Source organism: Pan troglodytes, chromosome 22 (genome assembly GCF_028858775.2).
Source record: "Pan troglodytes isolate AG18354 chromosome 22, NHGRI_mPanTro3-v2.0_pri, whole genome shotgun sequence".
NCBI classification, from domain to species: Eukaryota; Metazoa; Chordata; class Mammalia; order Primates; family Hominidae; genus Pan; species Pan troglodytes.
The window spans coordinates 12,965,802-13,037,890 of NC_072420.2; positions in this window are offsets into that span (position 1 = coordinate 12,965,802).

Sequence of the window (72,089 nt, forward strand, 5' to 3'; positions counted from 1 at the left end):
CAACTCTGTGAGCTGCATACACACAACACAGAGAAGTCACTGAGAATTCTTCTGTCTTGCATTATATAAAGAAATCCCGTTTCCAACGAAGGGTGAAAAGAAGTCCAAATATCCAGTTGCAGACTTTACAAACAGAGTGTTTTCGAACTGCTCTATGAAAAGAAAGGTTAAACTCTGTCAGGTGGATGCACACATCACAAAGTAGTTTCTGAGAATGATTCTGTCTAGTTTTTAAACGAAGATATTTCCTTTTCTGTCATTGACCTCAATTCGCTTGAAATCTCCACATGTAAATTCCACAAAACGAGTGTTGCAAATCTGCTCTGCCTAAAGGAAGGTTCAGCTCTGTGGGTTGAATACACACACACAAAGAAGTTACTGAGAATTCTTCTGTCTAGCATTTTATGAAGAAATCCCGTTTCCAACGAAGGCCTTCAAAGAGGTCCAAATATCCACTTGCAGACTTTACAAAGAGAGTGCTTCCAAACTGCTCTGTGAAAAGAAACGTTAAACTCTGTCTGCTGAAGGCACACATCACAAACTAGTTTCTGAAAATGATTCTGTCTAGTTTTTAAACGAAGATATTTCCTTTTCCGTCATTGGCCTCAAATCGCTTGAAATCTCCACATGTAATTTCCACAAAAAGAGAGTTTCAAATCTACTCTCTCTAAAGAAAGGTTCAACTCTGTGAGTTGAATACACACACACAAGGAAGTTACTGAGAATTCTTCGGTCTTGCATTATATGAAGAAATCCCGTTTCCAACGAAGGCCTCGTACAGGTCCAAATATCCGCTTCCAGACTTTACAAACAGAGTGTTTCCTAACCGCTCTATGAAAAGGAAGGTTAAACTCTGTGAGCTGAACGCACAAATCATTAAGTTGTTTCAGAGAATGATTCCGTCTAGTTTTTATGCGAAGGTATTTCCTCTTCAAACACTGGCCTCAAATCGCTTGAAATCTCCAATTGCAAAATCCACAAAAAGAGAGTTTCAAATCTGCTCTCTCTAAAGAAATGCTCCACTCTTTGAGTTGAATACACACAACACTAAGAAGCTACTGAGAATTCTTCTGTCTAGCATTATATGAAGGAATCCCGTTTCCAACGAAGGCCTCAAAGAGGTCCAAATGTCCGCTTCCAGATTTTACAAACAGAGTGTTTCCTAACTGCTGTATGAAAAGGAAGGTTAAACTCTGTGAGCTGAATGCACAAATCATTAAGTTGTTTCAGAGAATGATTCCGTCTGGTTTTTAAAAGAAGATATTTCCTTTTCAACCTTTGGCCTCAAATCGCTTGAAATCTCCAATTGCAAAATCCACAAAAAGAGAGTTTCAAATCTGCTCTGTCTAAAGAAAGGTTCAATTCTGTGAGCTGCATACACACAACACAAAGAAGTTACTGAGAACTCCTCTGTCTTGCATTATATGAAGAAATCCCGTTTCCAACGAAGGCCTCGTACAGGTCCAAATATCCACTTGCAGACTTTACAAACCGAGTGTTTTCAAACTGCTCTATGAAAAGAAAGGTTAAACTCTGTCAGGTGGATGCACAAATCACAAAGTAGTTTCTGAGAATGATTCTGTCTAGTTTTGAAACGGAGATATTTCCCTTTCTTCCATTGGCCTCAAATCGCTTGAAATCTCCAATTGCAAATTCCACAAAAAGAGAGTTTCAAATCTGCTCTCTCTGAAGATAGGTTCCACTCCGTGAGCTGAATACACACAACACTAAGAAGTTACTGAGAATTCCTCTGTCTAGTATTATATGAAGGAATCCCGTTTCCAACGAAGGCCTCAAAGAGGTCCAAGTATCCGCTACCAGACTTCACAAACAGAGTGTTTCCTAACTGCTCTATGAAAAGGAAGGTTAAACTCTGTGAGCTGAACGCACAAATCATTAAGTTGTTTCAGAGAATGATTCCGTCTAGTTTTTATACGAAGATATTTCCTTTTCCACCATTGGCCTCAAATCGCTTGAAATCTGCAATTGCAAAATCCACAAAAAGAGAGTTTCAAACCTGCTCTGTCTAAAGAAAGGTTCAACTCTGTGAGCTGCATACACACAACACAAAGAAGTCACTGAGAATTCTTCTGTCTTGCATTATATAAAGAAATCCCGTTTCCAACGAAGGGTTAAAAGAAGTCCAAATATCCAGTTGCAGACTTTACAAACAGAGTGTTTTCGAACTGCTCTATGAAAAGAAAGGTTAAACTCTGTCAGGTGGATGCACACATCACAAAGTAGTTTCTGAGAATGATTCTGTCTAGTTTTTAAACGAAGATATTTCCTTTTCTGTCATTGACCTCAATTCGCTTGAAATCTCCACATGTAAATTCCACAAAACGAGTGTTGCAAATCTGCTCTGCCTAAAGGAAGGTTCAGCTCTGTGGGTTGAATACACACACACAAAGAAGTTACTGAGAATTCTTCTGTCTAGCATTTTATGAAGAAATCCCGTTTCCAACGAAGGCCTTCAAAGAGGTCCAAATATCCACTTGCAGACTTTACAAAGAGAGTGCTTCCAAACTGCTCTGTGAAAAGAAACGTTAAACTCTGTCTGCTGAAGGCACACATCACAAACTAGTTTCTGAAAATGATTCTGTCTAGTTTTTAAACGAAGATATTTCCTTTTCCGTCATTGGCCTCAAATCGCTTGAAATCTCCACATGTAATTTCCACAAAAAGAGAGTTTCAAATCTACTCTCTCTAAAGAAAGGTTAAACTCTGTGAGTTGAATACACACACACAAGGAAGTTACTGAGAATTCTTCGGTCTTGCATTATATGAAGAAATCCCGTTTCCAACGAAGGCCTCGTACAGGTCCAAATATCCGCTTCCAGACTTTACAAACAGAGTGTTTCCTAACCGCTCTATGAAAAGGAAGGTTAAACTCTGTGAGCTGAACGCACAAATCATTAAGTTGTTTCAGAGAATGATTCCGTCTAGTTTTTATACGAAGGTATTTCCTCTTCAAACACTGGCCTCAAATCGCTTGAAATCTCCAATTGCAAAATCCACAAAAAGAGAGTTTCAAATCTGCTCTCTCTAAAGAAATGCTCCACTCTTTGAGTTGAATACACACAACACTAAGAAGCTACTGAGAATTCTTCTGTCTAGCATTATATGAAGGAATCCCGTTTCCAACGAAGGCCTCAAAGAGGTCCAAATGTCCGCTTCCAGATTTTACAAACAGAGTGTTTCCTAACTGCTGTATGAAAAGGAAGGTTAAACTCTGTGAGCTGAATGCACAAATCATTAAGTTGTTTCAGAGAATGATTCCGTCTGGTTTTTAAAAGAAGATATTTCCTTTTCAACCTTTGGCCTCAAATCGCTTGAAATCTCCAATTGCAAAATCCACAAAAAGAGAGTTTCAAATCTGCTCTGTCTAAAGAAAGGTTCAATTCTGTGAGCTGCATACACACAACACAAAGAAGTTACTGAGAACTCCTCTGTCTTGCATTATATGAAGAAATCCCGTTTCCAACGAAGGCCTCGTACAGGTCCAAATATCCACTTGCAGACTTTACAAACAGAGTATTTTCAAAGTGCTCTATGAAAAGAAAGGTTAAACTCTGTCAGGTGGATGCACAAATCACAAAGTAGTTTCTGAGAATGATTCTGTCTAGTTTTGAAACGGAGATATTTCCCTTTCTTCCATTGGCCTCAAATCGCTTGAAATCTCCAATTGCAAATTCCACAAAAAGAGAGTTTCAAATCTGCTCTCTCTGAAGATAGGTTCCACTCCGTGAGCTGAATACACACAACACTAAGAAGTTACTGAGAATTCCTCTGTCTAGTATTATATGAAGGAATCCCGTTTCCAACGAAGGCCTCAAAGAGGTCCAAGTATCCGCTACCAGACTTCACAAACAGAGTGTTTCCTAACTGCTCTATGAAAAGGAAGGTTAAACTCTGTGAGCTGAACGCACAAATCATTAAGTTGTTTCAGAGAATGATTCCGTCTAGTTTTTATACGAAGATATTTCCTTTTCCACCATTGGCCTCAAATCGCTTGAAATCTGCAATTGCAAAATCCACAAAAAGAGAGTTTCAAACCTGCTCTGTCTAAAGAAAGGTTCAACTCTGTGAGCTGCATACACACAACACAAAGAAGTCACTGAGAATTCTTCTGTCTTGCATTATATAAAGAAATCCCGTTTCCAACGAAGGGTTAAAAGAAGTCCAAATATCCAGTTGCAGACTTTACAAACAGAGTGTTTTCGAACTGCTCTATGAAAAGAAAGGTTAAACTCTGTCAGGTGGATGCACACATCACAAAGTAGTTTCTGAGAATGATTCTGTCTAGTTTTTAAACGAAGATATTTCCTTTTCTGTCATTGACCTCAATTCGCTTGAAATCTCCACATGTAAATTCCACAAAACGAGTGTTGCAAATCTGCTCTGCCTAAAGGAAGGTTCAGCTCTGTGGGTTGAATACACACACACAAAGAAGTTACTGAGAATTCTTCTGTCTAGCATTTTATGAAGAAATCCCGTTTCCAACGAAGGCCTTCAAAGAGGTCCAAATATCCACTTGCAGACTTTACAAAGAGAGTGCTTCCAAACTGCTCTGTGAAAAGAAACGTTAAACTCTGTCTGCTGAAGGCACACATCACAAACTAGTTTCTGAAAATGATTCTGTCTAGTTTTTAAACGAAGATATTTCCTTTTCCGTCATTGGCCTCAAATCGCTTGAAATCTCCACATGTAATTTCCACAAAAAGAGAGTTTCAAATCTACTCTCTCTAAAGAAAGGTTCAACTCTGTGAGTTGAATACACACACACAAGGAAGTTACTGAGAATTCTTCGGTCTTGCATTATATGAAGAAATCCCGTTTCCAACGAAGGCCTCGTACAGGTCCAAATATCCGCTTCCAGACTTTACAAACAGAGTGTTTCCTAACCGCTCTATGAAAAGGAAGGTTAAACTCTGTGAGCTGAACGCACAAATCATTAAGTTGTTTCAGAGAATGATTCCGTCTAGTTTTTATACGAAGGTATTTCCTCTTCAAACACTGGCCTCAAATCGCTTGAAATCTCCAATTGCAAAATCCACAAAAAGAGAGTTTCAAATCTGCTCTCTCTAAAGAAATGCTCCACTCTTTGAGTTGAATACACACAACACTAAGAAGCTACTGAGAATTCTTCTGTCTAGCATTATATGAAGGAATCCCGTTTCCAACGAAGGCCTCAAAGAGGTCCAAATGTCCGCTTCCAGATTTTACAAACAGAGTGTTTCCTAACTGCTGTATGAAAAGGAAGGTTAAACTCTGTGAGCTGAATGCACAAATCATTAAGTTGTTTCAGAGAATGATTCCGTCTGGTTTTTAAAAGAAGATATTTCCTTTTCAACCTTTGGCCTCAAATCGCTTGAAATCTCCAATTGCAAAATCCACAAAAAGAGAGTTTCAAATCTGCTCTGTCTAAAGAAAGGTTCAATTCTGTGAGCTGCATACACACAACACAAAGAAGTTACTGAGAACTCCTCTGTCTTGCATTATATGAAGAAATCCCGTTTCCAACGAAGGCCTCGTACAGGTCCAAATATCCACTTGCAGACTTTACAAACCGAGTGTTTTCAAACTGCTCTATGAAAAGAAAGGTTAAACTCTGTCAGGTGGATGCACAAATCACAAAGTAGTTTCTGAGAATGATTCTGTCTAGTTTTGAAACGGAGATATTTCCCTTTCTTCCATTGGCCTCAAATCGCTTGAAATCTCCAATTGCAAATTCCACAAAAAGAGAGTTTCAAATCTGCTCTCTCTGAAGATAGGTTCCACTCCGTGAGCTGAATACACACAACACTAAGAAGTTACTGAGAATTCCTCTGTCTAGTATTATATGAAGGAATCCCGTTTCCAACGAAGGCCTCAAAGAGGTCCAAGTATCCGCTACCAGACTTCACAAACAGAGTGTTTCCTAACTGCTCTATGAAAAGGAAGGTTAAACTCTGTGAGCTGAACGCACAAATCATTAAGTTGTTTCAGAGAATGATTCCGTCTAGTTTTTATACGAAGATATTTCCTTTTCCACCATTGGCCTCAAATCGCTTGAAATCTGCAATTGCAAAATCCACAAAAAGAGAGTTTCAAACCTGCTCTGTCTAAAGAAAGGTTCAACTCTGTGAGCTGCATACACACAACACAAAGAAGTCACTGAGAATTCTTCTGTCTTGCATTATATAAAGAAATCCCGTTTCCAACGAAGGGTTAAAAGAAGTCCAAATATCCAGTTGCAGACTTTACAAACAGAGTGTTTTCGAACTGCTCTATGAAAAGAAAGGTTAAACTCTGTCAGGTGGATGCACACATCACAAAGTAGTTTCTGAGAATGATTCTGTCTAGTTTTTAAACGAAGATATTTCCTTTTCTGTCATTGACCTCAATTCGCTTGAAATCTCCACATGTAAATTCCACAAAACGAGTGTTGCAAATCTGCTCTGCCTAAAGGAAGGTTCAGCTCTGTGGGTTGAATACACACACACAAAGAAGTTACTGAGAATTCTTCTGTCTAGCATTTTATGAAGAAATCCCGTTTCCAACGAAGGCCTTCAAAGAGGTCCAAATATCCACTTGCAGACTTTACAAAGAGAGTGCTTCCAAACTGCTCTGTGAAAAGAAACGTTAAACTCTGTCTGCTGAAGGCACACATCACAAACTAGTTTCTGAAAATGATTCTGTCTAGTTTTTAAACGAAGATATTTCCTTTTCCGTCATTGGCCTCAAATCGCTTGAAATCTCCACATGTAATTTCCACAAAAAGAGAGTTTCAAATCTACTCTCTCTAAAGAAAGGTTCAACTCTGTGAGTTGAATACACACACACAAGGAAGTTACTGAGAATTCTTCGGTCTTGCATTATATGAAGAAATCCCGTTTCCAACGAAGGCCTCGTACAGGTCCAAATATCCGCTTCCAGACTTTACAAACAGAGTGTTTCCTAACCGCTCTATGAAAAGGAAGGTTAAACTCTGTGAGCTGAACGCACAAATCATTAAGTTGTTTCAGAGAATGATTCCGTCTAGTTTTTATGCGAAGGTATTTCCTCTTCAAACACTGGCCTCAAATCGCTTGAAATCTCCAATTGCAAAATCCACAAAAAGAGAGTTTCAAATCTGCTCTCTCTAAAGAAATGCTCCACTCTTTGAGTTGAATACACACAACACTAAGAAGTTACTGAGAATTCTTCTGTCTAGCATTATATGAAGGAATCCCGTTTCCAACGAAGGCCTCAAAGAGGTCCAAATGTCCGCTTCCAGATTTTACAAACAGAGTGTTTCCTAACTGCTGTATGAAAAGGAAGGTTAAACTCTGTGAGCTGAATGCACAAATCATTAAGTTGTTTCAGAGAATGATTCCGTCTGGTTTTTAAAAGAAGATATTTCCTTTTCAACCTTTGGCCTCAAATCGCTTGAAATCTCCAATTGCAAAATCCACAAAAAGAGAGTTTCAAATCTGCTCTGTCTAAAGAAAGGTTCAATTCTGTGAGCTGCATACACACAACACAAAGAAGTTACTGAGAACTCCTCTGTCTTGCATTATATGAAGAAATCCCGTTTCCAACGAAGGCCTCGTACAGGTCCAAATATCCACTTGCAGACTTTACAAACCGAGTGTTTTCAAACTGCTCTATGAAAAGAAAGGTTAAACTCTGTCAGGTGGATGCACAAATCACAAAGTAGTTTCTGAGAATGATTCTGTCTAGTTTTGAAACGGAGATATTTCCCTTTCTTCCATTGGCCTCAAATCGCTTGAAATCTCCAATTGCAAATTCCACAAAAAGAGAGTTTCAAATCTGCTCTCTCTGAAGATAGGTTCCACTCCGTGAGCTGAATACACACAACACTAAGAAGTTACTGAGAATTCCTCTGTCTAGTATTATATGAAGGAATCCCGTTTCCAACGAAGGCCTCAAAGAGGTCCAAGTATCCGCTACCAGACTTCACAAACAGAGTGTTTCCTAACTGCTCTATGAAAAGGAAGGTTAAACTCTGTGAGCTGAACGCACAAATCATTAAGTTGTTTCAGAGAATGATTCCGTCTAGTTTTTATACGAAGATATTTCCTTTTCCACCATTGGCCTCAAATCGCTTGAAATCTGCAATTGCAAAATCCACAAAAAGAGAGTTTCAAACCTGCTCTGTCTAAAGATAGGTTCAACTCTGTGAGCTGCATACACACAACACAAAGAAGTCACTGAGAATTCTTCTGTCTTGCATTATATAAAGAAATCCCGTTTCCAACGAAGGGTTAAAAGAAGTCCAAATATCCAGTTGCAGACTTTACAAACAGAGTGTTTTCGAACTGCTCTATGAAAAGAAAGGTTAAACTCTGTCAGGTGGATGCACACATCACAAAGTAGTTTCTGAGAATGATTCTGTCTAGTTTTTAAACGAAGATATTTCCTTTTCTGTCATTGACCTCAATTCGCTTGAAATCTCCACATGTAAATTCCACAAAACGAGTGTTGCAAATCTGCTCTGCCTAAAGGAAGGTTCAGCTCTGTGGGTTGAATACACACACACAAAGAAGTTACTGAGAATTCTTCTGTCTAGCATTTTATGAAGAAATCCCGTTTCCAACGAAGGCCTTCAAAGAGGTCCAAATATCCACTTGCAGACTTTACAAAGAGAGTGCTTCCAAACTGCTCTGTGAAAAGAAACGTTAAACTCTGTCTGCTGAAGGCACACATCACAAACTAGTTTCTGAAAATGATTCTGTCTAGTTTTTAAACGAAGATATTTCCTTTTCCGTCATTGGCCTCAAATCGCTTGAAATCTCCACATGTAATTTCCACAAAAAGAGAGTTTCAAATCTACTCTCTCTAAAGAAAGGTTCAACTCTGTGAGTTGAATACACACACACAAGGAAGTTACTGAGAATTCTTCGGTCTTGCATTATATGAAGAAATCCCGTTTCCAACGAAGGCCTCGTACAGGTCCAAATATCCGCTTCCAGACTTTACAAACAGAGTGTTTCCTAACCGCTCTATGAAAAGGAAGGTTAAACTCTGTGAGCTGAACGCACAAATCATTAAGTTGTTTCAGAGAATGATTCCGTCTAGTTTTTATGCGAAGGTATTTCCTCTTCAAACACTGGCCTCAAATCGCTTGAAATCTCCAATTGCAAAATCCACAAAAAGAGAGTTTCAAATCTGCTCTCTCTAAAGAAATGCTCCACTCTTTGAGTTGAATACACACAACACTAAGAAGCTACTGAGAATTCTTCTGTCTAGCATTATATGAAGGAATCCCGTTTCCAACGAAGGCCTCAAAGAGGTCCAAATGTCCGCTTCCAGATTTTACAAACAGAGTGTTTCCTAACTGCTGTATGAAAAGGAAGGTTAAACTCTGTGAGCTGAATGCACAAATCATTAAGTTGTTTCAGAGAATGATTCCGTCTAGTTTTTATACGAAGATATTTCCTTTTCCACCATTGGCCTCAAATCGCTTGAAATCTGCAATTGCAAAATCCACAAAAAGAGAGTTTCAAACCTGCTCTGTCTAAAGAAAGGTTCAACTCTGTGAGCTGCATACACACAACACAAAGAAGTCACTGAGAATTCTTCTGTCTTGCATTATATAAAGAAATCCCGTTTCCAACGAAGGGTTAAAAGAAGTCCAAATATCCAGTTGCAGACTTTACAAACAGAGTGTTTTCGAACTGCTCTATGAAAAGAAAGGTTAAACTCTGTCAGGTGGATGCACACATCACAAAGTAGTTTCTGAGAATGATTCTGTCTAGTTTTTAAACGAAGATATTTCCTTTTCTGTCATTGACCTCAATTCGCTTGAAATCTCCACATGTAAATTCCACAAAACGAGTGTTGCAAATCTGCTCTGCCTAAAGGAAGGTTCAGCTCTGTGGGTTGAATACACACACACAAAGAAGTTACTGAGAATTCTTCTGTCTAGCATTTTATGAAGAAATCCCGTTTCCAACGAAGGCCTTCAAAGAGGTCCAAATATCCACTTGCAGACTTTACAAAGAGAGTGCTTCCAAACTGCTCTGTGAAAAGAAACGTTAAACTCTGTCTGCTGAAGGCACACATCACAAACTAGTTTCTGAAAATGATTCTGTCTAGTTTTTAAACGAAGATATTTCCTTTTCCGTCATTGGCCTCAAATCGCTTGAAATCTCCACATGTAATTTCCACAAAAAGAGAGTTTCAAATCTACTCTCTCTAAAGAAAGGTTAAACTCTGTGAGTTGAATACACACACACAAGGAAGTTACTGAGAATTCTTCGGTCTTGCATTATATGAAGAAATCCCGTTTCCAACGAAGGCCTCGTACAGGTCCAAATATCCGCTTCCAGACTTTACAAACAGAGTGTTTCCTAACCGCTCTATGAAAAGGAAGGTTAAACTCTGTGAGCTGAACGCACAAATCATTAAGTTGTTTCAGAGAATGATTCCGTCTAGTTTTTATACGAAGGTATTTCCTCTTCAAACACTGGCCTCAAATCGCTTGAAATCTCCAATTGCAAAATCCACAAAAAGAGAGTTTCAAATCTGCTCTCTCTAAAGAAATGCTCCACTCTTTGAGTTGAATACACACAACACTAAGAAGCTACTGAGAATTCTTCTGTCTAGCATTATATGAAGGAATCCCGTTTCCAACGAAGGCCTCAAAGAGGTCCAAATGTCCGCTTCCAGATTTTACAAACAGAGTGTTTCCTAACTGCTGTATGAAAAGGAAGGTTAAACTCTGTGAGCTGAATGCACAAATCATTAAGTTGTTTCAGAGAATGATTCCGTCTGGTTTTTAAAAGAAGATATTTCCTTTTCAACCTTTGGCCTCAAATCGCTTGAAATCTCCAATTGCAAAATCCACAAAAAGAGAGTTTCAAATCTGCTCTGTCTAAAGAAAGGTTCAATTCTGTGAGCTGCATACACACAACACAAAGAAGTTACTGAGAACTCCTCTGTCTTGCATTATATGAAGAAATCCCGTTTCCAACGAAGGCCTCGTACAGGTCCAAATATCCACTTGCAGACTTTACAAACCGAGTGTTTTCAAACTGCTCTATGAAAAGAAAGGTTAAACTCTGTCAGGTGGATGCACAAATCACAAAGTAGTTTCTGAGAATGATTCTGTCTAGTTTTGAAACGGAGATATTTCCCTTTCTTCCATTGGCCTCAAATCGCTTGAAATCTCCAATTGCAAATTCCACAAAAAGAGAGTTTCAAATCTGCTCTCTCTGAAGATAGGTTCCACTCCGTGAGCTGAATACACACAACACTAAGAAGTTACTGAGAATTCCTCTGTCTAGTATTATATGAAGGAATCCCGTTTCCAACGAAGGCCTCAAAGAGGTCCAAGTATCCGCTACCAGACTTCACAAACAGAGTGTTTCCTAACTGCTCTATGAAAAGGAAGGTTAAACTCTGTGAGCTGAACGCGCAAATCATTAAGTTGTTTCAGAGAATGATTCCGTCTAGTTTTTATACGAAGATATTTCCTTTTCCACCATTGGCCTCAAATCGCTTGAAATCTGCAATTGCAAAATCCACAAAAAGAGAGTTTCAAACCTGCTCTGTCTAAAGATAGGTTCAACTCTGTGAGCTGCATACACACAACACAAAGAAGTCACTGAGAATTCTTCTGTCTTGCATTATATAAAGAAATCCCGTTTCCAACGAAGGGTGAAAAGAAGTCCAAATATCCAGTTGCAGACTTTACAAACAGAGTGTTTTCGAACTGCTCTATGAAAAGAAAGGTTAAACTCTGTCAGGTGGATGCACACATCACAAAGTAGTTTCTGAGAATGATTCTGTCTAGTTTTTAAACGAAGATATTTCCTTTTCTGTCATTGACCTCAATTCGCTTGAAATCTCCACATGTAAATTCCACAAAACGAGTGTTGCAAATCTGCTCTGCCTAAAGGAAGGTTCAGCTCTGTGGGTTGAATACACACACACAAAGAAGTTACTGAGAATTCTTCTGTCTAGCATTTTATGAAGAAATCCCGTTTCCAACGAAGGCCTTCAAAGAGGTCCAAATATCCACTTGCAGACTTTACAAAGAGAGTGCTTCCAAACTGCTCTGTGAAAAGAAACGTTAAACTCTGTCTGCTGAAGGCACACATCACAAACTAGTTTCTGAAAATGATTCTGTCTAGTTTTTAAACGAAGATATTTCCTTTTCCGTCATTGGCCTCAAATCGCTTGAAATCTCCACATGTAATTTCCACAAAAAGAGAGTTTCAAATCTACTCTCTCTAAAGAAAGGTTCAACTCTGTGAGTTGAATACACACACACAAGGAAGTTACTGAGAATTCTTTGGTCTTGCATTATATGAAGAAATCCCGTTTCCAACGAAGGCCTCGTACAGGTCCAAATATCCGCTTCCAGACTTTACAAACAGAGTGTTTCCTAACTGCTCTATGAAAAGGAAGGTTAAACACTGTGAGATGAACGCACAAATCATTAAGTTGTTTCAGAGAATGATTCCGTCTGGTTTTTAAAAGAAGATATTTCCTTTTCAACCTTTGGCCTCAAATCGCTTGAAATCTCCAATTGCAAAATCCACAAAAAGAGAGTTTCAAATCTGCTCTGTCTAAAGAAAGGTTCAATTCTGTGAGCTGCATACACACAACACAAAGAAGTTACTGAGAACTCCTCTGTCTTGCATTATATGAAGAAATCCCGTTTCCAACGAAGGCCTCGTACAGGTCCAAATATCCACTTGCAGACTTTACAAACCGAGTGTTTTCAAACTGCTCTATGAAAAGAAAGGTTAAACTCTGTCAGGTGGATGCACAAATCACAAAGTAGTTTCTGAGAATGATTCTGTCTAGTTTTTAAACGGAGATATTTCCCTTTCTTCCATTGGCCTCAAATCGCTTGAAATCTCCAATTGCAAATTCCACAAAAAGAGAGTTTCAAATCTGCTCTCTCTGAAGATAGGTTCCACTCCGTGAGCTGAATACACACAACACTAAGAAGTTACTGAGAATTCCTCTGTCTAGTATTATATGAAGGAATCCCGTTTCCAACGAAGGCCTCAAAGAGGTCCAAGTATCCGCTACCAGACTTCACAAACAGAGTGTTTCCTAACTGCTCTATGAAAAGGAAGGTTAAACTCTGTGAGCTGAACGCACAAATCATTAAGTTGTTTCAGAGAATGATTCCGTCTAGTTTTTATACGAAGATATTTCCTTTTCCACCATTGGCCTCAAATCGCTTGAAATCTGCAATTGCAAAATCCACAAAAAGAGAGTTTCAAACCTGCTCTGTCTAAAGAAAGGTTCAACTCTGTGAGCTGCATACACACAACACAAAGAAGTCACTGAGAATTCTTCTGTCTTGCATTATATAAAGAAATCCCGTTTCCAACGAAGGGTTAAAAGAAGTCCAAATATCCAGTTGCAGACTTTACAAACAGAGTGTTTTCGAACTGCTCTATGAAAAGAAAGGTTAAACTCTGTCAGGTGGATGCACACATCACAAAGTAGTTTCTGAGAATGATTCTGTCTAGTTTTTAAACGAAGATATTTCCTTTTCTGTCATTGACCTCAATTCGCTTGAAATCTCCACATGTAAATTCCACAAAACGAGTGTTGCAAATCTGCTCTGCCTAAAGGAAGGTTCAGCTCTGTGGGTTGAATACACACACACAAAGAAGTTACTGAGAATTCTTCTGTCTAGCATTTTATGAAGAAATCCCGTTTCCAACGAAGGCCTTCAAAGAGGTCCAAATATCCACTTGCAGACTTTACAAAGAGAGTGCTTCCAAACTGCTCTGTGAAAAGAAACGTTAAACTCTGTCTGCTGAAGGCACACATCACAAACTAGTTTCTGAAAATGATTCTGTCTAGTTTTTAAACGAAGATATTTCCTTTTCCGTCATTGGCCTCAAATCGCTTGAAATCTCCACATGTAATTTCCACAAAAAGAGAGTTTCAAATCTACTCTCTCTAAAGAAAGGTTCAACTCTGTGAGTTGAATACACACACACAAGGAAGTTACTGAGAATTCTTCGGTCTTGCATTATATGAAGAAATCCCGTTTCCAACGAAGGCCTCGTACAGGTCCAAATATCCGCTTCCAGACTTTACAAACAGAGTGTTTCCTAACCGCTCTATGAAAAGGAAGGTTAAACTCTGTGAGCTGAACGCACAAATCATTAAGTTGTTTCAGAGAATGATTCCGTCTAGTTTTTATACGAAGGTATTTCCTCTTCAAACACTGGCCTCAAATCGCTTGAAATCTCCAATTGCAAAATCCACAAAAAGAGAGTTTCAAATCTGCTCTCTCTAAAGAAATGCTCCACTCTTTGAGTTGAATACACACAACACTAAGAAGCTACTGAGAATTCTTCTGTCTAGCATTATATGAAGGAATCCCGTTTCCAACGAAGGCCTCAAAGAGGTCCAAATGTCCGCTTCCAGATTTTACAAACAGAGTGTTTCCTAACTGCTGTATGAAAAGGAAGGTTAAACTCTGTGAGCTGAATGCACAAATCATTAAGTTGTTTCAGAGAATGATTCCGTCTGGTTTTTAAAAGAAGATATTTCCTTTTCAACCTTTGGCCTCAAATCGCTTGAAATCTCCAATTGCAAAATCCACAAAAAGAGAGTTTCAAATCTGCTCTGTCTAAAGAAAGGTTCAATTCTGTGAGCTGCATACACACAACACAAAGAAGTTACTGAGAACTCCTCTGTCTTGCATTATATGAAGAAATCCCGTTTCCAACGAAGGCCTCGTACAGGTCCAAATATCCACTTGCAGACTTTACAAACCGAGTGTTTTCAAACTGCTCTATGAAAAGAAAGGTTAAACTCTGTCAGGTGGATGCACAAATCACAAAGTAGTTTCTGAGAATGATTCTGTCTAGTTTTGAAACGGAGATATTTCCCTTTCTTCCATTGGCCTCAAATCGCTTGAAATCTCCAATTGCAAATTCCACAAAAAGAGAGTTTCAAATCTGCTCTCTCTGAAGATAGGTTCCACTCCGTGAGCTGAATACACACAACACTAAGAAGTTACTGAGAATTCCTCTGTCTAGTATTATATGAAGGAATCCCGTTTCCAACGAAGGCCTCAAAGAGGTCCAAGTATCCGCTACCAGACTTCACAAACAGAGTGTTTCCTAACTGCTCTATGAAAAGGAAGGTTAAACTCTGTGAGCTGAACGCACAAATCATTAAGTTGTTTCAGAGAATGATTCCGTCTAGTTTTTATACGAAGATATTTCCTTTTCCACCATTGGCCTCAAATCGCTTGAAATCTGCAATTGCAAAATCCACAAAAAGAGAGTTTCAAACCTGCTCTGTCTAAAGAAAGGTTCAACTCTGTGAGCTGCATACACACAACACAAAGAAGTCACTGAGAATTCTTCTGTCTTGCATTATATAAAGAAATCCCGTTTCCAACGAAGGGTTAAAAGAAGTCCAAATATCCAGTTGCAGACTTTACAAACAGAGTGTTTTCGAACTGCTCTATGAAAAGAAAGGTTAAACTCTGTCAGGTGGATGCACACATCACAAAGTAGTTTCTGAGAATGATTCTGTCTAGTTTTTAAACGAAGATATTTCCTTTTCTGTCATTGACCTCAATTCGCTTGAAATCTCCACATGTAAATTCCACAAAACGAGTGTTGCAAATCTGCTCTGCCTAAAGGAAGGTTCAGCTCTGTGGGTTGAATACACACACACAAAGAAGTTACTGAGAATTCTTCTGTCTAGCATTTTATGAAGAAATCCCGTTTCCAACGAAGGCCTTCAAAGAGGTCCAAATATCCACTTGCAGACTTTACAAAGAGAGTGCTTCCAAACTGCTCTGTGAAAAGAAACGTTAAACTCTGTCTGCTGAAGGCACACATCACAAACTAGTTTCTGAAAATGATTCTGTCTAGTTTTTAAACGAAGATATTTCCTTTTCCGTCATTGGCCTCAAATCGCTTGAAATCTCCACATGTAATTTCCACAAAAAGAGAGTTTCAAATCTACTCTCTCTAAAGAAAGGTTCAACTCTGTGAGTTGAATACACACACACAAGGAAGTTACTGAGAATTCTTCGGTCTTGCATTATATGAAGAAATCCCGTTTCCAACGAAGGCCTCGTACAGGTCCAAATATCCGCTTCCAGACTTTACAAACAGAGTGTTTCCTAACCGCTCTATGAAAAGGAAGGTTAAACTCTGTGAGCTGAACGCACAAATCATTAAGTTGTTTCAGAGAATGATTCCGTCTAGTTTTTATGCGAAGGTATTTCCTCTTCAAACACTGGCCTCAAATCGCTTGAAATCTCCAATTGCAAAATCCACAAAAAGAGAGTTTCAAATCTGCTCTCTCTAAAGAAATGCTCCACTCTTTGAGTTGAATACACACAACACTAAGAAGCTACTGAGAATTCTTCTGTCTAGCATTATATGAAGGAATCCCGTTTCCAACGAAGGCCTCAAAGAGGTCCAAATGTCCGCTTCCAGATTTTACAAACAGAGTGTTTCCTAACTGCTGTATGAAAAGGAAGGTTAAACTCTGTGAGCTGAATGCACAAATCATTAAGTTGTTTCAGAGAATGATTCCGTCTGGTTTTTAAAAGAAGATATTTCCTTTTCAACCTTTGGCCTCAAATCGCTTGAAATCTCCAATTGCAAAATCCACAAAAAGAGAGTTTCAAATCTGCTCTGTCTAAAGAAAGGTTCAATTCTGTGAGCTGCATACACACAACACAAAGAAGTTACTGAGAACTCCTCTGTCTTGCATTATATGAAGAAATCCCGTTTCCAACGAAGGCCTCGTACAGGTCCAAATATCCACTTGCAGACTTTACAAACCGAGTGTTTTCAAACTGCTCTATGAAAAGAAAGGTTAAACTCTGTCAGGTGGATGCACAAATCACAAAGTAGTTTCTGAGAATGATTCTGTCTAGTTTTGAAACGGAGATATTTCCCTTTCTTCCATTGGCCTCAAATCGCTTGAAATCTCCAATTGCAAATTCCACAAAAAGAGAGTTTCAAATCTGCTCTCTCTGAAGATAGGTTCCACTCCGTGAGCTGAATACACACAACACTAAGAAGTTACTGAGAATTCCTCTGTCTAGTATTATATGAAGGAATCCCGTTTCCAACGAAGGCCTCAAAGAGGTCCAAGTATCCGCTACCAGACTTCACAAACAGAGTGTTTCCTAACTGCTCTATGAAAAGGAAGGTTAAACTCTGTGAGCTGAACGCACAAATCATTAAGTTGTTTCAGAGAATGATTCCGTCTAGTTTTTATACGAAGATATTTCCTTTTCCACCATTGGCCTCAAATCGCTTGAAATCTGCAATTGCAAAATCCACAAAAAGAGAGTTTCAAACCTGCTCTGTCTAAAGATAGGTTCAACTCTGTGAGCTGCATACACACAACACAAAGAAGTCACTGAGAATTCTTCTGTCTTGCATTATATAAAGAAATCCCGTTTCCAACGAAGGGTTAAAAGAAGTCCAAATATCCAGTTGCAGACTTTACAAACAGAGTGTTTTCGAACTGCTCTATGAAAAGAAAGGTTAAACTCTGTCAGGTGGATGCACACATCACAAAGTAGTTTCTGAGAATGATTCTGTCTAGTTTTTAAACGAAGATATTTCCTTTTCTGTCATTGACCTCAATTCGCTTGAAATCTCCACATGTAAATTCCACAAAACGAGTGTTGCAAATCTGCTCTGCCTAAAGGAAGGTTCAGCTCTGTGGGTTGAATACACACACACAAAGAAGTTACTGAGAATTCTTCTGTCTAGCATTTTATGAAGAAATCCCGTTTCCAACGAAGGCCTTCAAAGAGGTCCAAATATCCACTTGCAGACTTTACAAAGAGAGTGCTTCCAAACTGCTCTGTGAAAAGAAACGTTAAACTCTGTCTGCTGAAGGCACACATCACAAACTAGTTTCTGAAAATGATTCTGTCTAGTTTTTAAACGAAGATATTTCCTTTTCCGTCATTGGCCTCAAATCGCTTGAAATCTCCACATGTAATTTCCACAAAAAGAGAGTTTCAAATCTACTCTCTCTAAAGAAAGGTTCAACTCTGTGAGTTGAATACACACACACAAGGAAGTTACTGAGAATTCTTTGGTCTTGCATTATATGAAGAAATCCCGTTTCCAACGAAGGCCTCGTACAGGTCCAAATATCCGCTTCCAGACTTTACAAACAGAGTGTTTCCTAACTGCTCTATGAAAAGGAAGGTTAAACACTGTGAGATGAACGCACAAATCATTAAGTTGTTTCAGAGAATGATTCCGTCTGGTTTTTAAAAGAAGATATTTCCTTTTCAACCTTTGGCCTCAAATCGCTTGAAATCTCCAATTGCAAAATCCACAAAAAGAGAGTTTCAAATCTGCTCTGTCTAAAGAAAGGTTCAATTCTGTGAGCTGCATACACACAACACAAAGAAGTTACTGAGAACTCCTCTGTCTTGCATTATATGAAGAAATCCCGTTTCCAACGAAGGCCTCGTACAGGTCCAAATATCCACTTGCAGACTTTACAAACCGAGTGTTTTCAAACTGCTCTATGAAAAGAAAGGTTAAACTCTGTCAGGTGGATGCACAAATCACAAAGTAGTTTCTGAGAATGATTCTGTCTAGTTTTTAAACGGAGATATTTCCCTTTCTTCCATTGGCCTCAAATCGCTTGAAATCTCCAATTGCAAATTCCACAAAAAGAGAGTTTCAAATCTGCTCTCTCTGAAGATAGGTTCCACTCCGTGAGCTGAATACACACAACACTAAGAAGTTACTGAGAATTCCTCTGTCTAGTATTATATGAAGGAATCCCGTTTCCAACGAAGGCCTCAAAGAGGTCCAAGTATCCGCTACCAGACTTCACAAACAGAGTGTTTCCTAACTGCTCTATGAAAAGGAAGGTTAAACTCTGTGAGCTGAACGCACAAATCATTAAGTTGTTTCAGAGAATGATTCCGTCTAGTTTTTATACGAAGATATTTCCTTTTCCACCATTGGCCTCAAATCGCTTGAAATCTGCAATTGCAAAATCCACAAAAAGAGAGTTTCAAACCTGCTCTGTCTAAAGAAAGGTTCAACTCTGTGAGCTGCATACACACAACACAAAGAAGTCACTGAGAATTCTTCTGTCTTGCATTATATAAAGAAATCCCGTTTCCAACGAAGGGTTAAAAGAAGTCCAAATATCCAGTTGCAGACTTTACAAACAGAGTGTTTTCGAACTGCTCTATGAAAAGAAAGGTTAAACTCTGTCAGGTGGATGCACACATCACAAAGTAGTTTCTGAGAATGATTCTGTCTAGTTTTTAAACGAAGATATTTCCTTTTCTGTCATTGACCTCAATTCGCTTGAAATCTCCACATGTAAATTCCACAAAACGAGTGTTGCAAATCTGCTCTGCCTAAAGGAAGGTTCAGCTCTGTGGGTTGAATACACACACACAAAGAAGTTACTGAGAATTCTTCTGTCTAGCATTTTATGAAGAAATCCCGTTTCCAACGAAGGCCTTCAAAGAGGTCCAAATATCCACTTGCAGACTTTACAAAGAGAGTGCTTCCAAACTGCTCTGTGAAAAGAAACGTTAAACTCTGTCTGCTGAAGGCACACATCACAAACTAGTTTCTGAAAATGATTCTGTCTAGTTTTTAAACGAAGATATTTCCTTTTCCGTCATTGGCCTCAAATCGCTTGAAATCTCCACATGTAATTTCCACAAAAAGAGAGTTTCAAATCTACTCTCTCTAAAGAAAGGTTCAACTCTGTGAGTTGAATACACACACACAAGGAAGTTACTGAGAATTCTTTGGTCTTGCATTATATGAAGAAATCCCGTTTCCAACGAAGGCCTCGTACAGGTCCAAATATCCGCTTCCAGACTTTACAAACAGAGTGTTTCCTAACTGCTCTATGAAAAGGAAGGTTAAACACTGTGAGATGAACGCACAAATCATTAAGTTGTTTCAGAGAATGATTCCGTCTGGTTTTTAAAAGAAGATATTTCCTTTTCAACCTTTGGCCTCAAATCGCTTGAAATCTCCAATTGCAAAATCCACAAAAAGAGAGTTTCAAATCTGCTCTGTCTAAAGAAAGGTTCAATTCTGTGAGCTGCATACACACAACACAAAGAAGTTACTGAGAACTCCTCTGTCTTGCATTATATGAAGAAATCCCGTTTCCAACGAAGGCCTCGTACAGGTCCAAATATCCACTTGCAGACTTTACAAACCGAGTGTTTTCAAACTGCTCTATGAAAAGAAAGGTTAAACTCTGTCAGGTGGATGCACAAATCACAAAGTAGTTTCTGAGAATGATTCTGTCTAGTTTTTAAACGGAGATATTTCCCTTTCTTCCATTGGCCTCAAATCGCTTGAAATCTCCAATTGCAAATTCCACAAAAAGAGAGTTTCAAATCTGCTCTCTCTGAAGATAGGTTCCACTCCGTGAGCTGAATACACACAACACTAAGAAGTTACTGAGAATTCCTCTGTCTAGTATTATATGAAGGAATCCCGTTTCCAACGAAGGCCTCAAAGAGGTCCAAGTATCCGCTACCAGACTTCACAAACAGAGTGTTTCCTAACTGCTCTATGAAAAGGAAGGTTAAACTCTGTGAGCTGAACGCACAAATCATTAAGTTGTTTCAGAGAATGATTCCGTCTAGTTTTTATACGAAGATATTTCCTTTTCCACCATTGGCCTCAAATCGCTTGAAATCTGCAATTGCAAAATCCACAAAAAGAGAGTTTCAAACCTGCTCTGTCTAAAGAAAGGTTCAACTCTGTGAGCTGCATACACACAACACAAAGAAGTCACTGAGAATTCTTCTGTCTTGCATTATATAAAGAAATCCCGTTTCCAACGAAGGGTTAAAAGAAGTCCAAATATCCAGTTGCAGACTTTACAAACAGAGTGTTTTCGAACTGCTCTATGAAAAGAAAGGTTAAACTCTGTCAGGTGGATGCACACATCACAAAGTAGTTTCTGAGAATGATTCTGTCTAGTTTTTAAACGAAGATATTTCCTTTTCTGTCATTGACCTCAATTCGCTTGAAATCTCCACATGTAAATTGCACAAAACGAGTGTTGCAAATCTGCTCTGCCTAAAGGAAGGTTCAGCTCTGTGGGTTGAATACACACACACAAAGAAGTTACTGAGAATTCTTCTGTCTAGCATTTTATGAAGAAATCCCGTTTCCAACGAAGGCCTTCAAAGAGGTCCAAATATCCACTTGCAGACTTTACAAAGAGAGTGCTTCCAAACTGCTCTGTGAAAAGAAACGTTAAACTCTGTCTGCTGAAGGCACACATCACAAACTAGTTTCTGAAAATGATTCTGTCTAGTTTTTAAACGAAGATATTTCCTTTTCCGTCATTGGCCTCAAATCGCTTGAAATCTCCACATGTAATTTCCACAAAAAGAGAGTTTCAAATCTACTCTCTCTAAAGAAAGGTTCAACTCTGTGAGTTGAATACACACACACAAGGAAGTTACTGAGAATTCTTCGGTCTTGCATTATATGAAGAAATCCCGTTTCCAACGAAGGCCTCGTACAGGTCCAAATATCCGCTTCCAGACTTTACAAACAGAGTGTTTCCTAACCGCTCTATGAAAAGGAAGGTTAAACTCTGTGAGCTGAACGCACAAATCATTAAGTTGTTTCAGAGAATGATTCCATCTAGTTTTTATACGAAGGTATTTCCTCTTCAAACACTGGCCTCAAATCGCTTGAAATCTCCAATTGCAAAATCCACAAAAAGAGAGTTTCAAATCTGCTCTCTCTAAAGAAATGCTCCACTCTTTGAGTTGAATACACACAACACTAAGAAGCTACTGAGAATTCTTCTGTCTAGCATTATATGAAGGAATCCCGTTTCCAACGAAGGCCTCAAAGAGGTCCAAATGTCCGCTTCCAGATTTTACAAACAGAGTGTTTCCTAACTGCTGTATGAAAAGGAAGGTTAAACTCTGTGAGCTGAATGCACAAATCATTAAGTTGTTTCAGAGAATGATTCCGTCTGGTTTTTAAAAGAAGATATTTCCTTTTCAACCTTTGGCCTCAAATCGCTTGAAATCTCCAATTGCAAAATCCACAAAAAGAGAGTTTCAAATCTGCTCTGTCTAAAGAAAGGTTCAATTCTGTGAGCTGCATACACACAACACAAAGAAGTTACTGAGAACTCCTCTGTCTTGCATTATATGAAGAAATCCCGTTTCCAACGAAGGCCTCGTACAGGTCCAAATATCCACTTGCAGACTTTACAAACCGAGTGTTTTCAAACTGCTCTATGAAAAGAAAGGTTAAACTCTGTCAGGTGGATGCACAAATCACAAAGTAGTTTCTGAGAATGATTCTGTCTAGTTTTGAAACGGAGATATTTCCCTTTCTTCCATTGGCCTCAAATCGCTTGAAATCTCCAATTGCAAATTCCACAAAAAGAGAGTTTCAAATCTGCTCTCTCTGAAGATAGGTTCCACTCCGTGAGCTGAATACACACAACACTAAGAAGTTACTGAGAATTCCTCTGTCTAGTATTATATGAAGGAATCCCGTTTCCAACGAAGGCCTCAAAGAGGTCCAAGTATCCGCTACCAGACTTCACAAACAGAGTGTTTCCTAACTGCTCTATGAAAAGGAAGGTTAAACTCTGTGAGCTGAACGCACAAATCATTAAGTTGTTTCAGAGAATGATTCCGTCTAGTTTTTATACGAAGATATTTCCTTTTCCACCATTGGCCTCAAATCGCTTGAAATCTGCAATTGCAAAATCCACAAAAAGAGAGTTTCAAACCTGCTCTGTCTAAAGAAAGGTTCAACTCTGTGAGCTGCATACACACAACACAAAGAAGTCACTGAGAATTCTTCTGTCTTGCATTATATAAAGAAATCCCGTTTCCAACGAAGGGTGAAAAGAAGTCCAAATATCCAGTTGCAGACTTTACAAACAGAGTGTTTTCGAACTGCTCTATGAAAAGAAAGGTTAAACTCTGTCAGGTGGATGCACACATCACAAAGTAGTTTCTGAGAATGATTCTGTCTAGTTTTTAAACGAAGATATTTCCTTTTCTGTCATTGACCTCAATTCGCTTGAAATCTCCACATGTAAATTCCACAAAACGAGTGTTGCAAATCTGCTCTGCCTAAAGGAAGGTTCAGCTCTGTGGGTTGAATACACACACACAAAGAAGTTACTGAGAATTCTTCTGTCTAGCATTTTATGAAGAAATCCCGTTTCCAACGAAGGCCTTCAAAGAGGTCCAAATATCCACTTGCAGACTTTACAAAGAGAGTGCTTCCAAACTGCTCTGTGAAAAGAAACGTTAAACTCTGTCTGCTGAAGGCACACATCACAAACTAGTTTCTGAAAATGATTCTGTCTAGTTTTTAAACGAAGATATTTCCTTTTCCGTCATTGGCCTCAAATCGCTTGAAATCTCCACATGTAATTTCCACAAAAAGAGAGTTTCAAATCTTCTCTCTCTAAAGAAAGGTTCAACTCTGTGAGTTGAATACACACACACAAGGAAGTTACTGAGAATTCTTCGGTCTTGCATTATATGAAGAAATCCCGTTTCCAACGAAGGCCTCGTACAGGTCCAAATATCCGCTTCCAGACTTTACAAACAGAGTGTTTCCTAACCGCTCTATGAAAAGGAAGGTTAAACTCTGTGAGCTGAACGCACAAATCATTAAGTTGTTTCAGAGAATGATTCCGTCTAGTTTTTATGCGAAGGTATTTCCTCTTCAAACACTGGCCTCAAATCGCTTGAAATCTCCAATTGCAAAATCCACAAAAAGAGAGTTTCAAATCTGCTCTCTCTAAAGAAATGCTCCACTCTTTGAGTTGAATACACACAACACTAAGAAGCTACTGAGAATTCTTCTGTCTAGCATTATATGAAGGAATCCCGTTTCCAACGAAGGCCTCAAAGAGGTCCAAATGTCCGCTTCCAGATTTTACAAACAGAGTGTTTCCTAACTGCTGTATGAAAAGGAAGGTTAAACTCTGTGAGCTGAATGCACAAATCATTAAGTTGTTTCAGAGAATGATTCCGTCTGGTTTTTAAAAGAAGATATTTCCTTTTCAACCTTTGGCCTCAAATCGCTTGAAATCTCCAATTGCAAAATCCACAAAAAGAGAGTTTCAAATCTGCTCTGTCTAAAGAAAGGTTCAATTCTGTGAGCTGCATACACACAACACAAAGAAGTTACTGAGAACTCCTCTGTCTTGCATTATATGAAGAAATCCCGTTTCCAACGAAGGCCTCGTACAGGTCCAAATATCCACTTGCAGACTTTACAAACCGAGTGTTTTCAAACTGCTCTATGAAAAGAAAGGTTAAACTCTGTCAGGTGGATGCACAAATCACAAAGTAGTTTCTGAGAATGATTCTGTCTAGTTTTGAAACGGAGATATTTCCCTTTCTTCCATTGGCCTCAAATCGCTTGAAATCTCCAATTGCAAATTCCACAAAAAGAGAGTTTCAAATCTGCTCTCTCTGAAGATAGGTTCCACTCCGTGAGCTGAATACACACAACACTAAGAAGTTACTGAGAATTCCTCTGTCTAGTATTATATGAAGGAATCCCGTTTCCAACGAAGGCCTCAAAGAGGTCCAAGTATCCGCTACCAGACTTCACAAACAGAGTGTTTCCTAACTGCTCTATGAAAAGGAAGGTTAAACTCTGTGAGCTGAACGCACAAATCATTAAGTTGTTTCAGAGAATGATTCCGTCTAGTTTTTATACGAAGATATTTCCTTTTCCACCATTGGCCTCAAATCGCTTGAAATCTGCAATTGCAAAATCCACAAAAAGAGAGTTTCAAACCTGCTCTGTCTAAAGAAAGGTTCAACTCTGTGAGCTGCATACACACAACACAAAGAAGTCACTGAGAATTCTTCTGTCTTGCATTATATAAAGAAATCCCGTTTCCAACGAAGGGTGAAAAGAAGTCCAAATATCCAGTTGCAGACTTTACAAACAGAGTGTTTTCGAACTGCTCTATGAAAAGAAAGGTTAAACTCTGTCAGGTGGATGCACACATCACAAAGTAGTTTCTGAGAATGATTCTGTCTAGTTTTTAAACGAAGATATTTCCTTTTCTGTCATTGACCTCAATTCGCTTGAAATCTCCACATGTAAATTCCACAAAACGAGTGTTGCAAATCTGCTCTGCCTAAAGGAAGGTTCAGCTCTGTGGGTTGAATACACACACACAAAGAAGTTACTGAGAATTCTTCTGTCTAGCATTTTATGAAGAAATCCCGTTTCCAACGAAGGCCTTCAAAGAGGTCCAAATATCCACTTGCAGACTTTACAAAGAGAGTGCTTCCAAACTGCTCTGTGAAAAGAAACGTTAAACTCTGTCTGCTGAAGGCACACATCACAAACTAGTTTCTGAAAATGATTCTGTCTAGTTTTTAAACGAAGATATTTCCTTTTCCGTCATTGGCCTCAAATCGCTTGAAATCTCCACATGTAATTTCCACAAAAAGAGAGTTTCAAATCTACTCTCTCTAAAGAAAGGTTCAACTCTGTGAGTTGAATACACACACACAAGGAAGTTACTGAGAATTCTTCGGTCTTGCATTATATGAAGAAATCCCGTTTCCAACGAAGGCCTCGTACAGGTCCAAATATCCGCTTCCAGACTTTACAAACAGAGTGTTTCCTAACCGCTCTATGAAAAGGAAGGTTAAACTCTGTGAGCTGAACGCACAAATCATTAAGTTGTTTCAGAGAATGATTCCGTCTAGTTTTTATGCGAAGGTATTTCCTCTTCAAACACTGGCCTCAAATCGCTTGAAATCTCCAATTGCAAAATCCACAAAAAGAGAGTTTCAAATCTGCTCTCTCTAAAGAAATGCTCCACTCTTTGAGTTGAATACACACAACACTAAGAAGCTACTGAGAATTCTTCTGTCTAGCATTATATGAAGGAATCCCGTTTCCAACGAAGGCCTCAAAGAGGTCCAAATGTCCGCTTCCAGATTTTACAAACAGAGTGTTTCCTAACTGCTGTATGAAAAGGAAGGTTAAACTCTGTGAGCTGAATGCACAAATCATTAAGTTGTTTCAGAGAATGATTCCGTCTGGTTTTTAAAAGAAGATATTTCCTTTTCAACCTTTGGCCTCAAATCGCTTGAAATCTCCAATTGCAAAATCCACAAAAAGAGAGTTTCAAATCTGCTCTGTCTAAAGAAAGGTTCAATTCTGTGAGCTGCATACACACAACACAAAGAAGTTACTGAGAACTCCTCTGTCTTGCATTATATGAAGAAATCCCGTTTCCAACGAAGGCCTCGTACAGGTCCAAATATCCACTTGCAGACTTTACAAACCGAGTGTTTTCAAACTGCTCTATGAAAAGAAAGGTTAAACTCTGTCAGGTGGATGCACAAATCACAAAGTAGTTTCTGAGAATGATTCTGTCTAGTTTTGAAACGGAGATATTTCCCTTTCTTCCATTGGCCTCAAATCGCTTGAAATCTCCAATTGCAAATTCCACAAAAAGAGAGTTTCAAATCTGCTCTCTCTGAAGATAGGTTCCACTCCGTGAGCTGAATACACACAACACTAAGAAGTTACTGAGAATTCCTCTGTCTAGTATTATATGAAGGAATCCCGTTTCCAACGAAGGCCTCAAAGAGGTCCAAGTATCCGCTACCAGACTTCACAAACAGAGTGTTTCCTAACTGCTCTATGAAAAGGAAGGTTAAACTCTGTGAGCTGAACGCACAAATCATTAAGTTGTTTCAGAGAATGATTCCGTCTAGTTTTTATACGAAGATATTTCCTTTTCCACCATTGGCCTCAAATCGCTTGAAATCTGCAATTGCAAAATCCACAAAAAGAGAGTTTCAAACCTGCTCTGTCTAAAGAAAGGTTCAACTCTGTGAGCTGCATACACACAACACAAAGAAGTCACTGAGAATTCTTCTGTCTTGCATTATATAAAGAAATCCCGTTTCCAACGAAGGGTTAAAAGAAGTCCAAATATCCAGTTGCAGACTTTACAAACAGAGTGTTTTCGAACTGCTCTATGAAAAGAAAGGTTAAACTCTGTCAGGTGGATGCACACATCACAAAGTAGTTTCTGAGAATGATTCTGTCTAGTTTTTAAACGAAGATATTTCCTTTTCTGTCATTGACCTCAATTCGCTTGAAATCTCCACATGTAAATTCCACAAAACGAGTGTTGCAAATCTGCTCTGCCTAAAGGAAGGTTCAGCTCTGTGGGTTGAATACACACACACAAAGAAGTTACTGAGAATTCTTCTGTCTAGCATTTTATGAAGAAATCCCGTTTCCAACGAAGGCCTTCAAAGAGGTCCAAATATCCACTTGCAGACTTTACAAAGAGAGTGCTTCCAAACTGCTCTGTGAAAAGAAACGTTAAACTCTGTCTGCTGAAGGCACACATCACAAACTAGTTTCTGAAAATGATTCTGTCTAGTTTTTAAACGAAGATATTTCCTTTTCCGTCATTGGCCTCAAATCGCTTGAAATCTCCACATGTAATTTCCACAAAAAGAGAGTTTCAAATCTACTCTCTCTAAAGAAAGGTTCAACTCTGTGAGTTGAATACACACACACAAGGAAGTTACTGAGAATTCTTCGGTCTTGCATTATATGAAGAAATCCCGTTTCCAACGAAGGCCTCGTACAGGTCCAAATATCCGCTTCCAGACTTTACAAACAGAGTGTTTCCTAACCGCTCTATGAAAAGGAAGGTTAAACTCTGTGAGCTGAACGCACAAATCATTAAGTTGTTTCAGAGAATGATTCCGTCTAGTTTTTATACGAAGGTATTTCCTCTTCAAACACTGGCCTCAAATCGCTTGAAATCTCCAATTGCAAAATCCACAAAAAGAGAGTTTCAAATCTGCTCTCTCTAAAGAAATGCTCCACTCTTTGAGTTGAATACACACAACACTAAGAAGCTACTGAGAATTCTTCTGTCTAGCATTATATGAAGGAATCCCGTTTCCAACGAAGGCCTCAAAGAGGTCCAAATGTCCGCTTCCAGATTTTACAAACAGAGTGTTTCCTAACTGCTGTATGAAAAGGAAGGTTAAACTCTGTGAGCTGAATGCACAAATCATTAAGTTGTTTCAGAGAATGATTCCGTCTGGTTTTTAAAAGAAGATATTTCCTTTTCAACCTTTGGCCTCAAATCGCTTGAAATCTCCAATTGCAAAATCCACAAAAAGAGAGTTTCAAATCTGCTCTGTCTAAAGAAAGGTTCAATTCTGTGAGCTGCATACACACAACACAAAGAAGTTACTGAGAACTCCTCTGTCTTGCATTATATGAAGAAATCCCGTTTCCAACGAAGGCCTCGTACAGGTCCAAATATCCACTTGCAGACTTTACAAACCGAGTGTTTTCAAACTGCTCTATGAAAAGAAAGGTTAAACTCTGTCAGGTGGATGCACAAATCACAAAGTAGTTTCTGAGAATGATTCTGTCTAGTTTTGAAACGGAGATATTTCCCTTTCTTCCATTGGCCTCAAATCGCTTGAAATCTCCAATTGCAAATTCCACAAAAAGAGAGTTTCAAATCTGCTCTCTCTGAAGATAGGTTCCACTCTGTGAGCTGAATACACACAACACTAAGAAGTTACTGAGAATTCCTCTGTCTAGTATTATATGAAGGAATCCCGTTTCCAACGAAGGCCTCAAAGAGGTCCAAGTATCCGCTACCAGACTTCACAAACAGAGTGTTTCCTAACTGCTCTATGAAAAGGAAGGTTAAACTCTGTGAGCTGAACGCACAAATCATTAAGTTGTTTCAGAGAATGATTCCGTCTAGTTTTTATACGAAGATATTTCCTTTTCCACCATTGGCCTCAAATCGCTTGAAATCTGCAATTGCAAAATCCACAAAAAGAGAGTTTCAAACCTGCTCTGTCTAAAGAAAGGTTCAACTCTGTGAGCTGCATACACACAACACAAAGAAGTCACTGAGAATTCTTCTGTCTTGCATTATATAAAGAAATCCCGTTTCCAACGAAGGGTGAAAAGAAGTCCAAATATCCAGTTGCAGACTTTACAAACAGAGTGTTTTCGAACTGCTCTATGAAAAGAAAGGTTAAACTCTGTCAGGTGGATGCACACATCACAAAGTAGTTTCTGAGAATGATTCTGTCTAGTTTTTAAACGAAGATATTTCCTTTTCTGTCATTGACCTCAATTCGCTTGAAATCTCCACATGTAAATTCCACAAAACGAGTGTTGCAAATCTGCTCTGCCTAAAGGAAGGTTCAGCTCTGTGGGTTGAATACACACACACAAAGAAGTTACTGAGAATTCTTCTGTCTAGCATTTTATGAAGAAATCCCGTTTCCAACGAAGGCCTTCAAAGAGGTCCAAATATCCACTTGCAGACTTTACAAAGAGAGTGCTTCCAAACTGCTCTGTGAAAAGAAACGTTAAACTCTGTCTGCTGAAGGCACACATCACAAACTAGTTTCTGAAAATGATTCTGTCTAGTTTTTAAACGAAGATATTTCCTTTTCCGTCATTGGCCTCAAATCGCTTGAAATCTCCACATGTAATTTCCACAAAAAGAGAGTTTCAAATCTACTCTCTCTAAAGAAAGGTTCAACTCTGTGAGTTGAATACACACACACAAGGAAGTTACTGAGAATTCTTCGGTCTTGCATTATATGAAGAAATCCCGTTTCCAACGAAGGCCTCGTACAGGTCCAAATATCCGCTTCCAGACTTTACAAACAGAGTGTTTCCTAACCGCTCTATGAAAAGGAAGGTTAAACACTGTGAGATGAACGCACAAATCATTAAGTTGTTTCAGAGAATGATTCCGTCTAGTTTTTATGCGAAGGTATTTCCTCTTCAAACACTGGCCTCAAATCGCTTGAAATCTCCAATTGCAAAATCCACAAAAAGAGAGTTTCAAATCTGCTCTCTCTAAAGAAATGCTCCACTCTTTGAGTTGAATACACACAACACTAAGAAGTTACTGAGAATTCTTCTGTCTAGCATTATATGAAGGAATCCCGTTTCCAACGAAGGCCTCAAAGAGGTCCAAATGTCCGCTTCCAGATTTTACAAACAGAGTGTTTCCTAACTGCTGTATGAAAAGGAAGGTTAAACTCTGTGAGCTGAATGCACAAATCATTAAGTTGTTTCAGAGAATGATTCCGTCTGGTTTTTAAAAGAAGATATTTCCTTTTCAACCTTTGGCCTCAAATCGCTTGAAATCTCCAATTGCAAAATCCACAAAAAGAGAGTTTCAAATCTGCTCTGTCTAAAGAAAAGTTCAATTCTGTGAGCTGCATACACACAACACAAAGAAGTTACTGAGAACTCCTCTGTCTTGCATTATATGAAGAAATCCCGTTTCCAACGAAGGCCTCGTACAGGTCCAAATATCCACTTGCAGACTTTACAAACCGAGTGTTTTCAAACTGCTCTATGAAAAGAAAGGTTAAACTCTGTCAGGTGGATGCACAAATCACAAAGTAGTTTCTGAGAATGATTCTGTCTAGTTTTGAAACGGAGATATTTCCCTTTCTTCCATTGGCCTCAAATCGCTTGAAATCTCCAATTGCAAATTCCACAAAAAGAGAGTTTCAAATCTGCTCTCTCTGAAGATAGGTTCCACTCCGTGAGCTGAATACACACAACACTAAGAAGTTACTGAGAATTCCTCTGTCTAGTATTATATGAAGGAATCCCGTTTCCAACGAAGGCCTCAAAGAGGTCCAAGTATCCGCTACCAGACTTCACAAACAGAGTGTTTCCTAACTGCTCTATGAAAAGGAAGGTTAAACTCTGTGAGCTGAACGCACAAATCATTAAGTTGTTTCAAAGAATGATTCCGTCTAGTTTTTATACGAAGATATTTCCTTTTCCACCATTGGCCTCAAATCGCTTGAAATCTGCAATTGCAAAATCCACAAAAAGAGAGTTTCAAACCTGCTCTGTCTAAAGAAAGGTTCAACTCTGTGAGCTGCATACACACAACACAAAGAAGTCACTGAGAATTCTTCTGTCTTGCATTATATAAAGAAATCCCGTTTCCAACGAAGGGTGAAAAGAAGTCCAAATATCCAGTTGCAGACTTTACAAACAGAGTGTTTTCGAACTGCTCTATGAAAAGAAAGGTTAAACTCTGTCAGGTGGATGCACACATCACAAAGTAGTTTCTGAGAATGATTCTGTCTAGTTTTTAAACGAAGATATTTCCTTTTCTGTCATTGACCTCAATTCGCTTGAAATCTCCACATGTAAATTCCACAAAACGAGTGTTGCAAATCTGCTCTGCCTAAAGGAAGGTTCAGCTCTGTGGGTTGAATACACACACACAAAGAAGTTACTGAGAATTCTTCTGTCTAGCATTTTATGAAGAAATCCCGTTTCCAACGAAGGCCTTCAAAGAGGTCCAAATATCCACTTGCAGACTTTACAAAGAGAGTGCTTCCAAACTGCTCTGTGAAAAGAAACGTTAAACTCTGTCTGCTGAAGGCACACATCACAAACTAGTTTCTGAAAATGATTCTGTCTAGTTTTTAAACGAAGATATTTCCTTTTCCGTCATTGGCCTCAAATCGCTTGAAATCTCCACATGTAATTTCCACAAAAAGAGATTGTCAAATCTTCTCTCTCTAAAGAAAGGTTCAACTCTGTGAGTTGAATACACACACACAAGGAAGTTACTGAGAATTCTTCGGTCTTGCATTATATGAAGAAATCCCGTTTCCAACGAAGGCCTCGTACAGGTCCAAATATCCGCTTCCAGACTTTACAAACAGAGTGTTTCCTAACCGCTCTATGAAAAGGAAGGTTAAGCTCTGTGAGCTGAACGCACAAATCATTAAGTTGTTTCAGAGAATGATTCCGTCTAGTTTTTATGCGAAGGTATTTCCTCTTCAAACACTGGCCTCAAATCGCTTGAAATCTCCAATTGCAAAATCCACAAAAAGAGAGTTTCAAATCTGCTCTCTCTAAAGAAATGCTCCACTCTTTGAGTTGAATACACACAACACTAAGAAGTTACTGAGAATTCTTCTGTCTAGCATTATATGAAGGAATCCCGTTTCCAACGAAGGCCTCAAAGAGGTCCAAATGTCCGCTTCCAGATTTTACAAACAGAGTGTTTCCTAACTGCTGTATGAAAAGGAAGGTTAAACTCTGTGAGCTGAATGCACAAATCATTAAGTTGTTTCAGAGAATGATTCCGTCTGGTTTTTAAAAGAAGATATTTCCTTTTCAACCTTTGGCCTCAAATCGCTTGAAATCTCCAATTGCAAAATCCACAAAAAGAGAGTTTCAAATCTGCTCTGTCTAAAGAAAGGTTCAATTCTGTGAGCTGCATACACACAACACAAAGAAGTTACTGAGAACTCCTCTGTCTTGCATTATATGAAGAAATCCCGTTTCCAACGAAGGCCTCGTACAGGTCCAAATATCCACTTGCAGACTTTACAAACCGAGTGTTTTCAAACTGCTCTATGAAAAGAAAGGTTAAACTCTGTCAGGTGGATGCACAAATCACAAAGTAGTTTCTGAGAATGATTCTGTCTAGTTTTGAAACGGAGATATTTCCCTTTCTTCCATTGGCCTCAAATCGCTTGAAATCTCCAATTGCAAATTCCACAAAAAGAGAGTTTCAAATCTGCTCTCTCTGAAGATAGGTTCCACTCCGTGAGCTGAATACACACAACACTAAGAAGTTACTGAGAATTCCTCTGTCTAGTATTAGATGAAGGAATCCCGTTTCCAACGAAGGCCTCAAAGAGGTCCAAGTATCCGCTACCAGACTTCACAAACAGAGTGTTTCCTAACTGCTCTATGAAAAGGAAGGTTAAACTCTGTGAGCTGAACGCACAAATCATTAAGTTGTTTCAAAGAATGATTCCGTCTAGTTTTTATACGAAGATATTTCCTTTTCCACCATTGGCCTCAAATCGCTTGAAATCTGCAATTGCAAAATCCACAAAAAGAGAGTTTCAAACCTGCTCTGTCTAAAGAAAGGTTCAACTCTGTGAGCTGCATACACACAACACAAAGAAGTCACTGAGAATTCTTCTGTCTTGCATTATATAAAGAAATCCCGTTTCCAACGAAGGGTGAAAAGAAGTCCAAATATCCAGTTGCAGACTTTACAAACAGAGTGTTTTCGAACTGCTCTATGAAAAGAAAGGTTAAACTCTGTCAGGTGGATGCACACATCACAAAGTAGTTTCTGAGAATGATTCTGTCTAGTTTTTAAACGAAGATATTTCCTTTTCTGTCATTGACCTCAATTCGCTTGAAATCTCCACATGTAAATTCCACAAAACGAGTGTTGCAAATCTGCTCTGCCTAAAGGAAGGTTCAGCTCTGTGGGTTGAATACACACACACAAAGAAGTTACTGAGAATTCTTCTGTCTAGCATTTTATGAAGAAATCCCGTTTCCAACGAAGGCCTTCAAAGAGGTCCAAATATCCACTTGCAGACTTTACAAAGAGAGTGCTTCCAAACTGCTCTGTGAAAAGAAACGTTAAACTCTGTCTGCTGAAGGCACACATCACAAACTAGTTTCTGAAAATGATTCTGTCTAGTTTTTAAACGAAGATATTTCCTTTTCCGTCATTGGCCTCAAATCGCTTGAAATCTCCACATGTAATTTCCACAAAAAGAGAGTGTCAAATCTTCTCTCTCTAAAGAAAGGTTCAACTCTGTGAGTTGAATACACACACACAAGGAAGTTACTGAGAATTCTTCGGTCTTGCATTATATGAAGAAATCCCGTTTCCAACGAAGGCCTCGTACAGGTCCAAATATCCGCTTCCAGACTTTACAAACAGAGTGTTTCCTAACCGCTCTATGAAAAGGAAGGTTAAGCTCTGTGAGCTGAACGCACAAATCATTAAGTTGTTTCAGAGAATGATTCCGTCTAGTTTTTATGCGAAGGTATTTCCTCTTCAAACACTGGCCTCAAATCGCTTGAAATCTCCAATTGCAAAATCCACAAAAAGAGAGTTTCAAATCTGCTCTCTCTAAAGAAATGCTCCACTCTTTGAGTTGAATACACACAACACTAAGAAGTTACTGAGAATTCTTCTGTCTAGCATTATATGAAGGAATCCCGTTTCCAACGAAGGCCTCAAAGAGGTCCAAATGTCCGCTTCCAGATTTTACAAACAGAGTGTTTCCTAACTGCTGTATGAAAAGGAAGGTTAAACTCTGTGAGCTGAATGCACAAATCATTAAGTTGTTTCAGAGAATGATTCCGTCTGGTTTTTAAAAGAAGATATTTCCTTTTCAACCTTTGGCCTCAAATCGCTTGAAATCTCCAATTGCAAAATCCACAAAAAGAGAGTTTCAAATCTGCTCTGTCTAAAGAAAGGTTCAATTCTGTGAGCTGCATACACACAACACAAAGAAGTTACTGAGAACTCCTCTGTCTTGCATTATATGAAGAAATCCCGTTTCCAACGAAGGCCTCGTACAGGTCCAAATATCCACTTGCAGACTTTACAAACCGAGTGTTTTCAAACTGCTCTATGAAAAGAAAGGTTAAACTCTGTCAGGTGGATGCACAAATCACAAAGTAGTTTCTGAGAATGATTCTGTCTAGTTTTGAAACGGAGATATTTCCCTTTCTTCCATTGGCCTCAAATCGCTTGAAATCTCCAATTGCAAATTCCACAAAAAGAGAGTTTCAAATCTGCTCTCTCTGAAGATAGGTTCCACTCCGTGAGCTGAATACACACAACACTAAGAAGTTACTGAGAATTCCTCTGTCTAGTATTATATGAAGGAATCCCGTTTCCAACGAAGGCCTCAAAGAGGTCCAAGTATCCGCTACCAGACTTCACAAACAGAGTGTTTCCTAACTGCTCTATGAAAAGGAAGGTTAAACTCTGTGAGCTGAACGCACAAATCATTAAGTTGTTTCAGAGAATGATTCCGTCTAGTTTTTATACGAAGATATTTCCTTTTCCACCATTGGCCTCAAATCGCTTGAAATCTGCAATTGCAAAATCCACAAAAAGAGAGTTTCAAACCTGCTCTGTCTAAAGAAAGGTTCAACTCTGTGAGCTGCATACACACAACACAAAGAAGTCACTGAGAATTCTTCTGTCTTGCATTATATAAAGAAATCCCGTTTCCAACGAAGGGTGAAAAGAAGTCCAAATATCCAGTTGCAGACTTTACAAACAGAGTGTTTTCGAACTGCTCTATGAAAAGAAAGGTTAAACTCTGTCAGGTGGATGCACACATCACAAAGTAGTTTCTGAGAATGATTCTGTCTAGTTTTTAAACGAAGATATTTCCTTTTCTGTCATTGACCTCAATTCGCTTGAAATCTCCACATGTAAATTCCACAAAACGAGTGTTGCAAATCTGCTCTGCCTAAAGGAAGGTTCAGCTCTGTGGGTTGAATACACACACACAAAGAAGTTACTGAGAATTCTTCTGTCTAGCATTTTATGAAGAAATCCCGTTTCCAACGAAGGCCTTCAAAGAGGTCCAAATATCCACTTGCAGACTTTACAAAGAGAGTGCTTCCAAACTGCTCTGTGAAAAGAAACGTTAAACTCTGTCTGCTGAAGGCACACATCACAAACTAGTTTCTGAAAATGATTCTGTCTAGTTTTTAAACGAAGATATTTCCTTTTCCGTCATTGGCCTCAAATCGCTTGAAATCTCCACATGTAATTTCCACAAAAAGAGAGTTTCAAATCTACTCTCTCTAAAGAAAGGTTCAACTCTGTGAGTTGAATACACACACACAAGGAAGTTACTGAGAATTCTTTGGTCTTGCATTATATGAAGAAATCCCGTTTCCAACGAAGGCCTCGTACAGGTCCAAATATCCGCTTCCAGACTTTACAAACAGAGTGTTTCCTAACTGCTCTATGAAAAGGAAGGTTAAACACTGTGAGATGAACGCACAAATCATTAAGTTGTTTCAGAGAATGATTCCGTCTGGTTTTTAAAAGAAGATATTTCCTTTTCAACCTTTGGCCTCAAATCGCTTGAAATCTCCAATTGCAAAATCCACAAAAAGAGAGTTTCAAATCTGCTCTGTCTAAAGAAAGGTTCAATTCTGTGAGCTGCATACACACAACACAAAGAAGTTACTGAGAACTCCTCTGTCTTGCATTATATGAAGAAATCCCGTTTCCAACGAAGGCCTCGTACAGGTCCAAATATCCACTTGCAGACTTTACAAACCGAGTGTTTTCAAACTGCTCTATGAAAAGAAAGGTTAAACTCTGTCAGGTGGATGCACAAATCACAAAGTAGTTTCTGAGAATGATTCTGTCTAGTTTTGAAACGGAGATATTTCCCTTTCTTCCATTGGCCTCAAATCGCTTGAAATCTCCAATTGCAAATTCCACAAAAAGAGAGTTTCAAATCTGCTCTCTCTGAAGATAGGTTCCACTCCGTGAGCTGAATACACACAACACTAAGAAGTTACTGAGAATTCCTCTGTCTAGTATTATATGAAGGAATCCCGTTTCCAACGAAGGCCTCAAAGAGGTCCAAGTATCCGCTACCAGACTTCACAAACAGAGTGTTTCCTAACTGCTCTATGAAAAGGAAGGTTAAACTCTGTGAGCTGAACGCACAAATCATTAAGTTGTTTCAGAGAATGATTCCGTCTAGTTTTTATACGAAGATATTTCCTTTTCCACCATTGGCCTCAAATCGCTTGAAATCTGCAATTGCAAAATCCACAAAAAGAGAGTTTCAAACCTGCTCTGTCTAAAGAAAGGTTCAACTCTGTGAGCTGCATACACACAACACAAAGAAGTCACTGAGAATTCTTCTGTCTTGCATTATATAAAGAAATCCCGTTTCCAACGAAGGGTGAAAAGAAGTCCAAATATCCAGTTGCAGACTTTACAAACAGAGTGTTTTCGAACTGCTCTATGAAAAGAAAGGTTAAACTCTGTCAGGTGGATGCACACATCACAAAGTAGTTTCTGAGAATGATTCTGTCTAGTTTTTAAACGAAGATATTTCCTTTTCTGTCATTGACCTCAATTCGCTTGAAATCTCCACATGTAAATTCCACAAAACGAGTGTTGCAAATCTGCTCTGCCTAAAGGAAGGTTCAGCTCTGTGGGTTGAATACACACACACAAAGAAGTTACTGAGAATTCTTCTGTCTAGCATTTTATGAAGAAATCCCGTTTCCAACGAAGGCCTTCAAAGAGGTCCAAATATCCACTTGCAGACTTTACAAAGAGAGTGCTTCCAAACTGCTCTGTGAAAAGAAACGTTAAACTCTGTCTGCTGAAGGCACACATCACAAACTAGTTTCTGAAAATGATTCTGTCTAGTTTTTAAACGAAGATATTTCCTTTTCCGTCATTGGCCTCAAATCGCTTGAAATCTCCACATGTAATTTCCACAAAAAGAGAGTTTCAAATCTACTCTCTCTAAAGAAAGGTTCAACTCTGTGAGTTGAATACACACACACAAGGAAGTTACTGAGAATTCTTTGGTCTTGCATTATATGAAGAAATCCCGTTTCCAACGAAGGCCTCGTACAGGTCCAAATATCCGCTTCCAGACTTTACAAACAGAGTGTTTCCTAACTGCTCTATGAAAAGGAAGGTTAAACACTGTGAGATGAACGCACAAATCATTAAGTTGTTTCAGAGAATGATTCCGTCTGGTTTTTAAAAGAAGATATTTCCTTTTCAACCTTTGGCCTCAAATCGCTTGAAATCTCCAATTGCAAAATCCACAAAAAGAGAGTTTCAAATCTGCTCTGTCTAAAGAAAGGTTCAATTCTGTGAGCTGCATACACACAACACAAAGAAGTTACTGAGAACTCCTCTGTCTTGCATTATATGAAGAAATCCCGTTTCCAACGAAGGCCTCGTACAGGTCCAAATATCCACTTGCAGACTTTACAAACCGAGTGTTTTCAAACTGCTCTATGAAAAGAAAGGTTAAACTCTGTCAGGTGGATGCACAAATCACAAAGTAGTTTCTGAGAATGATTCTGTCTAGTTTTTAAACGGAGATATTTCCCTTTCTTCCATTGGCCTCAAATCGCTTGAAATCTCCAATTGCAAATTCCACAAAAAGAGAGTTTCAAATCTGCTCTCTCTGAAGATAGGTTCCACTCCGTGAGCTGAATACACACAACACTAAGAAGTTACTGAGAATTCCTCTGTCTAGTATTAGATGAAGGAATCCCGTTTCCAACGAAGGCCTCAAAGAGGTCCAAGTATCCGCTACCAGACTTCACAAACAGAGTGTTTCCTAACTGCTCTATGAAAAGGAAGGTTAAACTCTGTGAGCTGAACGCACAAATCATTAAGTTGTTTCAGAGAATGATTCCGTCTAGTTTTTATACGAAGATATTTCCTTTTCCACCATTGGCCTCAAATCGCTTGAAATCTGCAATTGCAAAATCCACAAAAAGAGAGTTTCAAACCTGCTCTGTCTAAAGAAAGGTTCAACTCTGTGAGCTGCATACACACAACACAAAGAAGTCACTGAGAATTCTTCTGTCTTGCATTATATAAAGAAATCCCGTTTCCAACGAAGGGTTAAAAGAAGTCCAAATATCCAGTTGCAGACTTTACAAACAGAGTGTTTTCGAACTGCTCTATGAAAAGAAAGGTTAAACTCTGTCAGGTGGATGCACACATCACAAAGTAGTTTCTGAGAATGATTCTGTCTAGTTTTTAAACGAAGATATTTCCTTTTCTGTCATTGACCTCAATTCGCTTGAAATCTCCACATGTAAATTCCACAAAACGAGTGTTGCAAATCTGCTCTGCCTAAAGGAAGGTTCAGCTCTGTGGGTTGAATACACACACACAAAGAAGTTACTGAGAATTCTTCTGTCTAGCATTTTATGAAGAAATCCCGTTTCCAACGAAGGCCTTCAAAGAGGTCCAAATATCCACTTGCAGACTTTACAAAGAGAGTGCTTCCAAACTGCTCTGTGAAAAGAAACGTTAAACTCTGTCTGCTGAAGGCACACATCACAAACTAGTTTCTGAAAATGATTCTGTCTAGTTTTTAAACGAAGATATTTCCTTTTCCGTCATTGGCCTCAAATCGCTTGAAATCTCCACATGTAATTTCCACAAAAAGAGAGTTTCAAATCTACTCTCTCTAAAGAAAGGTTCAACTCTGTGAGTTGAATACACACACACAAGGAAGTTACTGAGAATTCTTTGGTCTTGCATTATATGAAGAAATCCCGTTTCCAACGAAGGCCTCGTACAGGTCCAAATATCCGCTTCCAGACTTTACAAACAGAGTGTTTCCTAACTGCTCTATGAAAAGGAAGGTTAAACACTGTGAGATGAACGCACAAATCATTAAGTTGTTTCAGAGAATGATTCCGTCTGGTTTTTAAAAGAAGATATTTCCTTTTCAACCTTTGGCCTCAAATCGCTTGAAATCTCCAATTGCAAAATCCACAAAAAGAGAGTTTCAAATCTGCTCTGTCTAAAGAAAGGTTCAATTCTGTGAGCTGCATACACACAACACAAAGAAGTTACTGAGAACTCCTCTGTCTTGCATTATATGAAGAAATCCCGTTTCCAACGAAGGCCTCGTACAGGTCCAAATATCCACTTGCAGACTTTACAAACCGAGTGTTTTCAAACTGCTCTATGAAAAGAAAGGTTAAACTCTGTCAGGTGGATGCACAAATCACAAAGTAGTTTCTGAGAATGATTCTGTCTAGTTTTTAAACGGAGATATTTCCCTTTCTTCCATTGGCCTCAAATCGCTTGAAATCTCCAATTGCAAATTCCACAAAAAGAGAGTTTCAAATCTGCTCTCTCTGAAGATAGGTTCCACTCCGTGAGCTGAATACACACAACACTAAGAAGTTACTGAGAATTCCTCTGTCTAGTATTAGATGAAGGAATCCCGTTTCCAACGAAGGCCTCAAAGAGGTCCAAGTATCCGCTACCAGACTTCACAAACAGAGTGTTTCCTAACTGCTCTATGAAAAGGAAGGTTAAACTCTGTGAGCTGAACGCACAAATCATTAAGTTGTTTCAGAGAATGATTCCGTCTAGTTTTTATACGAAGATATTTCCTTTTCCACCATTGGCCTCAAATCGCTTGAAATCTGCAATTGCAAAATCCACAAAAAGAGAGTTTCAAACCTGCTCTGTCTAAAGAAAGGTTCAACTCTGTGAGCTGCATACACACAACACAAAGAAGTCACTGAGAATTCTTCTGTCTTGCATTATATAAAGAAATCCCGTTTCCAACGAAGGGTTAAAAGAAGTCCAAATATCCAGTTGCAGACTTTACAAACAGAGTGTTTTCGAACTGCTCTATGAAAAGAAAGGTTAAACTCTGTCAGGTGGATGCACACATCACAAAGTAGTTTCTGAGAATGATTCTGTCTAGTTTTTAAACGAAGATATTTCCTTTTCTGTCATTGACCTCAATTCGCTTGAAATCTCCACATGTAAATTCCACAAAACGAGTGTTGCAAATCTGCTCTGCCTAAAGGAAGGTTCAGCTCTGTGGGTTGAATACACACACACAAAGAAGTTACTGAGAATTCTTCTGTCTAGCATTTTATGAAGAAATCCCGTTTCCAACGAAGGCCTTCAAAGAGGTCCAAATATCCACTTGCAGACTTTACAAAGAGAGTGCTTCCAAACTGCTCTGTGAAAAGAAACGTTAAACTCTGTCTGCTGAAGGCACACATCACAAACTAGTTTCTGAAAATGATTCTGTCTAGTTTTTAAACGAAGATATTTCCTTTTCCGTCATTGGCCTCAAATCGCTTGAAATCTCCACATGTAATTTCCACAAAAAGAGAGTTTCAAATCTACTCTCTCTAAAGAAAGGTTCAACTCTGTGAGTTGAATACACACACACAAGGAAGTTACTGAGAATTCTTCGGTCTTGCATTATATGAAGAAATCCCGTTTCCAACGAAGGCCTCGTACAGGTCCAAATATCCGCTTCCAGACTTTACAAACAGAGTGTTTCCTAACCGCTCTATGAAAAGGAAGGTTAAACTCTGTGAGCTGAACGCACAAATCATTAAGTTGTTTCAGAGAATGATTCCGTCTAGTTTTTATGCGAAGGTATTTCCTCTTCAAACACTGGCCTCAAATCGCTTGAAATCTCCAATTGCAAAATCCACAAAAAGAGAGTTTCAAATCTGCTCTCTCTAAAGAAATGCTCCACTCTTTGAGTTGAATACACACAACACTAAGAAGCTACTGAGAATTCTTCTGTCTAGCATTATATGAAGGAATCCCGTTTCCAACGAAGGCCTCAAAGAGGTCCAAATGTCCGCTTCCAGATTTTACAAACAGAGTGTTTCCTAACTGCTGTATGAAAAGGAAGGTTAAACTCTGTGAGCTGAATGCACAAATCATTAAGTTGTTTCAGAGAATGATTCCGTCTGGTTTTTAAAAGAAGATATTTCCTTTTCAACCTTTGGCCTCAAATCGCTTGAAATCTCCAATTGCAAAATCCACAAAAAGAGAGTTTCAAATCTGCTCTGTCTAAAGAAAGGTTCAATTCTGTGAGCTGCATACACACAACACAAAGAAGTTACTGAGAACTCCTCTGTCTTGCATTATATGAAGAAATCCCGTTTCCAACGAAGGCCTCGTACAGGTCCAAATATCCACTTGCAGACTTTACAAACCGAGTGTTTTCAAACTGCTCTATGAAAAGAAAGGTTAAACTCTGTCAGGTGGATGCACAAATCACAAAGTAGTTTCTGAGAATGATTCTGTCTAGTTTTGAAACGGAGATATTTCCCTTTCTTCCATTGGCCTCAAATCGCTTGAAATCTCCAATTGCAAATTCCACAAAAAGAGAGTTTCAAATCTGCTCTCTCTGAAGATAGGTTCCACTCCGTGAGCTGAATACACACAACACTAAGAAGTTACTGAGAATTCCTCTGTCTAGTATTATATGAAGGAATCCCGTTTCCAACGAAGGCCTCAAAGAGGTCCAAGTATCCGCTACCAGACTTCACAAACAGAGTGTTTCCTAACTGCTCTATGAAAAGGAAGGTTAAACTCTGTGAGCTGAACGCACAAATCATTAAGTTGTTTCAGAGAATGATTCCGTCTAGTTTTTATACGAAGATATTTCCTTTTCCACCATTGGCCTCAAATCGCTTGAAATCTGCAATTGCAAAATCCACAAAAAGAGAGTTTCAAACCTGCTCTGTCTAAAGATAGGTTCAACTCTGTGAGCTGCATACACACAACACAAAGAAGTCACTGAGAATTCTTCTGTCTTGCATTATATAAAGAAATCCCGTTTCCAACGAAGGGTGAAAAGAAGTCCAAATATCCAGTTGCAGACTTTACAAACAGAGTGTTTTCGAACTGCTCTATGAAAAGAAAGGTTAAACTCTGTCAGGTGGATGCACACATCACAAAGTAGTTTCTGAGAATGATTCTGTCTAGTTTTTAAACGAAGATATTTCCTTTTCTGTCATTGACCTCAATTCGCTTGAAATCTCCACATGTAAATTCCACAAAACGAGTGTTGCAAATCTGCTCTGCCTAAAGGAAGGTTCAGCTCTGTGGGTTGAATACACACACACAAAGAAGTTACTGAGAATTCTTCTGTCTAGCATTTTATGAAGAAATCCCGTTTCCAACGAAGGCCTTCAAAGAGGTCCAAATATCCACTTGCAGACTTTACAAAGAGAGTGCTTCCAAACTGCTCTGTGAAAAGAAACGTTAAACTCTGTCTGCTGAAGGCACACATCACAAACTAGTTTCTGAAAATGATTCTGTCTAGTTTTTAAACGAAGATATTTCCTTTTCCGTCATTGGCCTCAAATCGCTTGAAATCTCCACATGTAATTTCCACAAAAAGAGAGTTTCAAATCTACTCTCTCTAAAGAAAGGTTCAACTCTGTGAGTTGAATACACACACACAAGGAAGTTACTGAGAATTCTTTGGTCTTGCATTATATGAAGAAATCCCGTTTCCAACGAAGGCCTCGTACAGGTCCAAATATCCGCTTCCAGACTTTACAAACAGAGTGTTTCCTAACTGCTCTATGAAAAGGAAGGTTAAACACTGTGAGATGAACGCACAAATCATTAAGTTGTTTCAGAGAATGATTCCGTCTGGTTTTTAAAAGAAGATATTTCCTTTTCAACCTTTGGCCTCAAATCGCTTGAAATCTCCAATTGCAAAATCCACAAAAAGAGAGTTTCAAATCTGCTCTGTCTAAAGAAAGGTTCAATTCTGTGAGCTGCATACACACAACACAAAGAAGTTACTGAGAACTCCTCTGTCTTGCATTATATGAAGAAATCCCGTTTCCAACGAAGGCCTCGTACAGGTCCAAATATCCACTTGCAGACTTTACAAACCGAGTGTTTTCAAACTGCTCTATGAAAAGAAAGGTTAAACTCTGTCAGGTGGATGCACAAATCACAAAGTAGTTTCTGAGAATGATTCTGTCTAGTTTTGAAACGGAGATATTTCCCTTTCTTCCATTGGCCTCAAATCGCTTGAAATCTCCAATTGCAAATTCCACAAAAAGAGAGTTTCAAATCTGCTCTCTCTGAAGATAGGTTCCACTCCGTGAGCTGAATACACACAACACTAAGAAGTTACTGAGAATTCCTCTGTCTAGTATTATATGAAGGAATCCCGTTTCCAACGAAGGCCTCAAAGAGGTCCAAGTATCCGCTACCAGACTTCACAAACAGAGTGTTTCCTAACTGCTCTATGAAAAGGAAGGTTAAACTCTGTGAGCTGAACGCACAAATCATTAAGTTGTTTCAGAGAATGATTCCGTCTAGTTTTTATACGAAGATATTTCCTTTTCCACCATTGGCCTCAAATCGCTTGAAATCTGCAATTGCAAAATCCACAAAAAGAGAGTTTCAAACCTGCTCTGTCTAAAGAAAGGTTCAACTCTGTGAGCTGCATACACACAACACAAAGAAGTCACTGAGAATTCTTCTGTCTTGCATTATATAAAGAAATCCCGTTTCCAACGAAGGGTTAAAAGAAGTCCAAATATCCAGTTGCAGACTTTACAAACAGAGTGTTTTCGAACTGCTCTATGAAAAGAAAGGTTAAACTCTGTCAGGTGGATGCACACATCACAAAGTAGTTTCTGAGAATGATTCTGTCTAGTTTTTAAACGAAGATATTTCCTTTTCTGTCATTGACCTCAATTCGCTTGAAATCTCCACATGTAAATTTCACAAAACGAGTGTTGCAAATCTGCTCTGCCTAAAGGAAGGTTCAGCTCTGTGGGTTGAATACACACACACAAAGAAGTTACTGAGAATTCTTCTGTCTAGCATTTTATGAAGAAATCCCGTTTCCAACGAAGGCCTTCAAAGAGGTCCAAATATCCACTTGCAGACTTTACAAAGAGAGTGCTTCCAAACTGCTCTGTGAAAAGAAACGTTAAACTCTGTCTGCTGAAGGCACACATCACAAACTAGTTTCTGAAAATGATTCTGTCTAGTTTTTAAACGAAGATATTTCCTTTTCCGTCATTGGCCTCAAATCGCTTGAAATCTCCACATGTAATTTCCACAAAAAGAGAGTTTCAAATCTACTCTCTCTAAAGAAAGGTTCAACTCTGTGAGTTGAATACACACACACAAGGAAGTTACTGAGAATTCTTTGGTCTTGCATTATATGAAGAAATCCCGTTTCCAACGAAGGCCTCGTACAGGTCCAAATATCCGCTTCCAGACTTTACAAACAGAGTGTTTCCTAACTGCTCTATGAAAAGGAAGGTTAAACACTGTGAGATGAACGCACAAATCATTAAGTTGTTTCAGAGAATGATTCCGTCTGGTTTTTAAAAGAAGATATTTCCTTTTCAACCTTTGGCCTCAAATCGCTTGAAATCTCCAATTGCAAAATCCACAAAAAGAGAGTTTCAAATCTGCTCTGTCTAAAGAAAGGTTCAATTCTGTGAGCTGCATACACACAACACAAAGAAGTTACTGAGAACTCCTCTGTCTTGCATTATATGAAGAAATCCCGTTTCCAACGAAGGCCTCGTACAGGTCCAAATATCCACTTGCAGACTTTACAAACCGAGTGTTTTCAAACTGCTCTATGAAAAGAAAGGTTAAACTCTGTCAGGTGGATGCACAAATCACAAAGTAGTTTCTGAGAATGATTCTGTCTAGTTTTGAAACGGAGATATTTCCCTTTCTTCCATTGGCCTCAAATCGCTTGAAATCTCCAATTGCAAATTCCACAAAAAGAGAGTTTCAAATCTGCTCTCTCTGAAGATAGGTTCCACTCCGTGAGCTGAATACACACAACACTAAGAAGTTACTGAGAATTCCTCTGTCTAGTATTATATGAAGGAATCCCGTTTCCAACGAAGGCCTCAAAGAGGTCCAAGTATCCGCTACCAGACTTCACAAACAGAGTGTTTCCTAACTGCTCTATGAAAAGGAAGGTTAAACTCTGTGAGCTGAACGCACAAATCATTAAGTTGTTTCAGAGAATGATTCCGTCTAGTTTTTATACGAAGATATTTCCTTTTCCACCATTGGCCTCAAATCGCTTGAAATCTGCAATTGCAAAATCCACAAAAAGAGAGTTTCAAACCTGCTCTGTCTAAAGAAAGGTTCAACTCTGTGAGCTGCATACACACAACACAAAGAAGTCACTGAGAATTCTTCTGTCTTGCATTATATAAAGAAATCCCGTTTCCAACGAAGGGTTAAAAGAAGTCCAAATATCCAGTTGCAGACTTTACAAACAGAGTGTTTTCGAACTGCTCTATGAAAAGAAAGGTTAAACTCTGTCAGGTGGATGCACACATCACAAAGTAGTTTCTGAGAATGATTCTGTCTAGTTTTTAAACGAAGATATTTCCTTTTCTGTCATTGACCTCAATTCGCTTGAAATCTCCACATGTAAATTGCACAAAACGAGTGTTGCAAATCTGCTCTGCCTAAAGGAAGGTTCAGCTCTGTGGGTTGAATACACACACACAAAGAAGTTACTGAGAATTCTTCTGTCTAGCATTTTATGAAGAAATCCCGTTTCCAACGAAGGCCTTCAAAGAGGTCCAAATATCCACTTGCAGACTTTACAAAGAGAGTGCTTCCAAACTGCTCTGTGAAAAGAAACGTTAAACTCTGTCTGCTGAAGGCACACATCACAAACTAGTTTCTGAAAATGATTCTGTCTAGTTTTTAAACGAAGATATTTCCTTTTCCGTCATTGGCCTCAAATCGCTTGAAATCTCCACATGTAATTTCCACAAAAAGAGAGTTTCAAATCTACTCTCTCTAAAGAAAGGTTCAACTCTGTGAGTTGAATACACACACACAAGGAAGTTACTGAGAATTCTTCGGTCTTGCATTATATGAAGAAATCCCGTTTCCAACGAAGGCCTCGTACAGGTCCAAATATCCGCTTCCAGACTTTACAAACAGAGTGTTTCCTAACCGCTCTATGAAAAGGAAGGTTAAACTCTGTGAGCTGAACGCACAAATCATTAAGTTGTTTCAGAGAATGATTCCGTCTAGTTTTTATGCGAAGGTATTTCCTCTTCAAACACTGGCCTCAAATCGCTTGAAATCTCCAATTGCAAAATCCACAAAAAGAGAGTTTCAAATCTGCTCTCTCTAAAGAAATGCTCCACTCTTTGAGTTGAATACACACAACACTAAGAAGCTACTGAGAATTCTTCTGTCTAGCATTATATGAAGGAATCCCGTTTCCAACGAAGGCCTCAAAGAGGTCCAAATGTCCGCTTCCAGATTTTACAAACAGAGTGTTTCCTAACTGCTGTATGAAAAGGAAGGTTAAACTCTGTGAGCTGAATGCACAAATCATTAAGTTGTTTCAGAGAATGATTCCGTCTGGTTTTTAAAAGAAGATATTTCCTTTTCAACCTTTGGCCTCAAATCGCTTGAAATCTCCAATTGCAAAATCCACAAAAAGAGAGTTTCAAATCTGCTCTGTCTAAAGAAAGGTTCAATTCTGTGAGCTGCATACACACAACACAAAGAAGTTACTGAGAACTCCTCTGTCTTGCATTATATGAAGAAATCCCGTTTCCAACGAAGGCCTCGTACAGGTCCAAATATCCACTTGCAGACTTTACAAACCGAGTGTTTTCAAACTGCTCTATGAAAAGAAAGGTTAAACTCTGTCAGGTGGATGCACAAATCACAAAGTAGTTTCTGAGAATGATTCTGTCTAGTTTTGAAACGGAGATATTTCCCTTTCTTCCATTGGCCTCAAATCGCTTGAAATCTCCAATTGCAAATTCCACAAAAAGAGAGTTTCAAATCTGCTCTCTCTGAAGATAGGTTCCACTCCGTGAGCTGAATACACACAACACTAAGAAGTTACTGAGAATTCCTCTGTCTAGTATTATATGAAGGAATCCCGTTTCCAACGAAGGCCTCAAAGAGGTCCAAGTATCCGCTACCAGACTTCACAAACAGAGTGTTTCCTAACTGCTCTATGAAAAGGAAGGTTAAACTCTGTGAGCTGAACGCACAAATCATTAAGTTGTTTCAGAGAATGATTCCGTCTAGTTTTTATACGAAGATATTTCCTTTTCCACCATTGGCCTCAAATCGCTTGAAATCTGCAATTGCAAAATCCACAAAAAGAGAGTTTCAAACCTGCTCTGTCTAAAGAAAGGTTCAACTCTGTGAGCTGCATACACACAACACAAAGAAGTCACTGAGAATTCTTCTGTCTTGCATTATATAAAGAAATCCCGTTTCCAACGAAGGGTTAAAAGAAGTCCAAATATCCAGTTGCAGACTTTACAAACAGAGTGTTTTCGAACTGCTCTATGAAAAGAAAGGTTAAACTCTGTCAGGTGGATGCACACATCACAAAGTAGTTTCTGAGAATGATTCTGTCTAGTTTTTAAACGAAGATATTTCCTTTTCTGTCATTGACCTCAATTCGCTTGAAATCTCCACATGTAAATTGCACAAAACGAGTGTTGCAAATCTGCTCTGCCTAAAGGAAGGTTCAGCTCTGTGGGTTGAATACACACACACAAAGAAGTTACTGAGAATTCTTCTGTCTAGCATTTTATGAAGAAATCCCGTTTCCAACGAAGGCCTTCAAAGAGGTCCAAATATCCACTTGCAGACTTTACAAAGAGAGTGCTTCCAAACTGCTCTGTGAAAAGAAACGTTAAACTCTGTCTGCTGAAGGCACACATCACAAACTAGTTTCTGAAAATGATTCTGTCTAGTTTTTAAACGAAGATATTTCCTTTTCCGTCATTGGCCTCAAATCGCTTGAAATCTCCACATGTAATTTCCACAAAAAGAGAGTTTCAAATCTTCTCTCTCTAAAGAAAGGTTCAACTCTGTGAGTTGAATACACACACACAAGGAAGTTACTGAGAATTCTTCGGTCTTGCATTATATGAAGAAATCCCGTTTCCAACGAAGGCCTCGTACAGGTCCAAATATCCGCTTCCAGACTTTACAAACAGAGTGTTTCCTAACCGCTCTATGAAAAGGAAGGTTAAACTCTGTGAGCTGAACGCACAAATCATTAAGTTGTTTCAGAGAATGATTCCGTCTAGTTTTTATGCGAAGGTATTTCCTCTTCAAACACTGGCCTCAAATCGCTTGAAATCTCCAATTGCAAAATCCACAAAAAGAGAGTTTCAAATCTGCTCTCTCTAAAGAAATGCTCCACTCTTTGAGTTGAATACACACAACACTAAGAAGCTACTGAGAATTCTTCTGTCTAGCATTATATGAAGGAATCCCGTTTCCAACGAAGGCCTCAAAGAGGTCCAAATGTCCGCTTCCAGATTTTACAAACAGAGTGTTTCCTAACTGCTGTATGAAAAGGAAGGTTAAACTCTGTGAGCTGAATGCACAAATCATTAAGTTGTTTCAGAGAATGATTCCGTCTGGTTTTTAAAAGAAGATATTTCCTTTTCAACCTTTGGCCTCAAATCGCTTGAAATCTCCAATTGCAAAATCCACAAAAAGAGAGTTTCAAATCTGCTCTGTCTAAAGAAAGGTTCAATTCTGTGAGCTGCATACACACAACACAAAGAAGTTACTGAGAACTCCTCTGTCTTGCATTATATGAAGAAATCCCGTTTCCAACGAAGGCCTCGTACAGGTCCAAATATCCACTTGCAGACTTTACAAACCGAGTGTTTTCAAACTGCTCTATGAAAAGAAAGGTTAAACTCTGTCAGGTGGATGCACAAATCACAAAGTAGTTTCTGAGAATGATTCTGTCTAGTTTTGAAACGGAGATATTTCCCTTTCTTCCATTGGCCTCAAATCGCTTGAAATCTCCAATTGCAAATTCCACAAAAAGAGAGTTTCAAATCTGCTCTCTCTGAAGATAGGTTCCACTCCGTGAGCTGAATACACACAACACTAAGAAGTTACTGAGAATTCCTCTGTCTAGTATTATATGAAGGAATCCCGTTTCCAACGAAGGCCTCAAAGAGGTCCAAGTATCCGCTACCAGACTTCACAAACAGAGTGTTTCCTAACTGCTCTATGAAAAGGAAGGTTAAACTCTGTGAGCTGAACGCACAAATCATTAAGTTGTTTCAGAGAATGATTCCGTCTAGTTTTTATACGAAGATATTTCCTTTTCCACCATTGGCCTCAAATCGCTTGAAATCTGCAATTGCAAAATCCACAAAAAGAGAGTTTCAAACCTGCTCTGTCTAAAGAAAGGTTCAACTCTGTGAGCTGCATACACACAACACAAAGAAGTCACTGAGAATTCTTCTGTCTTGCATTATATAAAGAAATCCCGTTTCCAACGAAGGGTTAAAAGAAGTCCAAATATCCAGTTGCAGACTTTACAAACAGAGTGTTTTCGAACTGCTCTATGAAAAGAAAGGTTAAACTCTGTCAGGTGGATGCACACATCACAAAGTAGTTTCTGAGAATGATTCTGTCTAGTTTTTAAACGAAGATATTTCCTTTTCTGTCATTGACCTCAATTCGCTTGAAATCTCCACATGTAAATTGCACAAAACGAGTGTTGCAAATCTGCTCTGCCTAAAGGAAGGTTCAGCTCTGTGGGTTGAATACACACACACAAAGAAGTTACTGAGAATTCTTCTGTCTAGCATTTTATGAAGAAATCCCGTTTCCAACGAAGGCCTTCAAAGAGGTCCAAATATCCACTTGCAGACTTTACAAAGAGAGTGCTTCCAAACTGCTCTGTGAAAAGAAACGTTAAACTCTGTCTGCTGAAGGCACACATCACAAACTAGTTTCTGAAAATGATTCTGTCTAGTTTTTAAACGAAGATATTTCCTTTTCCGTCATTGGCCTCAAATCGCTTGAAATCTCCACATGTAATTTCCACAAAAAGAGAGTTTCAAATCTTCTCTCTCTAAAGAAAGGTTCAACTCTGTGAGTTGAATACACACACACAAGGAAGTTACTGAGAATTCTTCGGTCTTGCATTATATGAAGAAATCCCGTTTCCAACGAAGGCCTCGTACAGGTCCAAATATCCGCTTCCAGACTTTACAAACAGAGTGTTTCCTAACCGCTCTATGAAAAGGAAGGTTAAACTCTGTGAGCTGAACGCACAAATCATTAAGTTGTTTCAGAGAATGATTCCGTCTAGTTTTTATGCGAAGGTATTTCCTCTTCAAACACTGGCCTCAAATCGCTTGAAATCTCCAATTGCAAAATCCACAAAAAGAGAGTTTCAAATCTGCTCTCTCTAAAGAAATGCTCCACTCTTTGAGTTGAATACACACAACACTAAGAAGCTACTGAGAATTCTTCTGTCTAGCATTATATGAAGGAATCCCGTTTCCAACGAAGGCCTCAAAGAGGTCCAAATGTCCGCTTCCAGATTTTACAAACAGAGTGTTTCCTAACTGCTGTATGAAAAGGAAGGTTAAACTCTGTGAGCTGAATGCACAAATCATTAAGTTGTTTCAGAGAATGATTCCGTCTGGTTTTTAAAAGAAGATATTTCCTTTTCAACCTTTGGCCTCAAATCGCTTGAAATCTCCAATTGCAAAATCCACAAAAAGAGAGTTTCAAATCTGCTCTGTCTAAAGAAAGGTTCAATTCTGTGAGCTGCATACACACAACACAAAGAAGTTACTGAGAACTCCTCTGTCTTGCATTATATGAAGAAATCCCGTTTCCAACGAAGGCCTCGTACAGGTCCAAATATCCACTTGCAGACTTTACAAACCGAGTGTTTTCAAACTGCTCTATGAAAAGAAAGGTTAAACTCTGTCAGGTGGATGCACAAATCACAAAGTAGTTTCTGAGAATGATTCTGTCTAGTTTTGAAACGGAGATATTTCCCTTTCTTCCATTGGCCTCAAATCGCTTGAAATCTCCAATTGCAAATTCCACAAAAAGAGAGTTTCAAATCTGCTCTCTCTGAAGATAGGTTCCACTCCGTGAGCTGAATACACACAACACTAAGAAGTTACTGAGAATTCCTCTGTCTAGTATTATATGAAGGAATCCCGTTTCCAACGAAGGCCTCAAAGAGGTCCAAGTATCCGCTACCAGACTTCACAAACAGAGTGTTTCCTAACTGCTCTATGAAAAGGAAGGTTAAACTCTGTGAGCTGAACGCACAAATCATTAAGTTGTTTCAGAGAATGATTCCGTCTAGTTTTTATACGAAGATATTTCCTTTTCCACCATTGGCCTCAAATCGCTTGAAATCTGCAATTGCAAAATCCACAAAAAGAGAGTTTCAAACCTGCTCTGTCTAAAGAAAGGTTCAACTCTGTGAGCTGCATACACACAACACAAAGAAGTCACTGAGAATTCTTCTGTCTTGCATTATATAAAGAAATCCCGTTTCCAACGAAGGGTTAAAAGAAGTCCAAATATCCAGTTGCAGACTTTACAAACAGAGTGTTTTCGAACTGCTCTATGAAAAGAAAGGTTAAACTCTGTCAGGTGGATGCACACATCACAAAGTAGTTTCTGAGAATGATTCTGTCTAGTTTTTAAACGAAGATATTTCCTTTTCTGTCATTGACCTCAATTCGCTTGAAATCTCCACATGTAAATTCCACAAAACGAGTGTTGCAAATCTGCTCTGCCTAAAGGAAGGTTCAGCTCTGTGGGTTGAATACACACACACAAAGAAGTTACTGAGAATTCTTCTGTCTAGCATTTTATGAAGAAATCCCGTTTCCAACGAAGGCCTTCAAAGAGGTCCAAATATCCACTTGCAGACTTTACAAAGAGAGTGCTTCCAAACTGCTCTGTGAAAAGAAACGTTAAACTCTGTCTGCTGAAGGCACACATCACAAACTAGTTTCTGAAAATGATTCTGTCTAGTTTTTAAACGAAGATATTTCCTTTTCCGTCATTGGCCTCAAATCGCTTGAAATCTCCACATGTAATTTCCACAAAAAGAGAGTTTCAAATCTACTCTCTCTAAAGAAAGGTTCAACTCTGTGAGTTGAATACACACACACAAGGAAGTTACTGAGAATTCTTCGGTCTTGCATTATATGAAGAAATCCCGTTTCCAACGAAGGCCTCGTACAGGTCCAAATATCCGCTTCCAGACTTTACAAACAGAGTGTTTCCTAACCGCTCTATGAAAAGGAAGGTTAAACTCTGTGAGCTGAACGCACAAATCATTAAGTTGTTTCAGAGAATGATTCCGTCTAGTTTTTATGCGAAGGTATTTCCTCTTCAAACACTGGCCTCAAATCGCTTGAAATCTCCAATTGCAAAATCCACAAAAAGAGAGTTTCAAATCTGCTCTCTCTAAAGAAATGCTCCACTCTTTGAGTTGAATACACACAACACTAAGAAGCTACTGAGAATTCTTCTGTCTAGCATTATATGAAGGAATCCCGTTTCCAACGAAGGCCTCAAAGAGGTCCAAATGTCCGCTTCCAGATTTTACAAACAGAGTGTTTCCTAACTGCTGTATGAAAAGGAAGGTTAAACTCTGTGAGCTGAATGCACAAATCATTAAGTTGTTTCAGAGAATGATTCCGTCTGGTTTTTAAAAGAAGATATTTCCTTTTCAACCTTTGGCCTCAAATCGCTTGAAATCTCCAATTGCAAAATCCACAAAAAGAGAGTTTCAAATCTGCTCTGTCTAAAGAAAGGTTCAATTCTGTGAGCTGCATACACACAACACAAAGAAGTTACTGAGAACTCCTCTGTCTTGCATTATATGAAGAAATCCCGTTTCCAACGAAGGCCTCGTACAGGTCCAAATATCCACTTGCAGACTTTACAAACCGAGTGTTTTCAAACTGCTCTATGAAAAGAAAGGTTAAACTCTGTCAGGTGGATGCACAAATCACAAAGTAGTTTCTGAGAATGATTCTGTCTAGTTTTGAAACGGAGATATTTCCCTTTCTTCCATTGGCCTCAAATCGCTTGAAATCTCCAATTGCAAATTCCACAAAAAGAGAGTTTCAAATCTGCTCTCTCTGAAGATAGGTTCCACTCTGTGAGCTGAATACACACAACACTAAGAAGTTACTGAGAATTCCTCTGTCTAGTATTATATGAAGGAATCCCGTTTCCAATGAAGGCCTCAAAGAGGTCCAAGTATCCGCTACCAGACTTCACAAACAGAGTGTTTCCTAACTGCTCTATGAAAAGGAAGGTTAAACTCTGTGAGCTGAACGCACAAATCATTAAGTTGTTTCAGAGAATGATTCCGTCTAGTTTTTATACGAAGATATTTCCTTTTCCACCATTGGCCTCAAATCGCTTGAAATCTGCAATTGCAAAATCCACAAAAAGAGAGTTTCAAACCTGCTCTGTCTAAAGAAAGGTTCAACTCTGTGAGCTGCATACACACAACACAAAGAAGTCACTGAGAATTCTTCTGTCTTGCATTATATAAAGAAATCCCGTTTCCAACGAAGGGTGAAAAGAAGTCCAAATATCCAGTTGCAGACTTTACAAACAGAGTGTTTTCGAACTGCTCTATGAAAAGAAAGGTTAAACTCTGTCAGGTGGATGCACACATCACAAAGTAGTTTCTGAGAATGATTCTGTCTAGTTTTTAAACGAAGATATTTCCTTTTCTGTCATTGACCTCAATTCGCTTGAAATCTCCACATGTAAATTCCACAAAACGAGTGTTGCAAATCTGCTCTGCCTAAAGGAAGGTTCAGCTCTGTGGGTTGAATACACACACACAAAGAAGTTACTGAGAATTCTTCTGTCTAGCATTTTATGAAGAAATCCCGTTTCCAACGAAGGCCTTCAAAGAGGTCCAAATATCCACTTGCAGACTTTACAAAGAGAGTGCTTCCAAACTGCTCTGTGAAAAGAAACGTTAAACTCTGTCTGCTGAAGGCACACATCACAAACTAGTTTCTGAAAATGATTCTGTCTAGTTTTTAAACGAAGATATTTCCTTTTCCGTCATTGGCCTCAAATCGCTTGAAATCTCCACATGTAATTTCCACAAAAAGAGAGTTTCAAATCTACTCTCTCTAAAGAAAGGTTCAACTCTGTGAGTTGAATACACACACACAAGGAAGTTACTGAGAATTCTTCGGTCTTGCATTATATGAAGAAATCCCGTTTCCAACGAAGGCCTCGTACAGGTCCAAATATCCGCTTCCAGACTTTACAAACAGAGTGTTTCCTAACCGCTCTATGAAAAGGAAGGTTAAACTCTGTGAGCTGAACGCACAAATCATTAAGTTGTTTCAGAGAATGATTCCGTCTAGTTTTTATGCGAAGGTATTTCCTCTTCAAACACTGGCCTCAAATCGCTTGAAATCTCCAATTGCAAAATCCACAAAAAGAGAGTTTCAAATCTGCTCTCTCTAAAGAAATGCTCCACTCTTTGAGTTGAATACACACAACACTAAGAAGCTACTGAGAATTCTTCTGTCTAGCATTATATGAAGGAATCCCGTTTCCAACGAAGGCCTCAAAGAGGTCCAAATGTCCGCTTCCAGATTTTACAAACAGAGTGTTTCCTAACTGCTGTATGAAAAGGAAGGTTAAACTCTGTGAGCTGAATGCACAAATCATTAAGTTGTTTCAGAGAATGATTCCGTCTGGTTTTTAAAAGAAGATATTTCCTTTTCAACCTTTGGCCTCAAATCGCTTGAAATCTCCAATTGCAAAATCCACAAAAAGAGAGTTTCAAATCTGCTCTGTCTAAAGAAAGGTTCAATTCTGTGAGCTGCATACACACAACACAAAGAAGTTACTGAGAACTCCTCTGTCTTGCATTATATGAAGAAATCCCGTTTCCAACGAAGGCCTCGTACAGGTCCAAATATCCACTTGCAGACTTTACAAACCGAGTGTTTTCAAACTGCTCTATGAAAAGAAAGGTTAAACTCTGTCAGGTGGATGCACAAATCACAAAGTAGTTTCTGAGAATGATTCTGTCTAGTTTTGAAACGGAGATATTTCCCTTTCTTCCATTGGCCTCAAATCGCTTGAAATCTCCAATTGCAAATTCCACAAAAAGAGAGTGTCAAATCTGCTCTCTCTGAAGATAGGTTCCACTCCGTGAGCTGAATACACACAACACTAAGAAGTTACTGAGAATTCCTCTGTCTAGTATTATATGAAGGAATCCCGTTTCCAACGAAGGCCTCAAAGAGGTCCAAGTATCCGCTACCAGACTTCACAAACAGAGTGTTTCCTAACTGCTCTATGAAAAGGAAGGTTAAACTCTGTGAGCTGAACGCACAAATCATTAAGTTGTTTCAGAGAATGATTCCGTCTAGTTTTTATACGAAGATATTTCCTTTTCCACCATTGGCCTCAAATCGCTTGAAATCTGCAATTGCAAAATCCACAAAAAGAGAGTTTCAAACCTGCTCTGTCTAAAGAAAGGTTCAACTCTGTGAGCTGCATACACACAACACAGAGAAGTCACTGAGAATTCTTCTGTCTTGCATTATATAAAGAAATCCCGTTTCCAACGAAGGGTTAAAAGAAGTCCAAATATCCAGTTGCAGACTTTACAAACAGAGTGTTTTCGAACTGCTCTATGAAAAGAAAGGTTAAACTCTGTCAGGTGGATGCACACATCACAAAGTAGTTTCTGAGAATGATTCTGTCTAGTTTTTAAACGAAGATATTTCCTTTTCTGTCATTGACCTCAATTCGCTTGAAATCTCCACATGTAAATTCCACAAAACGAGTGTTGCAAATCTGCTCTGCCTAAAGGAAGGTTCAGCTCTGTGGGTTGAATACACACACACAAAGAAGTTACTGAGAATTCTTCTGTCTAGCATTTTATGAAGAAATCCCGTTTCCAACGAAGGCCTTCAAAGAGGTCCAAATATCCACTTGCAGACTTTACAAAGAGAGTGCTTCCAAACTGCTCTGTGAAAAGAAACGTTAAACTCTGTCTGCTGAAGGCACACATCACAAACTAGTTTCTGAAAATGATTCTGTCTAGTTTTTAAACGAAGATATTTCCTTTTCCGTCATTGGCCTCAAATCGCTTGAAATCTCCACATGTAATTTCCACAAAAAGAGAGTTTCAAATCTACTCTCTCTAAAGAAAGGTTCAACTCTGTGAGTTGAATACACACACACAAGGAAGTTACTGAGAATTCTTCGGTCTTGCATTATATGAAGAAATCCCGTTTCCAACGAAGGCCTCGTACAGGTCCAAATATCCGCTTCCAGACTTTACAAACAGAGTGTTTCCTAACCGCTCTATGAAAAGGAAGGTTAAACACTGTGAGATGAACGCACAAATCATTAAGTTGTTTCAGAGAATGATTCCGTCTAGTTTTTATGCGAAGGTATTTCCTCTTCAAACACTGGCCTCAAATCGCTTGAAATCTCCAATTGCAAAATCCACAAAAAGAGAGTTTCAAATCTGCTCTCTCTAAAGAAATGCTCCACTCTTTGAGTTGAATACACACAACACTAAGAAGTTACTGAGAATTCTTCTGTCTAGCATTATATGAAGGAATCCCGTTTCCAACGAAGGCCTCAAAGAGGTCCAAATGTCCGCTTCCAGATTTTACAAACAGAGTGTTTCCTAACTGCTGTATGAAAAGGAAGGTTAAACTCTGTGAGCTGAATGCACAAATCATTAAGTTGTTTCAGAGAATGATTCCGTCTGGTTTTTAAAAGAAGATATTTCCTTTTCAACCTTTGGCCTCAAATCGCTTGAAATCTCCAATTGCAAAATCCACAAAAAGAGAGTTTCAAATCTGCTCTGTCTAAAGAAAGGTTCAATTCTGTGAGCTGCATACACACAACACAAAGAAGTTACTGAGAACTCCTCTGTCTTGCATTATATGAAGAAATCCCGTTTCCAACGAAGGCCTCGTACAGGTCCAAATATCCACTTGCAGACTTTACAAACCGAGTGTTTTCAAACTGCTCTATGAAAAGAAAGGTTAAACTCTGTCAGGTGGATGCACAAATCACAAAGTAGTTTCTGAGAATGATTCTGTCTAGTTTTGAAACGGAGATATTTCCCTTTCTTCCATTGGCCTCAAATCGCTTGAAATCTCCAATTGCAAATTCCACAAAAAGAGAGTTTCAAATCTGCTCTCTCTGAAGATAGGTTCCACTCCGTGAGCTGAATACACACAACACTAAGAAGTTACTGAGAATTCCTCTGTCTAGTATTATATGAAGGAATCCCGTTTCCAACGAAGGCCTCAAAGAGGTCCAAGTATCCGCTACCAGACTTCACAAACAGAGTGTTTCCTAACTGCTCTATGAAAAGGAAGGTTAAACTCTGTGAGCTGAACGCACAAATCATTAAGTTGTTTCAGAGAATGATTCCGTCTAGTTTTTATACGAAGATATTTCCTTTTCCACCATTGGCCTCAAATCGCTTGAAATCTGCAATTGCAAAATCCACAAAAAGAGAGTTTCAAACCTGCTCTGTCTAAAGAAAGGTTCAACTCTGTGAGCTGCATACACACAACACAAAGAAGTCACTGAGAATTCTTCTGTCTTGCATTATATAAAGAAATCCCGTTTCCAACGAAGGGTGAAAAGAAGTCCAAATATCCAGTTGCAGACTTTACAAACAGAGTGTTTTCGAACTGCTCTATGAAAAGAAAGGTTAAACTCTGTCAGGTGGATGCACACATCACAAAGTAGTTTCTGAGAATGATTCTGTCTAGTTTTTAAACGAAGATATTTCCTTTTCTGTCATTGACCTCAATTCGCTTGAAATCTCCACATGTAAATTCCACAAAACGAGTGTTGCAAATCTGCTCTGCCTAAAGGAAGGTTCAGCTCTGTGGGTTGAATACACACACACAAAGAAGTTACTGAGAATTCTTCTGTCTAGCATTTTATGAAGAAATCCCGTTTCCAACGAAGGCCTTCAAAGAGGTCCAAATATCCACTTGCAGACTTTACAAAGAGAGTGCTTCCAAACTGCTCTGTGAAAAGAAACGTTAAACTCTGTCTGCTGAAGGCACACATCACAAACTAGTTTCTGAAAATGATTCTGTCTAGTTTTTAAACGAAGATATTTCCTTTTCCGTCATTGGCCTCAAATCGCTTGAATTCTCCACATGTAATTTCCACAAAAAGAGAGTTTCAAATCTACTCTCTCTAAAGAAAGGTTAAACTCTGTGAGTTGAATACACACACACAAGGAAGTTACTGAGAATTCTTCGGTCTTGCATTATATGAAGAAATCCCGTTTCCAACGAAGGCCTCGTACAGGTCCAAATATCCGCTTCCAGACTTTACAAACAGAGTGTTTCCTAACCGCTCTATGAAAAGGAAGGTTAAACTCTGTGAGCTGAACGCACAAATCATTAAGTTGTTTCAGAGAATGATTCCGTCTAGTTTTTATGCGAAGGTATTTCCTCTTCAAACACTGGCCTCAAATCGCTTGAAATCTCCAATTGCAAAATCCACAAAAAGAGAGTTTCAAATCTGCTCTCTCTAAAGAAATGCTCCACTCTTTGAGTTGAATACACACAACACTAAGAAGCTACTGAGAATTCTTCTGTCTAGCATTATATGAAGGAATCCCGTTTCCAACGAAGGCCTCAAAGAGGTCCAAATGTCCGCTTCCAGATTTTACAAACAGAGTGTTTCCTAACTGCTGTATGAAAAGGAAGGTTAAACTCTGTGAGCTGAATGCACAAATCATTAAGTTGTTTCAGAGAATGATTCCGTCTGGTTTTTAAAAGAAGATATTTCCTTTTCAACCTTTGGCCTCAAATCGCTTGAAATCTCCAATTGCAAAATCCACAAAAAGAGAGTTTCAAATCTGCTCTGTCTAAAGAAAGGTTCAATTCTGTGAGCTGCATACACACAACACAAAGAAGTTACTGAGAACTCCTCTGTCTTGCATTATATGAAGAAATCCCGTTTCCAACGAAGGCCTCGTACAGGTCCAAATATCCACTTGCAGACTTTACAAACCGAGTGTTTTCAAACTGCTCTATGAAAAGAAAGGTTAAACTCTGTCAGGTGGATGCACAAATCACAAAGTAGTTTCTGAGAATGATTCTGTCTAGTTTTGAAACGGAGATATTTCCCTTTCTTCCATTGGCCTCAAATCGCTTGAAATCTCCAATTGCAAATTCCACAAAAAGAGAGTTTCAAATCTGCTCTCTCTGAAGATAGGTTCCACTCTGTGAGCTGAATACACACAACACTAAGAAGTTACTGAGAATTCCTCTGTCTAGTATTATATGAAGGAATCCCGTTTCCAATGAAGGCCTCAAAGAGGTCCAAGTATCCGCTACCAGACTTCACAAACAGAGTGTTTCCTAACTGCTCTATGAAAAGGAAGGTTAAACTCTGTGAGCTGAACGCACAAATCATTAAGTTGTTTCAGAGAATGATTCCGTCTAGTTTTTATACGAAGATATTTCCTTTTCCACCATTGGCCTCAAATCGCTTGAAATCTGCAATTGCAAAATCCACAAAAAGAGAGTTTCAAACCTGCTCTGTCTAAAGAAAGGTTCAACTCTGTGAGCTGCATACACACAACACAAAGAAGTCACTGAGAATTCTTCTGTCTTGCATTATATAAAGAAATCCCGTTTCCAACGAAGGGTGAAAAGAAGTCCAAATATCCAGTTGCAGACTTTACAAACAGAGTGTTTTCGAACTGCTCTATGAAAAGAAAGGTTAAACTCTGTCAGGTGGATGCACACATCACAAAGTAGTTTCTGAGAATGATTCTGTCTAGTTTTTAAACGAAGATATTTCCTTTTCTGTCATTGACCTCAATTCGCTTGAAATCTCCACATGTAAATTCCACAAAACGAGTGTTGCAAATCTGCTCTGCCTAAAGGAAGGTTCAGCTCTGTGGGTTGAATACACACACACAAAGAAGTTACTGAGAATTCTTCTGTCTAGCATTTTATGAAGAAATCCCGTTTCCAACGAAGGCCTTCAAAGAGGTCCAAATATCCACTTGCAGACTTTACAAAGAGAGTGCTTCCAAACTGCTCTGTGAAAAGAAACGTTAAACTCTGTCTGCTGAAGGCACACATCACAAACTAGTTTCTGAAAATGATTCTGTCTAGTTTTTAAACGAAGATATTTCCTTTTCCGTCATTGGCCTCAAATCGCTTGAAATCTCCACATGTAATTTCCACAAAAAGAGAGTTTCAAATCTACTCTCTCTAAAGAAAGGTTCAACTCTGTGAGTTGAATACACACACACAAGGAAGTTACTGAGAATTCTTCGGTCTTGCATTATATGAAGAAATCCCGTTTCCAACGAAGGCCTCGTACAGGTCCAAATATCCGCTTCCAGACTTTACAAACAGAGTGTTTCCTAACCGCTCTATGAAAAGGAAGGTTAAACTCTGTGAGCTGAACGCACAAATCATTAAGTTGTTTCAGAGAATGATTCCGTCTAGTTTTTATGCGAAGGTATTTCCTCTTCAAACACTGGCCTCAAATTGCTTGAAATCTCCAATTGCAAAATCCACAAAAAGAGAGTTTCAAATCTGCTCTCTCTAAAGAAATGCTCCACTCTTTGAGTTGAATACACACAACACTAAGAAGCTACTGAGAATTCTTCTGTCTAGCATTATATGAAGGAATCCCGTTTCCAACGAAGGCCTCAAAGAGGTCCAAATGTCCGCTTCCAGATTTTACAAACAGAGTGTTTCCTAACTGCTGTATGAAAAGGAAGGTTAAACTCTGTGAGCTGAATGCACAAATCATTAAGTTGTTTCAGAGAATGATTCCGTCTGGTTTTTAAAAGAAGATATTTCCTTTTCAACCTTTGGCCTCAAATCGCTTGAAATCTCCAATTGCAAAATCCACAAAAAGAGAGTTTCAAATCTGCTCTGTCTAAAGAAAGGTTCAATTCTGTGAGCTGCATACACACAACACAAAGAAGTTACTGAGAACTCCTCTGTCTTGCATTATATGAAGAAATCCCGTTTCCAACGAAGGCCTCGTACAGGTCCAAATATCCACTTGCAGACTTTACAAACCGAGTGTTTTCAAACTGCTCTATGAAAAGAAAGGTTAAACTCTGTCAGGTGGATGCACAAATCACAAAGTAGTTTCTGAGAATGATTCTGTCTAGTTTTGAAACGGAGATATTTCCCTTTCTTCCATTGGCCTCAAATCGCTTGAAATCTCCAATTGCAAATTCCACAAAAAGAGAGTTTCAAATCTGCTCTCTCTGAAGATAGGTTCCACTCCGTGAGCTGAATACACACAACACTAAGAAGTTACTGAGAATTCCTCTGTCTAGTATTATATGAAGGAATCCCGTTTCCAACGAAGGCCTCAAAGAGGTCCAAGTATCCGCTACCAGACTTCACAAACAGAGTGTTTCCTAACTGCTCTATGAAAAGGAAGGTTAAACTCTGTGAGCTGAACGCACAAATCATTAAGTTGTTTCAGAGAATGATTCCGTCTAGTTTTTATACGAAGATATTTCCTTTTCCACCATTGGCCTCAAATCGCTTGAAATCTGCAATTGCAAAATCCACAAAAAGAGAGTTTCAAACCTGCTCTGTCTAAAGAAAGGTTCAACTCTGTGAGCTGCATACACACAACACAGAGAAGTCACTGAGAATTCTTCTGTCTTGCATTATATAAAGAAATCCCGTTTCCAACGAAGGGTTAAAAGAAGTCCAAATATCCAGTTGCAGACTTTACAAACAGAGTGTTTTCGAACTGCTCTATGAAAAGAAAGGTTAAACTCTGTCAGGTGGATGCACACATCACAAAGTAGTTTCTGAGAATGATTCTGTCTAGTTTTTAAACGAAGATATTTCCTTTTCTGTCATTGACCTCAATTCGCTTGAAATCTCCACATGTAAATTCCACAAAACGAGTGTTGCAAATCTGCTCTGCCTAAAGGAAGGTTCAGCTCTGTGGGTTGAATACACACACACAAAGAAGTTACTGAGAATTCTTCTGTCTAGCATTTTATGAAGAAATCCCGTTTCCAACGAAGGCCTTCAAAGAGGTCCAAATATCCACTTGCAGACTTTACAAAGAGAGTGCTTCCAAACTGCTCTGTGAAAAGAAACGTTAAACTCTGTCTGCTGAAGGCACACATCACAAACTAGTTTCTGAAAATGATTCTGTCTAGTTTTTAAACGAAGATATTTCCTTTTCCGTCATTGGCCTCAAATCGCTTGAAATCTCCACATGTAATTTCCACAAAAAGAGAGTTTCAAATCTACTCTCTCTAAAGAAAGGTTCAACTCTGTGAGTTGAATACACACACAAGGAAGTTACTGAGAATTCTTCGGTCTTGCATTATATGAAGAAATCCCGTTTCCAACGAAGGCCTCGTACAGGTCCAAATATCCGCTTCCAGACTTTACAAACAGAGTGTTTCCTAACCGCTCTATGAAAAGGAAGGTTAAACACTGTGAGATGAACGCACAAATCATTAAGTTGTTTCAGAGAATGATTCCGTCTAGTTTTTATGCGAAGGTATTTCCTCTTCAAACACTGGCCTCAAATCGCTTGAAATCTCCAATTGCAAAATCCACAAAAAGAGAGTTTCAAATCTGCTCTCTCTAAAGAAATGCTCCACTCTTTGAGTTGAATACACACAACACTAAGAAGTTACTGAGAATTCTTCTGTCTAGCATTATATGAAGGAATCCCGTTTCCAACGAAGGCCTCAAAGAGGTCCAAATGTCCGCTTCCAGATTTTACAAACAGAGTGTTTCCTAACTGCTGTATGAAAAGGAAGGTTAAACTCTGTGAGCTGAATGCACAAATCATTAAGTTGTTTCAGAGAATGATTCCGTCTGGTTTTTAAAAGAAGATATTTCCTTTTCAACCTTTGGCCTCAAATCGCTTGAAATCTCCAATTGCAAAATCCACAAAAAGAGAGTTTCAAATCTGCTCTGTCTAAAGAAAGGTTCAATTCTGTGAGCTGCATACACACAACACAAAGAAGTTACTGAGAACTCCTCTGTCTTGCATTATATGAAGAAATCCCGTTTCCAACGAAGGCCTCGTACAGGTCCAAATATCCACTTGCAGACTTTACAAACCGAGTGTTTTCAAACTGCTCTATGAAAAGAAAGGTTAAACTCTGTCAGGTGGATGCACAAATCACAAAGTAGTTTCTGAGAATGATTCTGTCTAGTTTTGAAACGGAGATATTTCCCTTTCTTCCATTGGCCTCAAATCGCTTGAAATCTCCAATTGCAAATTCCACAAAAAGAGAGTTTCAAATCTGCTCTCTCTGAAGATAGGTTCCACTCCGTGAGCTGAATACACACAACACTAAGAAGTTACTGAGAATTCCTCTGTCTAGTATTATATGAAGGAATCCCGTTTCCAACGAAGGCCTCAAAGAGGTCCAAGTATCCGCTACCAGACTTCACAAACAGAGTGTTTCCTAACTGCTCTATGAAAAGGAAGGTTAAACTCTGTGAGCTGAACGCACAAATCATTAAGTTGTTTCAAAGAATGATTCCGTCTAGTTTTTATACGAAGATATTTCCTTTTCCACCATTGGCCTCAAATCGCTTGAAATCTGCAATTGCAAAATCCACAAAAAGAGAGTTTCAAACCTGCTCTGTCTAAAGAAAGGTTCAACTCTGTGAGCTGCATACACACAACACAAAGAAGTCACTGAGAATTCTTCTGTCTTGCATTATATAAAGAAATCCCGTTTCCAACGAAGGGTGAAAAGAAGTCCAAATATCCAGTTGCAGACTTTACAAACAGAGTGTTTTCGAACTGCTCTATGAAAAGAAAGGTTAAACTCTGTCAGGTGGATGCACACATCACAAAGTAGTTTCTGAGAATGATTCTGTCTAGTTTTTAAACGAAGATATTTCCTTTTCTGTCATTGACCTCAATTCGCTTGAAATCTCCACATGTAAATTCCACAAAACGAGTGTTGCAAATCTGCTCTGCCTAAAGGAAGGTTCAGCTCTGTGGGTTGAATACACACACACAAAGAAGTTACTGAGAATTCTTCTGTCTAGCATTTTATGAAGAAATCCCGTTTCCAACGAAGGCCTTCAAAGAGGTCCAAATATCCACTTGCAGACTTTACAAAGAGAGTGCTTCCAAACTGCTCTGTGAAAAGAAACGTTAAACTCTGTCTGCTGAAGGCACACATCACAAACTAGTTTCTGAAAATGATTCTGTCTAGTTTTTAAACGAAGATATTTCCTTTTCCGTCATTGGCCTCAAATCGCTTGAAATCTCCACATGTAATTTCCACAAAAAGAGAGTGTCAAATCTTCTCTCTCTAAAGAAAGGTTCAACTCTGTGAGTTGAATACACACACACAAGGAAGTTACTGAGAATTCTTCGGTCTTGCATTATATGAAGAAATCCCGTTTCCAACGAAGGCCTCGTACAGGTCCAAATATCCGCTTCCAGACTTTACAAACAGAGTGTTTCCTAACCGCTCTATGAAAAGGAAGGTTAAGCTCTGTGAGCTGAACGCACAAATCATTAAGTTGTTTCAGAGAATGATTCCGTCTAGTTTTTATGCGAAGGTATTTCCTCTTCAAACACTGGCCTCAAATCGCTTGAAATCTCCAATTGCAAAATCCACAAAAAGAGAGTTTCAAATCTGCTCTCTCTAAAGAAATGCTCCACTCTTTGAGTTGAATACACACAACACTAAGAAGTTACTGAGAATTCTTCTGTCTAGCATTATATGAAGGAATCCCGTTTCCAACGAAGGCCTCAAAGAGGTCCAAATGTCCGCTTCCAGATTTTACAAACAGAGTGTTTCCTAACTGCTGTATGAAAAGGAAGGTTAAACTCTGTGAGCTGAATGCACAAATCATTAAGTTGTTTCAGAGAATGATTCCGTCTGGTTTTTAAAAGAAGATATTTCCTTTTCAACCTTTGGCCTCAAATCGCTTGAAATCTCCAATTGCAAAATCCACAAAAAGAGAGTTTCAAATCTGCTCTGTCTAAAGAAAGGTTCAATTCTGTGAGCTGCATACACACAACACAAAGAAGTTACTGAGAACTCCTCTGTCTTGCATTATATGAAGAAATCCCGTTTCCAACGAAGGCCTCGTACAGGTCCAAATATCCACTTGCAGACTTTACAAACCGAGTGTTTTCAAACTGCTCTATGAAAAGAAAGGTTAAACTCTGTCAGGTGGATGCACAAATCACAAAGTAGTTTCTGAGAATGATTCTGTCTAGTTTTGAAACGGAGATATTTCCCTTTCTTCCATTGGCCTCAAATCGCTTGAAATCTCCAATTGCAAATTCCACAAAAAGAGAGTTTCAAATCTGCTCTCTCTGAAGATAGGTTCCACTCCGTGAGCTGAATACACACAACACTAAGAAGTTACTGAGAATTCCTCTGTCTAGTATTATATGAAGGAATCCCGTTTCCAACGAAGGCCTCAAAGAGGTCCAAGTATCCGCTACCAGACTTCACAAACAGAGTGTTTCCTAACTGCTCTATGAAAAGGAAGGTTAAACTCTGTGAGCTGAACGCACAAATCATTAAGTTGTTTCAGAGAATGATTCCGTCTAGTTTTTATACGAAGATATTTCCTTTTCCACCATTGGCCTCAAATCGCTTGAAATCTGCAATTGCAAAATCCACAAAAAGAGAGTTTCAAACCTGCTCTGTCTAAAGAAAGGTTCAACTCTGTGAGCTGCATACACACAACACAGAGAAGTCACTGAGAATTCTTCTGTCTTGCATTATATAAAGAAATCCCGTTTCCAACGAAGGGTTAAAAGAAGTCCAAATATCCAGTTGCAGACTTTACAAACAGAGTGTTTTCGAACTGCTCTATGAAAAGAAAGGTTAAACTCTGTCAGGTGGATGCACACATCACAAAGTAGTTTCTGAGAATGATTCTGTCTAGTTTTTAAACGAAGATATTTCCTTTTCTGTCATTGACCTCAATTCGCTTGAAATCTCCACATGTAAATTCCACAAAACGAGTGTTGCAAATCTGCTCTGCCTAAAGGAAGGTTCAGCTCTGTGGGTTGAATACACACACACAAAGAAGTTACTGAGAATTCTTCTGTCTAGCATTTTATGAAGAAATCCCGTTTCCAACGAAGGCCTTCAAAGAGGTCCAAATATCCACTTGCAGACTTTACAAAGAGAGTGCTTCCAAACTGCTCTGTGAAAAGAAACGTTAAACTCTGTCTGCTGAAGGCACACATCACAAACTAGTTTCTGAAAATGATTCTGTCTAGTTTTTAAACGAAGATATTTCCTTTTCCGTCATTGGCCTCAAATCGCTTGAAATCTCCACATGTAATTTCCACAAAAAGAGAGTTTCAAATCTACTCTCTCTAAAGAAAGGTTCAACTCTGTGAGTTGAATACACACACAAGGAAGTTACTGAGAATTCTTCGGTCTTGCATTATATGAAGAAATCCCGTTTCCAACGAAGGCCTCGTACAGGTCCAAATATCCGCTTCCAGACTTTACAAACAGAGTGTTTCCTAACCGCTCTATGAAAAGGAAGGTTAAACACTGTGAGATGAACGCACAAATCATTAAGTTGTTTCAGAGAATGATTCCGTCTAGTTTTTATGCGAAGGTATTTCCTCTTCAAACACTGGCCTCAAATCGCTTGAAATCTCCAATTGCAAAATCCACAAAAAGAGAGTTTCAAATCTGCTCTCTCTAAAGAAATGCTCCACTCTTTGAGTTGAATACACACAACACTAAGAAGTTACTGAGAATTCTTCTGTCTAGCATTATATGAAGGAATCCCGTTTCCAACGAAGGCCTCAAAGAGGTCCAAATGTCCGCTTCCAGATTTTACAAACAGAGTGTTTCCTAACTGCTGTATGAAAAGGAAGGTTAAACTCTGTGAGCTGAATGCACAAATCATTAAGTTGTTTCAGAGAATGATTCCGTCTGGTTTTTAAAAGAAGATATTTCCTTTTCAACCTTTGGCCTCAAATCGCTTGAAATCTCCAATTGCAAAATCCACAAAAAGAGAGTTTCAAATCTGCTCTGTCTAAAGAAAGGTTCAATTCTGTGAGCTGCATACACACAACACAAAGAAGTTACTGAGAACTCCTCTGTCTTGCATTATATGAAGAAATCCCGTTTCCAACGAAGGCCTCGTACAGGTCCAAATATCCACTTGCAGACTTTACAAACCGAGTGTTTTCAAACTGCTCTATGAAAAGAAAGGTTAAACTCTGTCAGGTGGATGCACAAATCACAAAGTAGTTTCTGAGAATGATTCTGTCTAGTTTTGAAACGGAGATATTTCCCTTTCTTCCATTGGCCTCAAATCGCTTGAAATCTCCAATTGCAAATTCCACAAAAAGAGAGTTTCAAATCTGCTCTCTCTGAAGATAGGTTCCACTCCGTGAGCTGAATACACACAACACTAAGAAGTTACTGAGAATTCCTCTGTCTAGTATTATATGAAGGAATCCCGTTTCCAACGAAGGCCTCAAAGAGGTCCAAGTATCCGCTACCAGACTTCACAAACAGAGTGTTTCCTAACTGCTCTATGAAAAGGAAGGTTAAACTCTGTGAGCTGAACGCACAAATCATTAAGTTGTTTCAGAGAATGATTCCGTCTAGTTTTTATACGAAGATATTTCCTTTTCCACCATTGGCCTCAAATCGCTTGAAATCTGCAATTGCAAAATCCACAAAAAGAGAGTTTCAAACCTGCTCTGTCTAAAGAAAGGTTCAACTCTGTGAGCTGCATACACACAACACAGAGAAGTCACTGAGAATTCTTCTGTCTTGCATTATATAAAGAAATCCCGTTTCCAACGAAGGGTTAAAAGAAGTCCAAATATCCAGTTGCAGACTTTACAAACAGAGTGTTTTCGAACTGCTCTATGAAAAGAAAGGTTAAACTCTGTCAGGTGGATGCACACATCACAAAGTAGTTTCTGAGAATGATTCTGTCTAGTTTTTAAACGAAGATATTTCCTTTTCTGTCATTGACCTCAATTCGCTTGAAATCTCCACATGTAAATTCCACAAAACGAGTGTTGCAAATCTGCTCTGCCTAAAGGAAGGTTCAGCTCTGTGGGTTGAATACACACACACAAAGAAGTTACTGAGAATTCTTCTGTCTAGCATTTTATGAAGAAATCCCGTTTCCAACGAAGGCCTTCAAAGAGGTCCAAATATCCACTTGCAGACTTTACAAAGAGAGTGCTTCCAAACTGCTCTGTGAAAAGAAACGTTAAACTCTGTCTGCTGAAGGCACACATCACAAACTAGTTTCTGAAAATGATTCTGTCTAGTTTTTAAACGAAGATATTTCCTTTTCCGTCATTGGCCTCAAATCGCTTGAAATCTCCACATGTAATTTCCACAAAAAGAGAGTTTCAAATCTACTCTCTCTAAAGAAAGGTTCAACTCTGTGAGTTGAATACACACACACAAGGAAGTTACTGAGAATTCTTCGGTCTTGCATTATATGAAGAAATCCCGTTTCCAACGAAGGCCTCGTACAGGTCCAAATATCCGCTTCCAGACTTTACAAACAGAGTGTTTCCTAACCGCTCTATGAAAAGGAAGGTTAAACACTGTGAGATGAACGCACAAATCATTAAGTTGTTTCAGAGAATGATTCCGTCTAGTTTTTATGCGAAGGTATTTCCTCTTCAAACACTGGCCTCAAATCGCTTGAAATCTCCAATTGCAAAATCCACAAAAAGAGAGTTTCAAATCTGCTCTCTCTAAAGAAATGCTCCACTCTTTGAGTTGAATACACACAACACTAAGAAGTTACTGAGAATTCTTCTGTCTAGCATTATATGAAGGAATCCCGTTTCCAACGAAGGCCTCAAAGAGGTCCAAATGTCCGCTTCCAGATTTTACAAACAGAGTGTTTCCTAACTGCTGTATGAAAAGGAAGGTTAAACTCTGTGAGCTGAATGCACAAATCATTAAGTTGTTTCAGAGAATGATTCCGTCTGGTTTTTAAAAGAAGATATTTCCTTTTCAACCTTTGGCCTCAAATCGCTTGAAATCTCCAATTGCAAAATCCACAAAAAGAGAGTTTCAAATCTGCTCTGTCTAAAGAAAGGTTCAATTCTGTGAGCTGCATACACACAACACAAAGAAGTTACTGAGAACTCCTCTGTCTTGCATTATATGAAGAAATCCCGTTTCCAACGAAGGCCTCGTACAGGTCCAAATATCCACTTGCAGACTTTACAAACCGAGTGTTTTCAAACTGCTCTATGAAAAGAAAGGTTAAACTCTGTCAGGTGGATGCACAAATCACAAAGTAGTTTCTGAGAATGATTCTGTCTAGTTTTGAAACGGAGATATTTCCCTTTCTTCCATTGGCCTCAAATCGCTTGAAATCTCCAATTGCAAATTCCACAAAAAGAGAGTTTCAAATCTGCTCTCTCTGAAGATAGGTTCCACTCCGTGAGCTGAATACACACAACACTAAGAAGTTACTGAGAATTCCTCTGTCTAGTATTATATGAAGGAATCCCGTTTCCAACGAAGGCCTCAAAGAGGTCCAAGTATCCGCTACCAGACTTCACAAACAGAGTGTTTCCTAACTGCTCTATGAAAAGGAAGGTTAAACTCTGTGAGCTGAACGCACAAATCATTAAGTTGTTTCAGAGAATGATTCCGTCTAGTTTTTATACGAAGATATTTCCTTTTCCACCATTGGCCTCAAATCGCTTGAAATCTGCAATTGCAAAATCCACAAAAAGAGAGTTTCAAACCTGCTCTGTCTAAAGAAAGGTTCAACTCTGTGAGCTGCATACACACAACACAAAGAAGTCACTGAGAATTCTTCTGTCTTGCATTATATAAAGAAATCCCGTTTCCAACGAAGGGTGAAAAGAAGTCCAAATATCCAGTTGCAGACTTTACAAACAGAGTGTTTTCGAACTGCTCTATGAAAAGAAAGGTTAAACTCTGTCAGGTGGATGCACACATCACAAAGTAGTTTCTGAGAATGATTCTGTCTAGTTTTTAAACGAAGATATTTCCTTTTCTGTCATTGACCTCAATTCGCTTGAAATCTCCACATGTAAATTCCACAAAACGAGTGTTGCAAATCTGCTCTGCCTAAAGGAAGGTTCAGCTCTGTGGGTTGAATACACACACACAAAGAAGTTACTGAGAATTCTTCTGTCTAGCATTTTATGAAGAAATCCCGTTTCCAACGAAGGCCTTCAAAGAGGTCCAAATATCCACTTGCAGACTTTACAAAGAGAGTGCTTCCAAACTGCTCTGTGAAAAGAAACGTTAAACTCTGTCTGCTGAAGGCACACATCACAAACTAGTTTCTGAAAATGATTCTGTCTAGTTTTTAAACGAAGATATTTCCTTTTCCGTCATTGGCCTCAAATCGCTTGAAATCTCCACATGTAATTTCCACAAAAAGAGAGTTTCAAATCTACTCTCTCTAAAGAAAGGTTCAACTCTGTGAGTTGAATACACACACACAAGGAAGTTACTGAGAATTCTTCGGTCTTGCATTATATGAAGAAATCCCGTTTCCAACGAAGGCCTCGTACAGGTCCAAATATCCGCTTCCAGACTTTACAAACAGAGTGTTTCCTAACCGCTCTATGAAAAGGAAGGTTAAACTCTGTGAGCTGAACGCACAAATCATTAAGTTGTTTCAGAGAATGATTCCGTCTAGTTTTTATGCGAAGGTATTTCCTCTTCAAACACTGGCCTCAAATCGCTTGAAATCTCCAATTGCAAAATCCACAAAAAGAGAGTTTCAAATCTGCTCTCTCTAAAGAAATGCTCCACTCTTTGAGTTGAATACACACAACACTAAGAAGCTACTGAGAATTCTTCTGTCTAGCATTATATGAAGGAATCCCGTTTCCAACGAAGGCCTCAAAGAGGTCCAAATGTCCGCTTCCAGATTTTACAAACAGAGTGTTTCCTAACTGCTGTATGAAAAGGAAGGTTAAACTCTGTGAGCTGAATGCACAAATCATTAAGTTGTTTCAGAGAATGATTCCGTCTGGTTTTTAAAAGAAGATATTTCCTTTTCAACCTTTGGCCTCAAATCGCTTGAAATCTCCAATTGCAAAATCCACAAAAAGAGAGTTTCAAATCTGCTCTGTCTAAAGAAAGGTTCAATTCTGTGAGCTGCATACACACAACACAAAGAAGTTACTGAGAACTCCTCTGTCTTGCATTATATGAAGAAATCCCGTTTCCAACGAAGGCCTCGTACAGGTCCAAATATCCACTTGCAGACTTTACAAACCGAGTGTTTTCAAACTGCTCTATGAAAAGAAAGGTTAAACTCTGTCAGGTGGATGCACAAATCACAAAGTAGTTTCTGAGAATGATTCTGTCTAGTTTTGAAACGGAGATATTTCCCTTTCTTCCATTGGCCTCAAATCGCTTGAAATCTCCAATTGCAAATTCCACAAAAAGAGAGTTTCAAATCTGCTCTCTCTGAAGATAGGTTCCACTCTGTGAGCTGAATACACACAACACTAAGAAGTTACTGAGAATTCCTCTGTCTAGTATTATATGAAGGAATCCCGTTTCCAATGAAGGCCTCAAAGAGGTCCAAGTATCCGCTACCAGACTTCACAAACAGAGTGTTTCCTAACTGCTCTATGAAAAGGAAGGTTAAACTCTGTGAGCTGAACGCACAAATCATTAAGTTGTTTCAGAGAATGATTCCGTCTAGTTTTTATACGAAGATATTTCCTTTTCCACCATTGGCCTCAAATCGCTTGAAATCTGCAATTGCAAAATCCACAAAAAGAGAGTTTCAAACCTGCTCTGTCTAAAGAAAGGTTCAACTCTGTGAGCTGCATACACACAACACAAAGAAGTCACTGAGAATTCT